The sequence below is a fragment of the Planococcus citri genome, chromosome 3, assembly GCF_950023065.1.
Source record: "Planococcus citri chromosome 3, ihPlaCitr1.1, whole genome shotgun sequence".
Classification (NCBI taxonomy): domain Eukaryota; kingdom Metazoa; phylum Arthropoda; class Insecta; order Hemiptera; family Pseudococcidae; genus Planococcus; species Planococcus citri.
The window spans coordinates 12,027,587-12,088,534 of record NC_088679.1 but is presented as its reverse complement, the minus strand read 5'-3'; the positions used below and the strand labels follow the sequence as shown (position 1 = coordinate 12,088,534).

Sequence of the window (60,948 nt, the reverse complement as noted above, 5' to 3'; positions counted from 1 at the left end):
AAATTTGGTGCTATAAGCAAGTAGTCTTTCTAAGAAACATGTCCGCATCATTTTTCGAATCCTTAATTGCCTGAGGTTCCAATTACCAAGGTACTTTCTGTTCTCACTATTCGAAAAAATCAACGTGGTCTAATCCATTTGGGTAGATACCTATATTTTACGCTGCTATAAAACCTTTCTAAAAAAATATACCTGCAACAGATACTCGTCTATCCTTAATTACCATATCCAAAGTCAAGTTTTCATACTGTAGGTATTCACTTCTTTAAAAGATTATACCTTGGTATTGTATTATGCAGGTTTTTATCTTGTTTCTTTCAATTCTCAAGTACTTACATTATCCTACCACCTGTCGTGTAGCAGACGACTTTATAGTGGAGATGGTTTCTTTGACACTGAGATAAAAAGTGCATTATTAACATTTCGCGAAATAACTTACATAATGGCAAACCTACTTTACAATGGACTAATCAAAATTGACTTCTAACTGCGAGGAACTCGAGTTTTTTTTTGTTCAAATTTAGAAAGCGTTTCTTAATGTGCATTGAAAGAGGCATCAACGGTACATACTATTGATACATGAACCCTCTTCATTCTCTGTTTTCGCAGAAATGCAAATTAGGTTGATATGTAGGTGGTCCACATTTACAGTTCAGATGAGAACACAGTCCAGGGATTAGATCGGTTTCATTCTTTCACAGTTCTCTTTTTGCAGTGAAAACCATTACATCGTGTTGTGGTAGCAGAATCGTTCTTACGAGTGATCTATTTTTGCATTGGAAGTCATCAACGAAGCCGTGTGTGCTCCTGTTTGAACTGTGTTTACTTATACGTCAAGTGTTGCTGCAGCTCATATTAACCATCCCCGAATTACGTGAATACAACTGGTGAGTTTTATTTATTTGTAGATTAAGTATTAATTATATAGCTTAGTTTTATGTTACGTTCGAGATTTTTCACGTCATCGTCGGATTTGTGTTCGTGATAATGTGGTTAATTAAGTAAAGCCTGAAACTCTGATGGAATTATTTGGCAATACCTACATATAAGCCCAGAGAGTTGGTCAAAGGGGTAAAGAAGGAGCTGTGATCCTGTATAGTGCCAAGCACTGAAGGACTGGTTGTCAGCCTAAATAATAAGTGTGCGATTTGAATAGGCTAGCCATAAACAGGATCACAAAATAGGATACTTGATGCAATAATTCAATGTACGATTAATATGTAGGTACCTATTATACTATATATTTCCAGTTGCGTAATTTAGTTGAGTGTTTTTCATATTTTTATCCTATATCGAAACCCATATTTTACAATAACTTCGCGTTGGTTCATTTTTTAACCTAATTTCGAGTTCCATCATCTCTAGAAGGTCCTTTTTGAGTAAAAAAGCCTCTCATGGTGATTTTAGCCCCCTCCCATGAAAACCAAGCTGACCCCCCAGAATAGCTGAAATTCGTATATTATGTGAGCTGTCCTAAAATTGGTGTTTTTTCGTCTTTCCCCCTTCCAACCCCACAAAGTTGTGTCCTTTGGTGAGAAAATAATTCCCTATTTTTTGTTTTTTCCATTTTCAAAAAATTCGGGTTGCGGTGGGACCCTCAATTTTCAAAAATTTGGAAAAAAACCAATTCAAAGAAAAATTTTTAAAATTTCAAAATTTCGAGTTCCATCGTCTCTAAAAGGTCCCTTTTGAGTAAAATAAACTCTCATGACAATTTTAGCCCCCTCCCATGAAAACCAAGCTGACCCCACTATAGAAAAGCTAAAATACAAATTTCAGGTATTCTGGTGGGGTCAGCTTGGTTTTCATGGGAGGGGGCTAAAATTGTCATGAGAGTTTATTTTACTCAAAAGGGACCTTTTAGAGACGATGGAACTCGAAATTTTGAAATTTTAAAAATTTTTCTTTGAATTGGTTTTTTTCCAAATTTTTGAAAATTGAGGGTCCCACCGCAACCCGAATTTTTTGAAAATGGAAAAAACAAAAAATAGGGAATTATTTTCTCACCAAAGGACACAACTTTGTGGGGTTGGAAGGGGGAAAGACGAAAAAACACCAATTTTAGGACAGCTCACATAATATACGAATTTCAGCTATTCTGGGGGGGTCAGCTTGGTTTTCATGGGAGGGGGCTAAAATCACCATGAGAGGCTTTTTTACTCAAAAAGGACCTTCTTGAGATGATGGAACTCGAGATTTTGAAATTCCGAAAATTTTTCTTTGAATTAGGTTTTTGAAAATTGAGGGGCCCACCGCAGCCCCAATTTTTCGAAAATGGAAAAAATAAAAAATAGGGAATTATTTTCTCACCCGAGGTCACCACTTTAGGGGGTGGGAGCGGAAAAAATCCCAACTTCAAAAATAAGGACCACCCTAATCCACTCATCTCACGCTGATAAAGAAAGACCAACTTTGTGAAAAACGGCTGGCACAATGACCCGCAGTGAATTTTCAAAGTTACGCATCCGGGCCATTTCATAAAAAAAAATGGATGTATGACATTTTCACAACGTGACCGTGCGACCTATCAAAGTGGGTTAAAATTTCGCGAGAAAACCAAAAATCTCAATGAAAATTTTTTTTGAGCATTTCATGAAAATTTTGAGCTAAAAAATTGTATGAATCATTTCTCAAGTAGGTACTTTCAGTCTGTTGTGACATGTGACCAGAACAAAATGGTTAAAATTTTGCGATGAAAGCGGAAATTTCAATGAAAATTTTTTTTGAGTATCTCATGAAAATCTTGAGCTAAAAAATTGTATGAATCATATCTCAAGTGGGTACTTTCAGTCTGTTGGAACATGTGACCTAATATACCTACAAAATTGTTAAAATTTTGCGAGAAACCCGAAAATTTCGATGAAAATTTTTTTGAGTGTCTCATGAAAATTTTGAGCTAAAAAATAGTATGGATCATTTTTCAAGTACATATGTACTATCAGTCTGCTGTAACATGCGACCTATCAAAATAGGTTAAAATTTCGCAAGAAAATCGAAAATCTCAATGAAAAATTTTTTTGAGCATCCCATGAAAATTTTAAGGTAAAAAATTGTATGAATCATTTCTCAAGTAGGTACTTTCAGTCTGTTGTAACATGTGACCTATACAAAATGGTAAAGATTTTGCGAGAAAACCGAAAATTTCAATGGAAATTTTTTTTGAGTGTCTCATGAAAATTTTGAGCTAAAAAATTGTATGAATCATTTCGGAAGTACTTTCAAACTATTGTAACGACCTAAGTATATAAAAGGGTTAAAATTTTGTGTGAAATACAAAAATTTGGATAGTTTTTTTTCATTTATAGAAAGCACAGCTCAACAATTTTGAGCCCCATTAGTCGCATTATGACGATGTCAATGCCATCGACGATTGTGCCTAAGGATGATGATGTCATTGAAGAGGAAGGAAAATATGATAAATTTCTATATGATTTTCTTCTTTTTTTTTGTAAATTTTTCATTTATTTTTGTACTTATCATGATTATATAAGTAGTGAGAATAATTGTGTCTGTTTTGTGTTGGGTTTACCAAACTGAAGCGATCTTGAGGGTATTTCATTGAAAATACTGAACAATGTATAAGATTTTTGAGGCTCAAGATTGCTGAGATAAGCCTTTTAAAAAAATCTTTACTTATACTTTACCCAAAATTTCAACCCTTTCACATAGGTCGCATATTACAACAGACTGAACAATTTTTTAGCTCAAAATTTTCATGAGATGCTCAAAAAAAATTTTCATTGGGATTTTCGGTTTTCTCGCGAAATTTTAACCAACTTTGATAGGTCGCATGTTACAGCAGGCTGATAGTATGTACTTGAAAAATGATCCATGCTATTTTTTTTAGCTCAAAATTTTCATGAGACACTAAAAAAAAATGTTAATTGAAATTTCCGGTTTCATCGCAAAATTTTAAACATTTTGTTCAGGTCACATGTTACAACAGACTGAAAGTACCTACTTGAGAAATGATTCATACAATTTTTTAGCTCAAAATTTTCATGAAATGCTCAAAAAAAATTTTCATTGAGATTTTCGGTTTTCTCGCGAAATTTTAACCCACTTTGATAGGTCGCACGGTCACGTTGTCAAAATGTCATACATCCATTTTTTTATGAAATGCGTAACTTTGAAAATTCACTGCGGGTCATTGTGCCGGCCCTTTTTCACAAAGTTGGTCTTTATCAGCGTGGGATGAGTGGATGCAATCATGTAGGTGCGTATTTTTCGTCCCGAAGGCCGTATTGTTTCCACAGAGTCGTTTTTATGTGAAAAAGTGCCAAAATTGGCAAAAAAATTGCCTTTACACAGCTCTGGAAGGCAACTGTGCCGGAGCCCAATCAAAAAATATATATATCTATACTCGGGAGAGTGTCATCTACCAAATTAAAAAAAATTTTGTCCCCGGTCAACTTCGAAAAATAGGGATTTTGAGGCTCCAGCTCCCTATTGTGCCAACCAAAAAATCCGAAATGCCCATTTTCTTGAATGCTAATGTGATACTAACAAAAAGCCTACTCTTTTTTTGTCCCTCAAAAAGGCGAACTGTTTTCGGTTTCTAGAGCACTTTTTAGTGTTTGGACTGTTGACTAATATTTTCATCCTATATTGAAACCCATATTTTACAATAACTTCGCGTTGGTTCATGTTTTAACCTAATGTTTTCTCAAATATAAAAATATAACTATTTTATGTGACTTAAATCTTTCTCATACTTGAATGCTATTTTTTTTCAGAGATTTTATATCAACTGTGCCTGTTTCATACCCTCTTAAAAATGATGGGATATTCTCTGGTTGTACTGACGATATTGATCTCATACTCTGCATGTTCTTTCGGTAAGTAATTTACTTAATTCATATTTAATCGACTCGATTCATAAATTTTAATTAGCTCTAGATTATTATTGTTAAATTTTTAATTAATGCAACGTAGGCATTTCCATTAAAAAAATTGAAAAGGTGATTTTTTACAATATTTTTTCAATGCATTTTTCTGAACAGAATTTTATTCTTATTCATTATTTTAAGTATGTATGTACCTCGTATCTTTCATCTAGTACCGTGGTCTGGAATGACGATGAATATCAGTCGTTCATTACGTTTGAACGTTATGGTGAAATTTAGTCGTGGTAGGTACCTATTTATATTTTATATGTATTAAAAAATTCGAGTCAATTTAATTTTATCTCATTCGTGTTATTCTTTGTTTTTCAACTTTCAGGAGTTCAACTCGGTTTCAACCCTAACACTATCCTGAACTTTGGCCCGGGAGAAAACATCACCATCACATGTTCCGGAGACGATGAGATCATGTGGGATGTTGCCACCACGCCTACAGTGAGTTTTTTTCATTTCAATATGTAGATATCTACGTACCTACTATAATCAAAATTGACCAAGATATGTAACTGTAAACTATATTAATCCCTTCAGGGCAAGTATTTCATCAGAGATGAAACTCCAAACAGAAAAATACTGGAAGTGAGAAATGCCAAGCTTTATGATGGTGCAGTTTGCCGCTGCCATTTGAAGAAAGATGAGAATGACTTTATTAAAATTTCGATACTTCCTGGTAAGGTTATACCCAATACCTATGATGAACCTTCAGTTCATTATTTAATATGCTTAATGTACATACGTAGAATACCTTTCTTATCTGCTTGCACCTACAGTATTATGGATGATAGCCTTAACTTGAGAAAATTTTATATGCGGAAATCTAAAAGATTAAAAATTTAGAAGACTGAAATTTTTCTTATGTTTATTTCAGTGAGCTTTTGTAATTTTTTTGGGAGGTTCAAAGACATCAAAATTTTTTTGAAGGATAGGGCTTTCAACCACAATGATTTTTTTCAAAATTGTAGGCGGTATTGTTGTAGCGAGGTTTTTAAACACATTGTACCTAATGTGGACGATTTTGCTATCGTCCTACGCTACTGCATGTTTTATGCGAACTGAAACAAAATAATTATGATTCATTAGTCCAGCAAACATGAACTTACTGTAACTCGCGATGTCATAATTCATGTTTTTTTTTCTTCAGATTATGAAAGATTTGGATTGAATATCGTACTCGGTGATCCGAGTACTCATTATAATCACTAGTATGATGATTTGAGGTGAAAGCAACTAAAGCAACTTTAAAACTTTAATTGGAAAAAATATACAGGTAAGAAAATTTAAACTAAATTACTTGTAGTAAGTACCTACTAGCATACCTTACTCAGAAAAAAGACGTAATCTTGAAGTCGAACAAAATTTTCATGATCTTTTCTAATTAAATTCGAGTTTCTGTTCTCCAAAAAACATTTTTTTCTCGTTTATAAAGAATTTAGGGCTGGATAATTTTTTTAATTTGATCAGATCAAATTCCAATTCTTTAAAAGTAGTGCCCTGGCAGATTACAACAAAAAGCAGTATAAATTAGAAAAAAATCTTGAGAATCGTGCGAATTGTTTATAAGGGGGTCTCCTTTAATATTTCCAATAAGGTTAGCCACCCTAGCTCCAAAGATAACTCTTCTAGAGCCGGCATGATGGTTTCATAATTTGAGATTTTTCTACAACAGCAAGAAACCTACAACACATACCTACCTACGCGAAAAATAAATCGTCAAACCAAAATAATCTACCTACATCAAATTTCCTGTAATATGATAGGTACTGAACATTAACTAATTACGTCAACTCCAACCCTCATTAAAACAGCACCAAAAATGCGAATAAAATTAATAGGTACCTACTTTTTTGCATTTAAAAAGAGTACTGTACCTACTACCTACCTAACCGGAAACATGACATTTTCGTAGCATAGGTATGTATCTTTAAAAGAGTATATTTGCGTATTATTCCGATGCCAAAATTATCATTCTATTTTTTAGATTTAATTGAGGAGCTTGATTCAGGGGTTTGCAAAGTTGAAGAAATTGAACACCTTTGATCATGTTTGGCTTCATTTTATAAGAAATTTGATGCTGATTAATTTTGACAGACGTACTAATGTAGCACAGTCAATATATGCACTTTGACCCAAACATGTACATAATTACAAACAAAGGTTTTTTTGGTGAATATTGTCTATGGTGGTGTGCTGAATAACATACTAAAAGTCCCCGCCCCTACCCCACGAGCTGACCCCCCCCACAGTAGATCAAAGCCCCCCAAAATCATTTTTTCATCAAAAACTCCTGAAATATTGAATTTTGAGTAAAATAAGCCAAGTGATCATTTCATCGTCTCCCCAATATACCTATCAAATGAGCTATCGACCAACTCCCTAGCCTCAAGGGGGTGGCGCTACGACCCCTCAAAGTGACGTGATTTCTCAATAATTTTACACTTTATGATTTGGGACTTGTAACCTGTTCTAATTGATAAAATGAACTCAAACTTGGGGAATGGGATTCTTTTGAGAGCTAGAGTTGACCTGTGGAGTGGAGAGGGTCAAAGTTGAAAATTACAGAAAGGTCATTTTTTTGGAAGGGCAGAATATGACCCCAAATAAATGAAAAGGGTCCAAAATCATACCATGGGACAGTATTTCCATTGTGATCAACATATCCAAATTTCAGCTTCCTAGGTCATCCCCACTCCTTTTAAGATGGAAAAAACCGAAAATAGGGGCAAAATAAGGGGATTTTTAGCTTAATTCCGCTTTAAATGAGGTGGGGATAACCTAGGAAGCTGAAATTTGGATATATTGATCACAGATAGGGTACTGTCCGATGGTATGATTTTGGACTATTTTCATCCATTTGGGGTCATGTTATGCCCCTCCCAAAAAAATGACCTTTCTGTAATTTTCAACTTTGACCCTCCCCACTCCAGAGGTCAACTCTAGATCTCAAAATAACCCCATTCCCCAAGTTTGACTTCCTTTTATCAATTAGAACAGGTTACAAGTGCCAAATCATAAAATGTAAAATTATTGAAATCACGTCACTTTGAGGGGTCGTAGCGCCACCCCCCTTGAGGCTAGGGAGTTGGTCGATAGCTCATTTGATAGGTATTGGGGAGGAGATGAAATGATCACTGGGCTCATTTTACTCAAAATTCAATATTTCAGGAGTTCTTGATGAAAAACTGATTTTGGGGGGCTTTGATCCACTGTGGGGGGGGGGGGTGTTAGCTCGTGGGGTAGGGGTGGGGACTTTTAGTATGTTGTTCAGAACACCATTCCTAGACAATATTCACCAAAAAAACCTTTGTTTGCAATTATGTTTGGGTTGGCCCATTTTTTTTCTGCTATTTGACTGGGCTAATGTGGAAAAACTGAAATTAGATCAAATTCATTTTGTTTCTCGGTGGAGTCAGTTTCAAGGCTATGGTGTTTATTTTCTTGGAAACACTGGAGTAGGGTGGGGGGAGGCTCATAAACGCTTTGCACCAAAAATAAATTCAATTTGAAGTCCAATTCACCTAGACTTTCAGAAGCAAAATTGTTCTATATTATCATACCTACGTTTTCAATCAACTGACCACCTACAACTCATTTATTCAAATAGGTAATACATATAAGTCTTATACTCGAAAATTTAAATTCAAAATTTCTTCAATGAAAAAAAAAGTGATTCGCAGATACAAATTCCCATTAATTTCTGATTAAGAAATTACTATATAGGTACGGTATTAATAAAACGTGTATCATTTTCTTACAGGTGGTTTTCTAGGTTCATCGTAAACATGAAAGCAGCCCATCTTAAAAAGCAAATACTTTACGTTTTTTTCAATTAGGTATGTAATAAGATGAATATGAACATGAATTTTCTATCTTTGTACCATATGTTTAATTTTTAGAATAAAAATAAATAATATTACCGAGTGAAAAGTTCCAGTTTTTTGAATGAACAATCTAAAAACCGAATACAAAAATGCACCAAGATACCTACAGTTACCTATTTTCAATAATATAGGTACCTAATTTGAATAGACTTTTGATTTTTGACATGAGTATTTAGCCACCTAAACTAGCATTTTCCTCCTCAGAAAGTGATGAAAGAATTGGAAATTTCTTTCCTCAAAACCAAGAATATTGTTAAGTAGGTATATGATAAATTTTCCTCAACACTTTGAAATTGAGATCTGCAAAAATTTATAAATTGTATGATTGGCACTTCACAGTTTTCAATAGGTAAATTTTCACTCGTATAATACATACTTTTTTATTTGAGGACTTGTTTTTCAATCGCCCAGATAAGAATTTTACCGACTGGTTAAGCGCAAACCGCCAATTGGAATTGTCGAATAGTCGCTAACCGAACCAGTTAAATTCCTTACCTGAATGTTGAAAAACTGGCCCTCGAATGAAATTTTTTTGAAACACTTAAATTCATAACATTAATTTTTCATTTTTTTTTTTGTTTTCAAAAATTTTCAAGATACCTTAGCTACTTTATCTTTATTACAAAACACTGATACTGTAAAAATTCATGTAAGTAATTTTTTTGAATTTTGTTGAATTACATTATCTCGCAGCACTCGTCAAAAATTTTCAAGTAGGTATGTATGCCATGTCTATGATAGATAAAATACATCTGATTAGATGTTGTTAATCACCTAACGTAAATCGCAGCAGTACATTAATTTGAGTTAATATCTGCTCTATACTTGATTTTTCAAGTAGTATGTACCTATTACAAAAAAAATGTACATTCAGAATTTCGTGACAAAAGACATCCAAGACTGAAAATATGTAGCTAATAATAACACTATTTTTCAATGAAAAATCCTGGTTGAAAAATTGATGATGTATTTTCCATTTTAAATTACGTAAATGAAACGAAGACGCATAAAAACATTTTTGCTGTTAGTAAGTGTAATTTTTGAATCATTTATTTATCGCTTCAAGTACCTATCGTTTGAAAGTTGAATTTAGAAACGTATTTTCAACTGCCCTAATTTCGGACACTTTTTTGATGTTTTTCAAAAATTTCTTCAATGCTTCGAAGTAAGCAATTTGATGGATGTTCTTGTTCGTCTCAATGTTCTCGTTGAATATCATCAGGAGAACCATTTCTAAGCACCAAGTTGCTAACTAAAAAACACTCTACAGCAGATTGAAGCTCCAATAAAGATGCTTAAAATGAGAAAAAAAATTATTGAAATGTCCGAATTGGTAAATTAGGTCTTTGAGTATTGATGAATATAATGCTTATGTGACACTATCTAACTCGAAATTAGGTTTAAATGACAAAAGTAAGTAAGTAAGCAATTTATTCAATAGCAAACCGAGTGTCCAAGATGAGGACATAACAAAAGTGAGTAGTAAAATGAACGGAATATTTGTTTCTCTCATCGAGAGTCACTTTCTGATAATTTAGGACTATTTTCTTTGCTATCGAAATGTTTGGCTATAGGTTCTGTAGATGACCTTTTTCACCGAACTTTAATGTGTGGCATTTAGAAAAATTGTGTAAATGACATTAGTCAACGGCAAACTTGTGTTCGGGTTGAAAATGGGCTTAACCGATACTTTGGACCCTAAAATTAAGAAACAGAGTGGGGTTTTTCAATTTGAGTTGTTTTTGTGGTCAGGAGACATGTTCAAAGTTACAAAAATGTCCGCTGTTACTTTACTTCAAGAGTTCGTAGCGACATCAGTATTGTTTTTCGAAAAAAACAAGGTCATTTTCGGATTCTAAGCACTTTCTCAAGTTACATAGGTACTTCCCCGATTTTTGATTTTTGAAATTTCAAGCGAAGAAGTTCAAATTGAATTTCTGTCGTAACGATAACTCATAAGGTACCTATAGACCTACCCAACGAATTCTCGCGGTATCAAAATTAAAATATATGACAGATAAGTAAGTAAGCAAATTTATTTAACAGAAAACCGAGTGTTCAAAATAAGGACAAAAACCTTGATTTTTACAGTTTGTTGAATTTTTTCTAGAAAAAAAGAGTAGTAAAATGAACGGAATATTTTTTTTCTCATCGAGATGAGTCACTTTATGATAATTTAGGATTGTTTTCTTCGTTATCGAAATGTTTGGCTAGGTTTTGTAGACAACTTTTTCAAAGGGACTTTCATGGGTGGTATTTAGAAAAATCGTGTGAATGATAAAACGAATGACAAAAGAAGAAAACTTTAGCATAAGAGAGACAGCACATGATCCAAGCTATCAGAAAACGTGTTCGATTTCATTTTCGTGTACCTATTATTGAAAAAAATGTCAAGTGTCCGAAATCACTTCCGGTGTCCGAAATTAGGTCAGTTAACAGTAGGTACCTACTTTTAAAATCGATTAATCAAGTTCACTTCTTCTTGTATGTTCAGGTATTGACGTATTTTTCCACATTAATACCAAATGGGAACGCCAAATTTGGAGACTATTTAAAAAACTCACTCAACAAAACCAATCACATCGTCAATTTGAACATAACCGATACCTCACAACAAAATGACCATTTTGACACAAACCTCCAATACCAAAAACCATCTCCAACTCCACGTCGAGAAAATTTCGAAGTTCGAGAAGTTCGTATTTACGCCACCAATCCAAGCCCCATGTACCAAAATCGAGAAAGAAAAATGCTCGAATCGCTTTTCCCAGACAACGCTTTACAACCAGGACAAGATTTCGATTTACGAAAACAAATCTACGGTCCGGATTTAAAACAAGAACTGGATTCGTTGCTCGAACACACCTCTCCTAGCTGGGATCAGTTACAAGCTCTTTTGAGAAAAGCCAATCGAGTAACTAGATTACCGCAATCGATGTATGACGACTACGTAGAAGGGGTCAGAAAATCACCGGACACTGAGTTTAAAAATCTTCATGGCGATTCTGATAAATTCAATGCTGGAAAAAACTCCTCCAAAAAAGAAGATTTGAGCGTAGGGACCATGTTCAAGCGATATTTGCAAACTTCCATGGATCTGAGTATGGATTTTGGTAGAGGACGTCAAATATATCCGTTTGCAGGTGATTTTAGTTTATCCGATGCAGTGATAAGAAATAAACGAGAAATACGAGTACACCGTGATAGTAATTTTTCAAGATTTATGCCCGATGGAAGAACTATAAATTCTCAATTATTTGGGCCAACTCGACTACCATATTTTAGGAAACCACCTCCTCCTAGCCAGTTTTTTAGAACCAGTCAATTCGCGTACAATTCCTTTAGACCTGAGTACTATTCGAGAAAAGAAAATAATTGTCCACGATTTCCATCAGACCGAAAAGCTGTAGGTCTAAATCATCAATCAATCCTACAATCTCAACAACCATATTTTAGGAGTGCAATTCCCACAAGCCAGTTTCCAAGAACGATTAAATTCACACCATACAACTCCTTCAGACCTATAAATTCCTATTCAGGGAAAGTAAACGAAGCAAGATTTTATACCAGAAGTTCATTCCAGCAAAATTTCAAGAATAATAATCCTAACCAAATATATTTCAAAACAACGTCGAAAATTACCAAATCAACACCACATGGAACTTTCGATGCTACGTGGAGAGAATTGGTGCAACAAATAAACCCAATTCAGCAGAAAATAATACAAGATTTATTTTTACATGGGCCCCCGACAACATCCGATCATAATTCACAAACATCTCTATCAAATTTGAAAATGAATGGGAAACAAATCAACAACTCGTTGATTTCTATTTCATCACAACCATCTCAAAATACGAGTACTTCTTTCTCGACATCGAAATTCCGTATTCGAGAAGTCGATAGAAGATCCACGACAAGAATTCAATCCACGTTGAAAAAGATATTCACTTATGGCCAAGTATGGATAACAAAGAGTACCAGCCCTAATTACATCTCGCCAAAATTACGCACCACTGCAACTGTAACGATAGATAGCAATTTGATGAAAGAATGGCTAAAAAGTTTAAATCCTCAAGATCGCGAGGAAATGGAAAATTTATTTTTCAATGCTCAATCATCTCCGCCATACGATATACGCGACGCTGAAAGCATTAAGAACGCCATAAAGAATGAATTTTTACAACGAACTGGGAAATCATTCGGTGCAGGATTTTCTCCTAATAATCTGAAATCGACGTTTATTTCAAGAAATGATAACAAAAGAAGGCTAGCAGAGGATACAGGTGTGCGTTATTATGACTATGAAGATTTATCAAGACTTCTAAGGCAAGCACCTCAAGATAAGTTGAAAATAGTTGATGATTGGTGCGAAGAAATAGAAAGGGATTTACATAGAAGATTTCCTACTGCGATAACAAAATATGGGGATACCAGAAATCCGGGTCCATTTCCCACGACCAGATATTATCCGTGGGAATTATTCTCGATGCTTCCGTATCGAAACTGAACGAATTAAATAAGCAGAATCGTGAATTAAATCAAGCGAAGGCGAAGGATACTTTAATTATTTCTGTAAGTGGGTATTTTCATCGAGAAAAATCACATTTGAGACTTGAGTTACCTATAAGAATTGTTTCAAGGGGAGAGGGTTACGCTTCGAGCTTATTTAGTTTTTTCTAAAGGCTCACTATTCAAAAATAGCGTAGGTACCTACATTATAATTTGGTTTTGTAGTTTGAGATGCATTTTGGATACCTTTTACATTTATTCTTTGAATACCTACTTACCTATCTAATATTCAGCTATGATCAATTTTTTTTTTTTTAATTGGAAAATATACCTAACATTTTTTTTCATTTCTATACCACCTATCTCTTTTCTATTTTGCAATCTTTTAAACAAGAAACAGCTTTGAAAAAATGTTCAGACTTTCGATTGAGGAGTAGCAGGGCTCAAAGTTGAAAAACATTTCCGAAGAATTCAATAAAAATTGATCAGATATCTACTCAGAGGCGGACTTGAGGGGAGGGGGGTTACAGATCACACCCCTCCCAATATTAGAGAATTCGGAATTTTCCGGCAAAATCGTTAATTTGCCTACACGATTATTCATCTATCATAACAAATTTTCATTTTTTTCAAAATATTTTTGCCATTCTCAAATTATTTATAAAATTGTGCCTGGAAAATATTTTTGTTCCAACTACTAAAATTGTCAGTGGTGGAAAAACTGACTTATCACATCAAAATTACTGATGTTCTGCTCCTTGAAACTATACCTAATTACAAATTTTGAAAAGTTTTTGCCTTCGCTTCGGCCAATTCGGTTCTCTTCCTTGTTCTTAAAATTTCAAAAACCCATTGATAAAATTTTTGAACTTAAGTATTTAGTTTTTTTCTAAATGCTCACTATTCGAAAATAGCGTAGGTACCTACATTATAATTTGGTTTTGTAGTTTGAAATACATTTTGGATACCTTTTACATTTACTCTTTGAATACCTACCTATCTAATCTTCAGCTATGATTTTTTTTTTTTTTAATTGGAAAATATAACATTTTTTTTTCATTTCTATACCTAAGTAGCTATTTTATATTTTTTCCTAATAAAAGAATGATACGAAACATAAGAACAGATGAAATTAACAACCCATCAGCTATTAGCAGATTTGCAAAAGAGTTTTTGCTTTTTGTTTTTTAATTTTTTCTTCTTCGTGGAATTTCATTTGATTACTTACAGACAGCCAAAAACAAGAAATTCATCACAGAGTAATGAATTTGCAAAAAATCTGAAAGGAAGCTGAATAAATAAACCCTTTTTTTTGGCTAGCTTTCAGCTTTACTTCTATAGTTTTATCTTTTCATTTTTAAATCATACAGCTTTGGCTTTGGCTAGCTTTTAACTTTGAAAACACCCAAACTTCCTCGGCTTTCAGATTTTATTTCAGCTTTCAGCTTGAGCTAGTTTTCCATAAATAAAATAAATATTAAATAATAAAAACATAATCAATTATTAATCTAATTCCAAATTATAAAAAATAAAAATCTCTCATCTGGCAATGTTAAACACTAATCACAGATAGGTCCCTCCAAAATACTGCTCACTGATTTGCTCCAAATTGAAAAAAACTCATGATTAAAATCAATTGCAATAGGGTTTCTAGCTGCTAGCAGCAAAAAACCCTAAAAAAGACGTGAGCGAGTGTTGTTTTTTTTATTCGGGGGGGGGGGGGAATTAAGAAAATACGACTGGGTTGTCCTGTCAAATGACTTTTCTGGAGTCTGAATTGTGCAGTAGTGTAAATTTTCATGTGAATAGAAATGAAAACTTCGCAGAATTCTACAAGAACCCGAACAAAATCATCCGGTTTCTGGAAAAAAGAAAAGATGTAGGATTCAAGATACCATAGCCTACTAAAAAGATGAACAATCCAGTATAGTTAGTTATGAAGATGACTCGAATCGTGTATTTCCTTCAGTTTCAATATTAGGAAATGACGTCCACTGTGTTTTTAAAGGAAAAAAACAAAGGTGATGTCCATTTTGTATTGTAGTATCGCAAAGTTCATGTAAAACAAGATCTTAATTCTTATACTTTCAATAGATGATGAACGAATTATGCCGATTGTTGCAATTGTTGGGCCCCGTGATAATATTCTTGATAACTTATTGATGGAATAAAAATATTTGATTTTTATTTTAAGTAGGTATTCTTTCTCACTTTCAATTCCGAAAAAATGTATGATAAAAATAGGAATCAATATACCTACAATCATTTAAAAATATCAACTTTTCTACTGGCATATGTTCCGTGAACGATGTGAGTATACAAAACCGTTCCTCTTCTGTTCTCGCTTCTCTCAGATCATTCAAGATATTGCTTTCAAAAATTCACAAAAAAAAATCCAGAATGAGTCAAAAAGCGTATTATAAAATGAAACAAGCTACATATCATCTATTTCCCTGATTGCAAGATAGTTTTTGCATTTGCTTTCACTGCGTATATTGATTGATTGATGGTTGCATTAGTTGGTACCATAAGTTTGCTTTTAAATATCAACTTTGAAGCATGAAGCTGATTTTTCATGTCTTTGCCTTTTATTTTTTATATAATTTATAAAGTAGAATGTACCTACTACCTACACCTAGACTGATTGCTTTTATCAAAATGAAGTCAAATAAACTTGTAAATTATAACATTCATGATTCAACTAAATACGAATAAAATCATTCGTACACGAATAAAAAAATATTTACGTATTGAAAATTAAATTCCAAATCAGTCCCAAATTTGGTTTTGATAAACAGTAATTGCTGATTGCCTTTTTATGTCGAAATACTGTTTGTTGGCTGTCTATAAACTGAAGATTCATAAATTTATTGCCATAAAAAATTGCGTAGAAATTTCTGAAGGATACAGTGAATTGGGTTTATTGAAAAAACATAGGTTTTTCGCGCATCGCGCTAAAACTATAAAAATGCAAATTTTTCATTTTTTAAAAACAGAATCACTGGCTTCCTGAAATTTTTTGATACCTTAAAAGAAGGTTAGGTCCAGAAGGGTCTGTGATGAAATAAAATCATACTTTCTTAGGTACTTCTCAAAACACATAAAAGCTTTACCCCTCGCTTTGTTCGGACTTATTTCCTTTTCTTTTTCAAAGTTGAAATTTCTAAAAAAAATGTATCATTCAATTTTCAAAGTTTTGAAGTGAAAAAATAAACTTCTCGCATAAAAAGATACCAATCGTTTTTAGTTCTCTCAAATCTCAAAATATTATACAAATTTTCAAAAGTTTTCGCTCTCGCGGTCCTGATCTTTCTTCTACAAAATGAACTTCCTGAATAAAAACATCGTTTTTAGGCCTCTCGAAATCGAATTTTTAAAAACTTTCACCCTTGCTTTGCTCGGGCCAGTCTGTTTCTTGTTTTGAAATACAGAAAAAAATACATTTGGGCCCCCACAAATTCAAAACAGAAAATTAAAATTTCTACAAGTCACACCTATGAATGTGATATCAATCGGCAAAATTGGAATTTTTCCCCATATCAGTCGGGAAATTTTCAGTCAAATTCCTTCCCCTTCCCCCCCAATCCCTCTCAATGGAGCCAAATTATAATTGCCCTGGGCCCGCATTGGCTCTTGACGGTCCTAACCACAGGGCTCAACATGTTGAAATTGTTATTATTGTCGGGGAAAATTCCATTTTTTTTTGCCGACAAAATGACTGGATCCCCCTCCCCCTCATTTCCAACCACGTAGCATGACTTCGATCCGCCTCTTTATCTACTTATTTAATTGTTTTCTTGTGGCCCCTTTAGACTTGAAAACAAACTCTTTTTTTCTTAGCTTTTTTAGTTTTTTTACCTACATAACAGACGATTAAAATTTCCGGTACTTTGCTTGAAACTTTCAAAAATGTCGAATGCTATGAAATGTTGATGTACCTTTAAATCAACACCTGAATAAAGTCTTTTTGGCATGAAAACGCCTTTGAATAATTTTTAAAAAGATGCGTGTAAAAGTTAAGGGATTAAAATTTTGCAATTTTGTAAACAAAAAATAGGTAAAAATAAAAAAAATAAACATTCGAAAAAACTAGCGCACGGAATGAATCCTCAGTTTTAATAATGAATATATAGGTACGTTAAATATTAAGTAAGTACACCTGACCACATTTCTTCATTTTGACCCATCGTATGAGAATAAAATATTTGTTCAACATTCCTTTGTAAATTATGAAGTTGAATAGTATATACCAAAATAAAAAGTTTCAAAAAATATATCATTCTTATCTCTCGTAATCAAGTATAGCGTACAGCCAGTCGATGATTGATTTTGTAATGATAAATTACATCCATCAACGCACTGAAAGAGAAGCACTTGAATTGAAGAGTATGATAATATTTCATCGTAAATCTTTCTCTCATGCACTCGGTATGATCTTAGAAGCACACTTGTGGACTCGAAATGAAAATAACAATAATCGTTTTGGTAAGTACTTACAATACTACAAATTACATTTTTAGAGTGGATACTCAATGTATAATTATAAATATGTGAATTGTGAGTAGGTAACTACCTATTTTGAAAATAATTATTCGCGACACTTATTCCTCATTTCAGCTCACACTGATTTCATGTTGCATTCGTACTACAAAAGCTGCACCTCGTCAAAAAACCGAGATCCAAAGAAAAATTCTCGACGGTTTGGTAAGACTCATCACAAAACGATCCTTTCCTCCTCTACTTCAAGAGATAAAACGATATTTCAAGGCACAAGACGCTCTACGAAAACTGATAACTGACGCTGTTATATGGAAATCGGACCAAATCGAACGTGTTTTGAAAATCGTAAGAGATAAAGTTGACGCAGTCGAATCAATTTTATGGCTATTGTTTAAGACTAAGAGTAAACCAAAAGGGCGTCCGGATTGGGAATGGTTGGATTCGAATTACGAGTGGACTACTAGACGAGGTGGTCGTCCAGGGACGAGAAATCCCAACAATGCGATGAGAAACCGAGACTACAACAACAATAACAATAATGATAATAATGGCGATTACAATGACGATGACGATGACGATGACGATGATGACGATGATGATGATAGAGGTGGTGAAGATGATGGAGATGATAGAGATGGTGGTGATGATGGAGATGATGGCGACGATGGGGACGATGGAGGTGGTAATGATGGTTTTTAATCTTCATTTTCAGACATCAGAAAATCATAAATCGAAGTTCAAAATATTAGGTACATATTTGTACGCAGCCTTAGCCATAAAATTTGAATATTTCAACATTTGAAAAAATTTGTTTTACTGAGTAGGCCTTCAAATTTGATATTACCAACATAAATCGAAACAGTATTCAAAATACTTGAATTACTTGTCAAGTAGTACCTATTAATTAAGTACCTATCCATTTATTTTTTTTCAATATACATATTTTTGATAAGAATCGTTGCAAAAATGAATGCTTGAAAAAAATACACCACAACACAGCTAAAATAACAACTCGATCGAGTGCTCCAGGCCACGTGACATACGTAAAAACATAATTTGAATAACTGTGCACTTGATAATGATATGTATAACTCGATATCATAGATCGAAATACTCATTCAGCGATAGCCAACCTTATCAGTTATCATCATGATTATGAAATGAAAAATCAAACATCGTTGTTGTAATTTTAAAACCAAGCAGATGAAAGAGCTTATCAAATTGATGTTGATTTTAGGTAGCAATTTCCTCAAAAATATTGAATTGAAATATGATGTCTGATTTTGATCATTTCTTCACAACTTTGTAAATGAACAAATTTTTTATCATTTCGTTTTATTTTATATCTTGTTATACTAATGTAATAACTTAATTGGAAATTCGTTTGGAATAACTTTGAACAAAATGTGATTGCCCAAAATATTCCAACGAATCAGTGGAGTCTATGAATTTATTTGTCAAACTGCCATCATGAGGATCGTATACGTTTTACTGGTGAGTGAAATACCTGCCCTATTCTAATTAGCCAAATTCTCAAGTAGATACTGTGAATATATTCACTCATAAAAACATCAACATTTTTATGTTATCAATATCTTATTGTGAGTGGGGGAAATATATAAATTCTTCATTCATGGGAATATACTTATTCGCACAAAGGTCGACCATACCAATCGACCAACCATTCGAAATGATACCAAATTCTAGCTAAAGTCACCTCAAGTATTCTATTCGCGTTTGTTTGATTGTTTCCAATATTTCCAGCTCTTGCCATGTTTTCTAGCTTTATTGAGCGGAGCTCCGATGAACAGTTACCTTACAGAGTACCATTCCGATGAAAATGAGGACGAAAAAGGCAGCGCGATCAAAACCTTCGTAGCAGTTTGTTACAAACTAGTCAACTATTTCATTTTATTCATGTATTATCAACCTTTACTGAACAGAATATACAACGAATTCGTGAAAATATTCGGTACCAATGATACGCCCTATGATTACTACGATGTCATCGAAACAACTACTCGTGCCCATCATCATCGTCACCACCACCATCACCATCACCATCATCACCACCATCACCCGCATCGACATCATCATCATCACCACCGTCACCATCATCATCACCATCACGATGATGAACAAGAGGAAATGACTCAATCCCAAGAGCAAAATCGGTATGCTAACGAAGACACGACGTATTTAACACCGAATCCGAATCCTAATTCTTATCGGGATCAACCTCAAGAAATTTATAGTAATAGGTGAATCTCAGTACGAGTAAGTGCATTTGCAAGAGTACAAACCAAACGACTGAAAAAAAAATAGGATATCTTCAGTAGGTACAATTTAAGCGCATTGCAATCGTAAGCCTGAATCCTAGGTAAATAAAAGGCATATTGTTATGCGTATAAAGATTACAACATGGAGAATGATGAGATAATCGCATGATTTTGTACTATTGAACTTTATAATTAAGTACCTGCCTGAATATACTTAATAACTATTACTAAGTAATTTTAATTCAAATACGATACAAATTGTTTTATATCAAATAGCTAAGTAAAGCATCTGTCATTTCTAATATTTACCCAGAATTAATTTTTACTCATCTAATAACTGTTGATTTACAGAAATTAAATGTGATAGATAGGTATGAATTTTGGGGGGAAAATATATGATAATGGATTAGCAGTGTTCCAGGAGTTTTAGGCCTATACATACAAAATTACAGCTTACAAAAACATTTCCTGGTACTTCCCTATTGCCAATTTTACTAGCAGAATGCTAGCATTAGTAGCACCCATCTAGCATGAGTAGAAGGAATCTAGCATGAGTAGCAGGAATCTAGTAAGATGCTAGCATGATGCTAGCATGAAATGAACTAGCATAACATGCTATCAAAATGCCAGCTTATTACTAGCACGATACAAATTAGCAATAAGTATGCTAGCAACATAACTACTGATTGAAGCTAGCATTTCACACTAGCAAAATGCTATCATATTGCTAGTATGAGATGAGGTAGCAAAATATATGCTAGCAATATGCCAATTAAATCCCAGCACCGTAATTACCGAATGATCCCAGCATTTCACACTAGCAAAATTTCATCATAATGCTAGCATGAGACGAGCTAGCACAGTATATCCCAGCAATATGCTAGTTACATCCTATCACCATAATTACTGAGCAATGCTGGCAGTTCTGCTAGCATGATGCTACCATATTGCTAGCATGATGTGAACTGGCAGAGTACACTAGCAGCATAACTACCAACTGAAGCTATATGTAGCAGTTCTTGCAAGCATAAAGCTACCATGTTGCTATAGCTTGATATGAGCTAGTAAAAAGTACACTGGCCATACACTAGTTAATCCTAGCAGAATGCTAGCATTAGTAGCGCCCATCTAGCATGAGTAGCAGAAGACTAGCACAGTACTAGCATGGAATTAACTAGCAGATTACTAGTTAGAATGGTGTTAGCACTTTGCCAGCAGACTTTTTATTGGAAAATGCATCCCAGCATAGAACTGGTATTGTGCTAGCATGAGGTGAACCAGCAAAAGGCAGACCAGCAATTTTCTGGTTACATGCTAGCAGCATAACCACTGAGTACAGCTAGCAGTCACTACTAGCATATTGCTAGCGCATTGCTAGCACCCTGTAATGGCGCTAGCATGAGATGAACTAGCAAAAGGCATGCTAGCAATATGCTAGTTACATGCTAGAAGGACAATCACTGGTAAACATGCACTAGTCTACTGCTAGCGCTATTTCAATCTTGGTAAAGCTAGCAGCCAAGGTAATAGCATGGAGCTAGATTTTTGTTGGAAAACATTCTTATCCAGGTGCTAGCAGTCAAGTGCTAGCATAATGCTAGCAAATTGCTAGCATTGTCCTCTATCATGATACACTTAACTTCTCTTAGATGAAGTATGTAGTCAATGTGAATATAAGCTCAATGTGGTTTCTTGTTCAAATATAAGAAGAATGAAGTTCGCCAAGTAATCACTCAGCTTATACTAGCACAAGATGCTAGTGCAATGCTAGCTCTAAACTAGCATTGTAGGACTATTGCCCATTTTTGGATATTTTTGGGAAATCTCATACCATTAATTAAAAATACCCTATAATCTTTTAAAGAAATTGACATTCTTCTAGTTCTAGCATTATACTAAATTATACACATGCTAGCATATGCTAGCAAAAAGCTAGCAAGAGCATTCTAGCACCAGTAGCACCATTTTGGGCACCTTGACTAGTTCATTTGCAAGCAAATTGATGCTAGCACAATGCTAGTCTCCCTGCTAGAATTATGCCAATTGTATGCCAGTATATGCCAGCAATTTGAACACCTTATAATGCTAGAAAAATGATGCTAGCGTGGTGCTGGTGCTGCTTTCCTAGCATCATGCTAGCAATAGTTTGCTAGCAGATATGCTAGTTAAGGTGTTCAAAATGGTGCAACTAGTGCTAGCATAGTCATGCTAGCAACGTTGCTAGCATTCTACCACTTGAAATTATCAATAGGGTTGATCAAAAAGCTAGGGCTCTGCACTCTGCACAAGTTCGAATTTTCTGAAAAACCTAGTTCAAAAATTGTATGGATATAGGTACCTATCTGTAAGTACATAGATGTGAAAAATCAAATGTCCGAATATCGATTCAGAAAACTCGTTTCTGATTGTGAAAATTCAAGCTCATGTAAAAAGACACTACTAACTTTCTAATCAGGTAGCAGAAACTGTTTCGTGAGTTTTCTTTTTTTTTTCAAAATGCATACCCATCCGTAATTCAATGGCTAATGTTGGAATCCGTGTCCAGCAGCAGTAGCTGCCCAATCTCCAAAAATAGTATGTAAGTAATTTTTCAATTATTTTGAAAATTTTAAATTTCAACAGACATTTTTTTCAATATCAGATCTGTCTCATGGGTCTTGATCAAACGCTGCAGTAAAAAATATATATATATATATGAAAAATTCACGAATAACACTAACGTAAGATTTTTCTTGCTGGATTTGGAAATTTTTTTGAATGAACAAAAACGTTGCATGATTGCTCACTCACTCGATTCCATAAATACTTACCTCTATAAACAGCACACATTCACAATGTACTCCATCACAAATCTCCTTCTTCGCGCGATTTTTTTTTGGAACATGGGCTGGGTATTGCGTAACAAAATCATATACTAAGATGGCCCATATGATTCTTTCCTCTGGTGTATCGGTTCACTTCTCTTAGTACCATTTTCTTGTGCCCCCTTCCATCCAATCAAAATGAGTGAATCTACGTAAAATTTTATAAAGAAGAGCCAGAAATAATTAATACCCATAAAATTTCCTATCGAATAATCGATTTCTATGTAAATGGATATTTTTCCTCGTTATAACTACATACTTAGATAGCGCATATCCAAGTTATAGCAATTCGTGAAATTCATTTATTTTTGCCAAAAAAAAAACTGGCTGAAAACTGCATATTTGAATTAAAATCTTCGTAATTTTGTAACTATTTTGAAAAAAAAAACATAAGACTTTTTCAAGCTTCGAAAATAAAAAAAAATTATTATATTTTCGTCTGTGATTTTTTAAAAATTTTACCACCATTGTTTTGCAACTCTTTGATCACGTTTTTGATTATTGTTTTATTGATGTTTTATTCGTATTATTACCTAATGTTTAAAGTTTTGAAACAAATTATCAGCTTCTTACAGTAGGTACTTCAAAAATCCTGCATTTTGAAACCCCTAATGATGAAGTTTTGTAGCGCATATTTTAACATTTTCTAGCGCATAAAAATCCTAGCCCTTTATCATCAACTACAATTTTTCGAGTGTGCCGTTGCCGTATCCGCATCATCAATCAACTTGTGTCATATTGCATTACTTAGAATTGAGTTTGTTGAAAATTTCCAGTGAATATCTAGACCTACCAATCTAGTTAGGCGAATTTTATTTTCCAGTTTGGGATTTTTTGCTCCCACTTCGCCCACCCAAAAATTGAAAAACAGACAATAATGCAAAATTTTTGAATTGTTGATTAGTTTTCAATCTACTCCATCCCAATAAGTGCTTATTCCTCCATTGAACGAAAATGGCCCCCAAAACTGTTCATCGCCTTCTCTCTAATTGTTAGAAAACAATGAAAACTGGACCGGGATAAAGATATCTCCCGAAAAAAACTACAAACAAGCCATCAGCTATTCGCTGATTGCAAGAGAATTTTTACATTTTGCTTTCACCGTGGTTGCATTTCTTGATAAGCTCGCTTTTACTTAAATATCAATTTGAAGCTGATTTTTCATTTCTTGATCTTTTTTATAATTTATCAAGTAGAATGTACCTACTTGATGGCATCATCAATAACATGATCTCGCCTTAGACATTTAGCATCAGTTTGAAAATTGTATTTTTCTGATTTATCAGTGCCATTTCTTGAAGTCTGATTTTTATAAAATTGAATTCAAAAAATAATTACTCATTGTACCATTTGAAAATCACTCGACTATTTTTTATTAATCTCGCCCCAAAAATTTCAAATCGTCATTAACGAAAACAACTGCAGGTAAATTTTTCGAATTTGGTGCCAAAATATCATTGTTTAGCATTATGAAAATACCACTCGTTGATTGGATCTTTGAAAATACTTCTCGCTGATTGGCTGTGAGTTGACAATGGTGAAAAAGCAATTACAATTGACTAAAAATCCGAACGTTTATTATTCTAATTGAGTATCAGTATACCCATCAAATAGCAATGTTTCAATAAACTAATAAATGAGAACCAATAAGCAAAATAGAAGAAAAACCATAAGCAATGTAGGTAGCATAGTACTTACTTAGGGGTTGAAGCAGAAAAAATCGAAAAGAAAAATATTCCCAACAATTATTAGGTTCTTATGAGTGTTGAAAAAAAAAGTTTGAAATTCTATCTTCTCTAATGAGTAAATGTAGTGATTTACTGAGAGTTGCAGCTTTCATCGTTCAAAATTTATTAAAGTTCAAAGTTGTAAAATTGATTTGTCCCGTAGAATAAAATCAAATTGTGAATTTAAAATCACCGAAAATTTTCAGAAAGCACGTAGGTATAAGTATAAGTATTTTTTAGTTTTAAGTAGTAAGAATTTATTCTGCATTTTTAAATCCTTTCTCTTTGGTTTTTTCTTCTGAACTTTACTGTTTACGACACAATTCAAGTTATAAGTTTGAAAAAGAGGGGGATTTGCGTGATGAAGCATCCTCAAGGTAGGCGAGCATATTATACTTTTCAATTTTTATTTTGCACATTTTCTTCGACATACTTCAACCTGCAATCACAAAAAACCATCAAACAAAGCCATCAGCTAGGTATTCGCTGATTGCAAGAGAGTTTCTGCATTTGGCTTTTTAATTGCTAAGCTCGCTTTTAAATATCAACTTGTACAGCTGATTTTTCATTTCTTGGTCTTTTTTATGGTAATTTATAAAGTAGGTTGATGGCATGCATAATCAACATGATATTACCTCAGACAATTAGCACCAATTTAAAAATTTCATTTTTCTGATTTTTTATTCCCTTTTCTTGCTGATAGAAAGATGGCTGATTTTTATAAAACTGAATTCAAAAAATAATTTATCGTACCATTTACAAATTGCTTGACAATTTTTCATGAAACTCATCCCAAAATTCAGATCATCATTGACAAAAACAAGTGCAGGTAAATTTTTTAAATTTGGCACCAAAATATTATTGCTTTGGCATTAGGTACCAAAGTACTATTCGTTAATAGGCTATTTTCGAAAATACTACTCGCTGATTACAATAGAGTTTTTTGACTCTAAAAAATCCAAACATTCACGTATATATTATTCTAATTTGAGTACCCATCAAACAGCAATGTTTCAATAAATTGATAAATGAATAAACAAAATAAAAGAAAAAAACATTATAGCATAGTACATAGTTATAATGTGATTTCATTATTCGAAGTAGCAAATTTGAACCCTTCAATCTCTCTCACTTTTTCCCACTAGAAAGATGAAGAAAATTTAGGAGCTGTTTTGGTTCAAAAGAGGAATATTGGAAGGGAGCAGAATAAAAAAATCAAAAATCGATAAATTTTGCTTCATTTTACATTTTTTGATTTTTTTTTTTCAAATTAGGGGGCAATCTGGCATCATTTTTTTTTACTTGGGGATTGAAACTTTATAGGATCTATTTTTTCATCAAATGAAACCACTTGGTGGGTGAGGGGGCAGCAATAATGGAGAAAAATATTTCCACCAAAGTAAGTATTAGGTACTTATGAGTGTAAAAAAATATATTATATAGGTTCACGACAGCACGCTTTTGTGCAGGTTAATCTTGCATAAGAAGTGAACCAATATAGATTTTTTACGAGCCTGGGTCACTTGGTCAAGGTTGAACTTGCATAACAAGTCAGCCACCCGTTTCAAACTAGTTTTGTCAATGTTAGCTGCGTGCACTAATTTGTTTCTCAGAGATGTTTGCTAGATGTAGTACTAACGCGAGGCCTATAGAATGGGAAGCAGACTCTTCGGCATATACCCAAAGCCCTGTTAAAATTGGGCATGCATGATAATAAATTTGACAAATGATTTTTCTGAATTTTATTGCTTTATGGGAATATCGTTGATACAAAAAATGTTGTTATGGGTCAGACTTTTTTGCAATAAAACAATATTTTTCCTCTTTATACCTACTATTTGTAGATAGCGCATATCCATAGTTATATTTGCGATTCATGAAATTTCAGAATCCATATGCGAAAGTTTATAGGACATATTTTTGCATATTTCGACTACTAACACATAAAAATGCATATTTTCGCTAAAAAAATATCTAAAAACTGCACATTTGCTACATATTTTTGAGATCAGTAATAGCGCATATTTTTACAGGAACTGGCCACTTCCGTCAATAAATTTTTGCAAAAATCTCCGTAATTTTTTTAGTATACCTTTACCTATATTAAAAAAAAAAAACATCCAAGTTACAAAAGTAAAAAATTGGTGCCAGATTACACCCCCCCCCCCCACCCGCCAATTACCCAAAAAATTGAAAAATGAACAATGATGAATTTTCGATTGTTTTCATTCTACCCCATCCCAATATTCCTCCACTGAACGAAAACGGTTTCCAAAATTAGTTACGGATCCTCTGAAAACAATAAAAACTGTAAGTTGGTACAAACTTGCAATTTTCAAAATATGGACTTATAGAATACTTACAAACAAGACATCAGCTATTCGCTGATTGCAAGAGAGTTTTTGAATTTTGCTATCACCATAGTTACTGGTTGATGGTTGCATTGGTTGCTATATGATTCTTTTCCCTGGTGTATTGGTTAACTTCTCTTAATACCACTTTTTTTCTTTTTTTTGCCCAATCAAAATGAGTGAATCTACGTAAAATTTTATAAAGAATACCAACAAATGTAAAAAGTTATAAAATTTCCCGAGGTAAATCGATTTTCATGTAAATGCTTATTTTTCCTCGTTAGGTAAAGGTATACCTACTAGATAGCGCATACCTAAGTTTATAGGGTACATTTTTGCATAGGTATTTTCACCATTATATAAATGCATAAAAATGCATATTTCCCTCAAAAGTGGCTGATTTTCAAGTTTGACATTTTTTTGCTCTCACTCCTCCCTTCAAAAAATTATTCTCAATTTTGTTTTGTCCTGAGTGAAAAAAAATGTGGTGCAAAATTACACCCCCTTCCACCAATTTTCCAAAAATTTAAAAAACTGACAATAATGCAAAATTTGTTAATTGTTGATTGTTTTCATTCTACTATAGCCCAATATTCCTCCATTGAACGAAAACGGCTCCTCAAAATTTTTTATCCCCTCCCTTCTAACTGTAAGAAAACAACGAAAACTGAAAGATGTGTACAAATTTGCTATTTTTAATAAAATTAACGATACGTAAGTACCTACTTACAAATTTAGCATAAAACGTAATCAAACAAAGCCATCAGCTATTCGATGATTGCAAGAGAATTTCTGCATTTTATTTGCTTTCACCATATTTGTTGATGGCTGCATTGATTGCTAAGCTCACTTTTAAATATCAACTTGTACATGTGATTTTTCATTTCTAGATCTTTTTTATAGAAATTTATAAAGTAGAATGTACTTACTTGATCGCATGCAGAATCAACATGATCTCACCTCAGACATTTAGCACCAATTTGAAAATTTTATTTTTCTGATTTTTTAGTTCCTTTTCTTGTTGATGAAAAGATGGCTGATTATTATAAAACTGAATTCAAAAAATAACTTATTGTGCCATTTACAAATTGCTTGACAATTTTTCATGAAACTCATCCCAAAATTTCAAATCATCATTGAGGAAAACAAGTGCAGGTGCAGGTGAATTTTTAGAATTTGGCACCAAAATATATTATTGCTTTGGCATTAGGTACAAAAGTACTATTTTGTTAATAGGCTATTTTCGAAAATACTACTCGCTGATTACAATAGAGTTTTTTCGACTCTAAAAAATCCAAACATTCAAGTACATATTATTCTAATTGAGTACCCATCAAATAGCAATGTTTCAATAAATTGATAAATGAACCAAGCAAAATAAAAGAAAAAAGCATTATAGCATAGTACCTAGTTCAGTTAAGTATATCTAATGTGATTTTATTATTCAAAGTAGCAAATTTGAACCCCTTCAATCTCTCTCACTTTTTCCCACTAGAAAGATGAAGAAAATTTAGGAGCTGTTTTGGTTCAAATGGGGAATATTGGAAGGGAGATGAATAAAAAAAATCAAAAATCGATGAATTTTGTTTCATTTTACATTTTTTGATTTTTTTTCAAATTAGGTGGCCATCTGGCATCATTTTTTTTCACTTGGGGGTTGAAACTTTATAGGATCTATTTTTTCATCAAATGAAACCACTTGGTGGGTGGAGGGGGCAGCAATAATCGAGAAAAATATTTCCACCAAAGTAAGTATTACCTAGGTAGTTATGAGTGTAAAAAAAATATATTATAATGATTTACTGAAAGTAGCAACTTCCAACGTTCAAAATTTATTCAAGTTCAAAGTTGAAAAATTAATTCGGCATGCAGAAAGAATAATCAAAATCTGAATTTTAAAAAAGCACAAAACGTTCTCAGGAAACTCGTAAGTGTATTTTAGATTCAAGTAGTAAGTACTTATTTTTCATTTTGAATTTTTTCACTGTTGTTTTTTTTTCTGAACTCTACTTTTTACGACAAATTCAAGTTCCAAGTTGGAAAAAGTGGGCGATTCGCGTGATGAAGCATCCTGAAGGCAGGCGAGCACTATTTTTAGTTTTTATTTTGCACATTTTTTTCAACTTCAAACTTCAATCACTTTTGAACAGTAAAAGCTAAAGTTTCGAGTAAAAAAAATAAGTAAAAAGAGGGTAAGATGGAGAATATTCTGATTTTTCAGTAAAACGCTGAAGTGCTCACTGAAAATTTCAAGCAATTTTTATACAAAATTTTATTTATACTCCTCGTGACTGTTTATTATAACTTTGAACCTGAATCAGGTAACTTACTAATAATCAAAGCTACAGCTCATCTGAGTAAAAAAACAGAATTATAAGAGTAAAATTCGGATCCCGAGCAGCTTCTCTATTTAATACACCGAAAATTTTAAGCAATATCCTGGTAAATTGTCACTTGAAAGATTGCAGATGAATGATTGATGTTTGATGAATTTTGCGATTAAAAAAATGGAAATTGTGAAAAAAAATATTGAAATCAAAATAATAGCTGCAGAGTCGCCAATTCTTGCGGTGAGGTAGTGAACGACATGGATTACTTTAAATGAACGGCTAAGTTACGGATCCCACGTTTTAAAAAAATCCCCTTCAGCACAATTTTTCATTAAAAAAGAAGTCTCAATTGCAGAGATATTCTAACATAGATTCGATTCTAAGATCCCTGGAAAAATGATATAGAATAATCGATGAGGAAAATCAGCAAAAAATTGGAAAAAATGGAATTTAAAAAAAGTTGCATAGAAAAATATCGACAAATAATTGTGTTGTACCCTACTAGATGTTGTGATCAGATACTTTTAGGTAGGTAGGTAGGTACGATTACCAAAGAGGAAGAAAGCTGAAACGAAAGGGTCAAAATTTATCAAAAATAGGTTCAGCAAACGTAATCAAATTGATAACGTTCGAGAAAAAATTATCTAAATTTGCTCATACGTTGTTACCTATGTAAAACTTTGTATAAAATGGGATCGATTTATTTCGCAATTCGTAATTTAAATTCGCAAGTTTTTAACATAAAATTGCCATCAGATAAATATGCATAAATTTGATGTGTTTTTACGCTCAGTGTCAAATTTTTCCATCCACAATGAAGATCTTCTTGAATTTGGTAAGCTTTGTATCAATTCCTTATGCTTTTCTTCCATATAAAATGGAATGGTGGGAAAATAATTGAAGTTTTCTCGTCATAATAATGTAGGTAACTTCTGTCGTTAGATAAGTGACTTCACGAAGAAAAATCAAATTTATAAGCATGCATTATACAATATGCAATGGAAAAAGTTTGATGAAATTCATTCTTCCATCGAGAGATAATTTTCAAATTAAAAATTCTTTTTCGAGAGAATCGATAACCTGAATTGAGATAGAAAATTTGTTAAAATCTCTCATGTTGCGATGTGAAGCTAACCATGTGGCCAAAAACGCGAACATACATACAGAAATTAAGGAGTAAAAAAATTATGGTAAATTTTTTTTTTCAAATTTGTGTGTCCCAATTTCTTTTTCAAATACTTACCTAGAAATTCACGTTTGCATTTTTTCAATACCTACTTCAAACAGAATGTCATTTAATTTTTCCAAATGACCAAATATTTAGACGTTTTTTGATATCTCATTTTATGATTTTTTCAGTTACTGGTATCCCACATCTATAATAACCCAACGATCGCCGGACGTGTAGGTCTGATCGAATCCGATGATTCAGTTGTTTACATGGAATCAATGCCCAAAGCACCACGTACCGATCAATCACTAGAACGATACGGAGACTACGGAGAGTATTACGATCCAGGATCATCTGAATCAGATAAAGTAAACGAGACCGACTTGGAGTACTACATGAAACAGCTCGCGCTTCTAGGCCCCAGTACCAAAGCTTACGGAGGACCAAATGTCAAACACAGATTCAGTTTCACCTTCTTTACAATCGTCACCGAAAAACAAACACACTGCACGAGGAAAAAACCACGAAGTCGTTCGCCTTCAACTCACGTTTATTTATACACCCAACGTAAAACCAAGTACCCCAGAACATCGCCTAATCCGAATAAAAAAACAAGACTGACTACGAGACAATTGCAATTTTCCACCGCTGCTGTGAGAAGAAAAAGATTAATCGAGGAAGATGGTGTTTGTAAAATTGGAGAAAATTATGTTTGCGATGGTACTTTGTCCACAGAGTTTATGCATTTCTCAACAACACCTGTAGTAAGAAAGAAAAGATGGGTTGGAGATAGTCCTGAGCGAATGGATCGGTACACGACGTTTGATAGTCTGGATAGAGAACTGCTCTACTCAGGGAGATACGCACCTTGGCAAATTAAATTTTACGCGATGCGAAAATATTTCGATAAAAATATGACTCCGCCGTTCGTAACAAAGAAGCGTATCGTTGGTAAACAAAAACTCAAAAAATTACTGCGCAAGAAAAGCATACACGAGCCCGGTTACAAGCAAAAACTACGCATGATGTCTTTCGATCAAATTTACAATGATAGTAGACTCTTTCCTTGGAATGCAACCGTTCGACAAATTTATAAAGAAAAAAGATGGAAACATTTGACCCAAAAGTTGCCCGTACTGTGAGATTAATCGACATTTTTTTGATAACAAATATAAAGTTTATTATATCTAAGAAATTTGTCAATTCATTTATTAATGTGGCGGTGGAGCACACAGGAGGTAAGACGAGTTTCCGAAATAAAGGTAAGGCGAATTTCCCAAGTGCTCTCTTACTTGTCCCTTCTCCTCCTTCAGCATGTAAACATTGTAAACACATTTTTCTGAGAAAAATATTCCAAATATCATAAAAATTTGAATCTAAATCAAGTGTTTATACAGGGTGTCCGGTGAGTGGTGCTACAAACTTCAGATTTGGATACAACCGGGTATGGCTAAGAAAAAAGGTTATGGTGAGGTGTTGCCTACTTTGAAAATTGAAGGGACAAAATAAGTTTTCAAAATCCAAGAGCCAAAATTCAGTATTGACCGTGGGGGGGGGGGGGGGTGGTCAGTAGTAGTTTGAAAAATTAACAAAATTACTCATTATGATTTTTTTCTCAACTTGCAAATTAATGGGGCTACAAATGATTTTTAATTTCAAAAAATCGCGATTAAAAAAATGAACGTGGAAATGAATACTACGTCAAAAAAAAATAAACTTATACCAATTTTGTTATGATCATTATTTTTCTTACACTAGACTATTAATGCAATTTTTAGTACTTAAACCGAAAGTTGTCGAGCTTCAAAAACTTTTTAAATTTTGGAGTAGGTAAGAAGAAAAATGATATCAACATTTTTTTTGAAGTAGTATGTAAGTATGTACCTGTTCATTTCCGCCTTCATTTTTTCATCCGCGATTTTTTGAAATTAAAAATCATTTGTGGCCCCTTCAATTTGCAAGTTGGGCAAAAAGTCATATTACATGGTATCATTTTTCAAAGTACTACCGACAGTGAAAATAGGATTTGGGCTCTTAGATTTAGAAAACGTATTCTGTCCCTTGAATTTTAAAAATAGGCAACTTGTCGATTACGTTTTTTTTTTCACTCGTACCCGGTTACATCCAAATCTGAAGTTTGTATCACCACTCCCCAGACACCTTCATGATCCGTGAAAGATGTGAAAATTCGATCTCATTTGAAATATGTAGAAAGCGAACCTTCTATTTTCACTTCATTTTAGAGCTTTAAAATTCCTAGATTGAACATAAAATTACCTGGGTATTTGACTGATTTGAGGCCTCCATCTGATTTTTGGATTTTTTTTATTCAATGTTGAAAATAATGATGAGAAACAAGACGTTAAAGAACAGATTAAAAAACCAACGCATCAGGTACGCTTTACAGTCCTTCCTAAAAAGCTCGTATTTTATGTGTACAAAAAATCGATTAACGATGTTGATGATGATGAATGTAGGTAAGTTCATGCTTTCAAATATGGTTGAAAATTATTTTAATTAGAATATTATTTTGTGGGTACTTATTTATTTAATAATTGATAACCCAGTTTTTTGGTATCATCCTTCTTCATTTTAGGTCACATTTGGTTGTTTTCACCCCCCCCCCCACCGAAAAAAAAACAGTAAGAGACCTTTTGTTTCAGTTGTTTTCATTTTAGTCTTCTTTTAGTCAGGCCTTTTTATGTATTTCCTTTCCGGGGGGGGGGGCACTAAATTAAAGTTGCAAGTCCCTAATTGGCATAAGGTGCACCGGGGCAAGTCAGAATGATTTTTCGCAATTTCAACTTTGACCAGCTGTTACTCCCCTTCTAATGAACCAATATGGATCAAATTTATTATGTAGGTTCCCATAAGGGTTCTTAACCTATGGTGAAAATTTGAGCGCGATTGACACAGTAGCTTTCGCTCAGTGGAATAAAATATAAACTGTTTTGACTTCCCCCAATTGGGGGAAGTCGGGGGAAGTCAGAACAGGCTAAACTTTGCAGAGGTGTAGATCACAAACGGAGCGTCCTAGAAAAATTGCATGTAAACAAAATTGTACAGAATTTAATTCTCTTTGAGATTACTCTCATCAGATTTTCACTAGGACGCACGGTTCGTCCGCTATATGCAAAAAACTAAGAAATAGAAAGTCTGTATTTTAGAACAAATTCAAAACAAGTTCAAAACAACAACAAAATATAATTGAACCAAAGACATCTAAAATGAAGCTGAATCGCGAAAATTTTTATGCCGTGATGAAGTAGGGGTAGTACCCTCAAGTCACCTTTAGTGGCATTTCGCCAGATATAAACCTCTAGGCGCTAGAGTAAGTTTTCTAACTTACCCCGAATTCCAACTTCCCCCAGTGCACCTTACCTCCTCCTGTCACTGTGTTTTGAGAAAATAATCGAGTACCTAAATTATTTTTTTATTGTGAAAAAAATGAAATATTTTTGGAAATATAAAAAAGTAACTTTCGTTTTAATTTAAGTAATGTTCCATAATTCAAAAATGTCAATATGGCAACCTTGATAGATTTTGTATTTGGATAATTTTGACCTAAAAAAAAATTCTAAATTTTTGGAAAAAGTGCTAAAATTTATCTATTTTTTATCTTTTTCAAATAATTTCATTTTTTTTCTTTAGTTTTTATGGCAATTTTTTTGTTATTTTCAAACTTTCCTTGGGGGGACTGCGTCTCCCCCGTCCCCACATAAAAATTCCTGGTTTTAGTTATGTACTGTACCTAAATAAGATAGGTATTTATTTTGCCTTTATTATTTTTTTTTGAAATTTTTTTTTCTGAAAAATTTTCAATACAATTTATACAATGTGAAAAAATTACACTAGCTATTCATTTTAAAGGTCATTTTATTGTAGTTTTCAAAAGTGGGCTGTGAAGGTCTAACCTTATCGTTTTCCAAAAATTTTCCACCAAAATGTATGATTTAGGTACAATGGTACATAGTAAGTAGGTAGGTACTTTGAAAGCCCCTCTTGAAAAAAATTTTCGTCAATTTTAAGAGCACAGTTCGGTGATGAAAAAAAATTCTACAGACTATCCACTCTTTCCCCTACATTCTTATATAAATGCCATGATAGGCAGGATCGAATCGACCGGGGGCGAAGGGCTCTGCCCCCTGGCAATTTTCGAAGTTAGCAAAAGTTGGCAATTCTGATTGTTCAATGATGAACTGACATCTCTGAAATTCGTAAATTGTGTTTAAAATTGCTAAAAACCACTATTTTTCAAACAAAATTTCTCAAAAAATATTCGCCCTCGCTTCGCTCTTAATCTTCTCTTATAATATTTTTCTGAATTTCAAAAACCATCTTCAAATTCAAAATCACGTTATATTTACTTGATCATTTTTCATCTACCTATATCATCTTACAATTTTTCTGGCTTCTTAACAAAAAATAATTTGCGTTCAACACAATAATTGCAAAGTTCGTACAAATTACTCACAACTTTTTCACATCTTTTGAAGGGTTCATCTAAAAGTACGTAGTAACCATAGGTTAGTTGTTGAAAAATTTGCCATTTGAAGCCGCCATTTTCAAGATCTCCTCCCCCACTCCTCCTAGTAAAATTTGGTTTGCTTCGCCCCTGATGATTGATTTCTTCCAAATTTTGAAATTTCAACTCCAAAAATTGAAAAGCTTTTGAAAACTGAGCTTTTAAAAAAAATCTGAAGTTGGATAAAATTCTTGGCAAATACATACATATCTACAAATTATCTATGAAAATTTTAAAACTGCTCATTTTAAAGATATCTACCTAATTTATAGAATGTTGAAGTTTTCATATTGGTGCGGACAGTTACTTCTGAAAGGTAGGGAGAGATGCGAGGGGGGATCTTTTGAAGACGACCTAGTCCCCATACACCTACACCAGGCATAATAAATGGCTCAGGCACAATATAAACTCTCCTCACAGGAGAACGAGTTTCAAACCAGGGTGCGAATAAGTATGCGAGATGAAACAATGAAAGCGCGAGCGAACCGTGAAGAAAAGTACTCCGAAGCTTTCTGGGTCGAGAAAGGAGATCGGTCCTGCGAACCAGGTTTTCAAGAAAGTACCTTCGTGCATTAACGTGGTAGGCATAATTTAGTACGTGTAAGCTAAAGAAAAGAAAACCCACGATGAAAAAAAACCACCACCGGCAGCATAAGGCAGTCGAGCGTTACCGTGTAAAAAGAGTAAGGCACCATGGCATGGAAAATATACTCTATATATATAAGAAGAAAAAGCTCGGGAGAAAGTTCTCAGATATACAAGAGCATGCAGGAGAGGAGAGGTCAGAAAGAGAGTACTGGAGAGTTGGCGAATGAACCTCGATAGTCCGCTCTCTCTCCCTCGCTGTGCTTTCGGGGGATTTTCTTTCTCTGTCGGCCTGGTACCGTATCGATAGGTTGTAGTTGGTAAAATTTTGTGTTGTGCGAGCATATTTCGGGGGTAAAATTCCGGCTGAATAATATCGGGTGTAACTTTTACCCCTGGAAGTTTTAATTTAGTTCATTTAAAGTTAGTCCTTAGGTTGCGTCGTTTTTTCTTTTTCTCACTACGCTGCCGACGTTGATGCTGTTACTGCTCCGTATTGTAACATTGTCGTCGTCGTCATTGTGGTACACGGATACGGTGCGGGTTGGAAAGTAGGTACCTACATACAACCAGAGCGAGAGAAAGAAAGAAAGAAAGACGGAAAAAGAACACGGGTAGAATAAAGGGTTTTTCTGTCGAGCTGCAGCTGCTCACTCTCTCTCTCTGCGTACGTATACTATATTCGTATACGTACACTGTACGAAAGAGCGAGAAAAATATAGAACGAAGAGATTGCTGCGCCGCGGCGCGAAACCATAGAGAAGGCAGCGTCGGCGACAGCGACGACGGCGGCGTTAGCGGCGGCAGCCGACGACTTACGAAGGAAAATTCATTTTCTTTCTTAATGGAGGAAAATCCAATAAACCTGTAAACTCTGCGCTATACCGCTCGTCCACCGTCTCATTTATTTTCCCTTTTATATTCTTTCAACCTCTCTTTATTATTCTTCCCTCCTACTTTCTTTCTTCCGACTCTTTCTAACGAAACGCCAGCTATCGTTTACCATCTTTCTCGCACTTTTTAATTTTCTTCTGAGTGACGCGGCCATTTTGAAAGTTCTTAATATTTAGCTATGAAAACTCCAAAGAGGGTAGTAAAAGTAAAATGAGATACATTAATTATTCGTAAGACGTTGAGCTGCTCGCTAAACCCGCTCCTACACCTTCTCTACCACCAACCTCAGCGCCCTCCACGACCACCCCACCGCACCGTCGTTCACAGCTCGCACAGCTCACGTCCTCCCTGCTTCGAACGTCGTTACTGGCAAAATCTTCTTTTCTTATCCGAACCGGCAGTAATTTATCCTAACTAATTTAATACTACTTTTTTTTTTACCCTCGTTTATTATTATTCATCTTCTCTTTTTACTAGCTCGCTTTTTTTTTTCTCTTACCCTGGTTTTTAGCTCACGGTTTGGTTCGTGTTCTCGTTTCTATCGAATATGTACGTAGGTAGGTATCTATAGGGTTGTATTTTCATCATTCTGATGAGAAGAGAGTTATATTGAGAGATTTCCCATTCTATTTAGTGTGTAATTGATACGATATTATTTAGTACCTATCGAAAAGTTATGCTCAAGTACGGTAGAAGAATTTGCTCGAATCAATTTTTTCGAACTTTTTTTTTTGTCCTTTACTTGCAGTTATGAAGACGAAACTTTATCACATTTGTTCAATCTTGATTGAGACGAAGTTTCGAATTAACTCGAATAATTAAAAGCTATTTGTCTGATAGAGTCCAAATTGTGAAAATTAATAATAGCACATTTTCTGAGACAGAACCTATTATACAAGAGGCACTACAAGGATCTATCTTAAGTCCACTGTTTTTCATTATTTATATCAATGATCTAGTTATCAACCTATTTTGGATATAGTCTTACAGAATTTGCTGATGATACAACAGCTCTACTAGAAATTAATGAAGGTGTTGACAGTGATCACATTCAGGGCATTACAAATAAGTTGATACCTTGATTCTCAGCAAACAAAATGGTACTAAATTTAAATAAAACACATTTCTTGGGATTTGGGAATAAGGTACCTCCCTCTATAACTGAAAATTACAGGATACTCGAATCAACTAAATTCTTGGGAGTTATAATAGATTCTGACTTGAAATGGAATAACCAAGTTGACCATTTAATCAAAAAACTCTCCACCTATACCTATTTGATAAGACAACTCAGAGAAATTACACACTCTCATACTTTAAAAATCGCATACTTTGGCCTATTTCACTCTAATCTGAGCTATGGAATAGCACTTTGGGGTGGTAATCACAGCCTACTCCATCGTGTACTTCTAATACAAAAAAGAGTTCTAAGAATAATGTTTCGAAAACATCCAAGAGAATCCTGTAAACCAGTCTTTATTGAAAATAACATACTGCCAGCTCCATGTGAGTACATTCTTCAATTATGTATTATGGTAAAGAATGGAATAATAAATCTCAAGGTACCTTCTCATACATATGAAACAAGATTTAGAAATTTGGTCATAAGTGAAAATTTAAGAACAAAAATTATGCAAAATAACATTGATTTCATGGCCTCAAAAATTTATAACAAAATACCACAGGAACTAAAAAATATAGCATCCAAAAAAATTTTAAAAATAAACTCAAATATTGGATACAGAGATATGCGTTCTACAGTGTTGAAGAAATGTTGCAGCTAGATTAATAAGTTGTTTTCTTACTATAATTTTATAATCTGTTGCCTCTTTAATTTTTTATCACTGTATTATTATTATAACAATTTTTTTTTTTATGCTATTTCATTCCAAACTTACTATTGTTCTCGCCAAAGGGGTATTTTACTGTGTTTTCATGAGCTGTATCTTACAATCTGTTGTTTTTTTTGTGATTTTCTGTTTTCCCCTTTTTTTATGCTCATTTCAAACATTATTCTCACAAAATAGTAATTCTGAACATTTTATATAATTTAATGGGTATGATTTATCGTTACGACAGAATAGGTGAATCGCACGACAGAAAAGGTGGTCTAAATGACAGGCCCGACAAATAAAAGAAATGCCCGACCAAAAAAGAAATTGAATGACAGAAAAAAAAGTTGAACGACAATGAAATGTTTGCAGGACAGATGAAAAATGTCCACGACAAATAAAAAATTGAACGACAGTTGAAAAAAATTCAACGACAATTCACGTCAGAAATATCCATCAACACGTCTATTTTTAATTTTTTTTTAATCCATCAACACGCCTACTTTTACCAAAAAAGTTACAAATCGAATAAAATGAAAAAAAAAATAGAAATTTTCATAAAATGATAGGAGGGTAATTCTCAAACAGTGATAAATTTTGTGTACACAGCAAATTTCTCAACGGTTTTGGCCTAATTATTTTTATTTTATTTTAGAGATTTTTAGCTTTTCTTTCATTAGTGTACATTCGGTTTTATACCCCAAATGTCCTTCGACTTGTGTGTCAAGCGCCATGTTTTTGAAAATGAATGATATATAAAGTGTAATGATCTTCATTTTTTTTTGTTGAAAAAATTGACGAATTCTCATTATCATAGAACGCAAAGGTACCTACTGTATTATTGTGCGAATTGCAATCTCAATAAGTCCATAGGAACCTCACATTTTACGTTTGAAAATTGTCACACAGTTTTTGCACTAATTTCAGAGCAATTTTTAAGTAAGTATTTTTGCTAGCTTCCCAAACCAACATTTTATTTATCGCTTTTTCGTGTGTTTTCAGATTTGCAATTGGATAAATTGTTCTGTCGTTTAAAATTTTATTCTGTCGCTTAGACATCCTTTTTTGTCGGGAGGACTTGTCGTGATCAATAATTAAAAATAGTCGCTCTGACTCATTATTTTGTCGTTGAAAACCTGTCGTTGTAAAGACCTAACTTGTCGCTACCATAGCATTTATTGTCGTTTGCTGGTGTCGTTCAAACACCCTTTTCTGTCGTGCGATTATATATTTCCCTAATTTAATTACCTATCTGTATTTTCAACTCACTTTCTTCTCCCTCCGACGTACTTTGTTAATATGTTATAATTAATCTAGTTTATTGACATTGTAAATACAGCTAAAGCTGTCTACTGCAATGAATGAATGATTTGAATTGAATTGAATTTTTTTTTTTTTTTTTTAAATCAGTGTAGGTCATTTGAAATTTGGGGAATAAGGTCAGTATGCCTAATTGAGAACATTTACAGCAATTTTGGAAAAACATAAAAATTAGACGATTCTCATGAGAGGATACCTTCAAATTACTGAGTGTTTGAAGTACTCATTTGAAAGGGCTACTTATTTCTTATCAAATCGTACCTACACTCTTAGCAAGAGGTTTGTTCGTTTTGTTTACATTTCTTACCGGGGTTTCGCCCCGCACTACCCCGCGGAACCAACAAACGGGTTAGCGCATGTGTTGCATGGGGCAAAACCCGGGTTTTGCCCCGCGCTACCACGCTCAACACGTTTGTTGGCTGCGCGGGGGAGTGCGGGACGAAACCCGGGTAAGAAAGGTAAACAAAACGAACAAACCTAGGGATTGATTTCTTTTTTCAATTCAACAGCAAGTAATTTTCAAAAATGGTTTTTAAATTCACAACTATCTTGGTTGAAATTAATTCTACATTATATCACTTAGGCTGAGAGAGGAATGATTTTAAAATTTTCAAGAATTCAAAATTAATCGAAAATTGAAAAATCATTATGGGTGGATGAAAATTGAAACGTTGACAGTATTTACAAGTTTTGGAAGGGCTCTGTTTGTCTTTTTTTAAATCCGAATTTTACAGAATTTGGAATTTTTGCACAGAGCAAAAATCCGCGAATACGCGAGATTGTCACCGCAACCTTCCCTGCAAAAATCAAGCATCTCAAGGAATTAATGCTGATTGCAAGACAGTTTTTGCACTTTGCCTATTAGCCGCGCATGGTCGCTTTGTTACTTCTGAATTTTTCTTCGAGACCGTTTTAAAATTCTGACATTGTACAATATGTAGGTAGCTTTAGCTTTATTCATTCAACAGTTCAGCCTCCGACCATTATCGAAAAGTTTCACAATTAAAAATTTCTATCTTTGTTTCTTGAAAAAATATGAAAATAAATACCTTAATTTGAGCTGTTTGCGCTGAGATTCCATGGTTAACTCAAATTAGAAAAATGTACATATGAAAGTTGCAGGTTTGAAACTTACATTCAACGGGTCAAAATAAAATCAATGAGTACCATTCCCCGTATGGCAGCCAGGGGGCAACTGAGAACACCGTTCTTCTTCTGCGTGGAAATTTAAATTAAAAATGCAAAAATACTTACACGTTATTTCTTTTCTTATGTCCGAAATTTTTAAAATGTCATCACCTAGTTTCTGTAACCAATTTTTATCTTGAGGAATAAAATTTTCCAGATTGCAAGAGAGTTTTTGCGCTGTGCCTATTGACCACACGGTCGCTTTGTCACTTCTGAATTTTTTTCAAAATTGTTTCACCAGTTCTACCTATTTATTTTAATAAATTGAATAAGTAGGTTACCTAATTGGTTTGCGAAAAGTTCGTAAGAATTGATCCATTTTCTTTTGAATTAGGTATTTTACATTAATTAGGTAAATAGGTAGATACCTAAGAAGCCAAAACATCAAAAGATGGCGTTTCCGAAACTGGGGAAATATTTTGGAATGCAGTTGTGCCAATCTTTTGTGGTCATTGTTGCGAAATTTCAAAAATCGAGAAAAACAACTTAAAAATTTTTTAATACATACCTACCTATTTTCAGTTTTTCAAAATTCGCAATAATGATCGAAAAATTGGAACCACTGCATTCCAAAATATTTCCCTGGTTTCAGAAATGATCCCTTTCGATGTTTTAACTTAGATACTTGATGTGAAATAAGTATATTTCAGGGGAAAAAAACCTTCAAAACAGGACTTTAGCTGAAAATGAGCGATTTGACAATTCTCAACCGCTCAGTGGAACCCTGAAAAAAGTGGTCTTAGATTTTGGTCTTGAGAAGCTTAACACACACGTTTTTCCAAGAAAATACGATTGAAATAATTTCCACAATTCCATAAACGACCTTTGGTAAAATGTACCATTCCTACAAGTTTGAAAAAATTCGTTTGGAAACTTCCGTGAACAAATTTACAACTGAACTTGCAATTTCGCTCCTTTAGAGGTGATGGATGAGATAGTGATCTGGAAATTTCATCACATGTGTCTTAGATCATATGGAGTAACTTCCACCAGTTAGTTTGTTCAATCTGAGGACATTGTCATTTTCACCAATTTCACCAGCTTATGCTCTTTCAGGTAGTCATGTTGGCAATAAACTAAATTGTAACAGTGATATAATGATGAATGGGGTTTCAAGTCATAAGAGTAAGATGACTTCATTTTTTTATAATTATTTTTGAAAATTTTCAAGTCACATCTAATTAATGCAACATTTTTTCCGAACACAGCTCAGCAATAGTATTGGAGATGAATTTTTTTGAAAAAGTAAACTGGAACCAAATACATATAAAAATATAATCTCTAATGCAGTTAATTATTATGGCTGGTTGCCTATATCTTGTGAATTGAAGGAGCCACGTGTTTTAAAAAACACTAATAATTTCAAAATCAATCATCAAAAATAACAAAATAATTGAATAATTTGAAATAGGTACATATGCCCATAACTCACAGTAGGTAATCGAGAGGACGATCAAAAAAATGTTATGACAAATTACCTATATCTTCAAAATTGAGGGGATCGATCGAACTTGATTCAAAATTTCAAAATTCGCCTTGCACGAAATATGGAAAATTTTGAATTTTCAACAATTTTTAAGATAGGCAATTTGTCATAATAACTTTTCTTATTCGTCTACTCAATTACCCAAAAATTTTCTCATTTTTGTCGAACTTTTAAAAATTGGTAAATTTTTGCCCAAAAATGGTGTACTTGTACCTATAGCTTCGCTTGTTTCTGAGAAAAATTTTGAAAAACCAAGTACCCACGTTTTTTTTTTACACAGATTTTGGCAATCTTTGAGAATCTGGATTTTGGCAGATTTATAATCTACAAGAATCTGCTAGGGTAGTAGCTTATGGAAATGGATTATGGATTTTACTGAGTTTACTTGAAAAGATAAGACTTTTAAGGCTTTGAAAGTTTGTTGTTGGAATCTAAAAAGTGTTTAAAAAAGAGATTCTAAAACCGTCCAGAAACCAGATTTTCGAGAATCCGCGTAAAAAAAATATTTACCGATTTATGTATTAGTATGTAGCATGCACATTGCAACATACTAATACATATTCCGGATTGCTGTCAGTAGCCTTTCAATTCAACAGCAAGTAATTTTTAAAAAATGGTTTCTAAATTCACAACAACCTGATTGAAATTAATTCTACATGATTTTACGTAGCCTATTTGTAGAAAGTAAAATACGAGTATGAGGTGCGTAGGTAATTGTAAGAGTTTTATAGGTATAATTCATTCCTCTGTATTTGTTTTTTTCTTTTTTAAATTTAAAATAAGGTAACAAAATAAGTTATTAATGAGACTGAAGTGACGTGGGTAAAATTCCCTGAAAATGGTGGATTTTCAGGTCATTTTAAAAATTGGTGGGAAAGAGATTTTCACAACGTTTGCCTCGAGAATTATTATTGAAAAAATCAAGTTGCCTCGAAGATATTATGTTTAGATCTACGAAAATATTGATTGCAGGAGATCATGTAAGTATCAATTCAGAAACAAATTTTCATAAGTTTTACTAGAAAATTATTTCACTTCAGAAATATGACCTATTCGTGGAAAATTTTATCACTTAGGCTGACAGAGGGATATTGATTTTAAAATTTTCAGGAATTCAAAATTAATTGAAAAATCAAGTCAGACTTTTATTTAAGCTCGACACCAATATGAATCGACCAGGAATCAAACATCTCAAGGAATTAAAATGCTGATTGCAAGAGAGTTTTTGCTCTTCGCCTATTGGCCACATGGACGCTTTGTAATGCAACATTCTTTCTAAACACAACTCAGCAAAAATAGTATCACAGATGAATTTTATTTAAAAAAGTGAACTGGAGCGAAACATAAAAATTACATACTCATACTATGTATATAATTCCTAATGCAATCAATTATTATGACTGGTTGCCTATCTTGTGAATTGAAGAAGCCACGTCCTTTGCAAAACTTGAAATTTAACAATTTCGTTTAAAAAACATCAAAAATAAGAAAATGTTTGAATAATTCAAATGATGCCCATAAATCACACTAGGTACACGAGAGTAGATACGAATAAAAAATGTTATTATGACAAATTGCCTGTCTTCAAAATTGAAGGCCCAAACGCGATTTGAAAATTTGAAATACTCAAAATTAGAAGCATCCCAAATTTTTAAATTTTGAAGATGGGCAATTTGTCATAATAACATTTTTTGTTCGTCTACTCGAGAGTACCTATATTATCTTGCGATTCAAACATTTTCTTATTTTTGACGACTTCTTCAAAATTGGCAAATTTTGAGTTCTGCGAAGCACATGGCTCTTTCAATTCACAAGATACGAGTTTGGCAGCTAGTAATAATAACGTTTTTTGTTTGTTTTCTCGAGTTCTTACTATCTACAGTTGAAGTGTGGCAGACGATTTCCGGAACACCCGGAATAGGTACATGATAGGTCTACAGTCTACACTCCCTCATCATTACAGAGTAATTCGCCCCAAAAGTATCGAATAATCGCGATTTTCATAATGCGATAAAGTTTATCAAAATCAACCAATTGAGTGAGTTTTTCAATGTTTCAATGTTTTTTCAACTCCCTGAAATTATTCTTTGGAAAAAAAAATGTAGTCCACTTCACTCCTAGGTTCGTTCCGGCAACGTCGTCAATTTTACGAAGAAATTTTAACGTTGTTAAAACAACGAAATACTACTGGTCATCAATAATTATGTAGGCCTACATACTACACATATAAGTATTGGACTTCTTATGTTACATCGCGAGGAATAAAATTTCCCAGATTGCAAGAGAGTTTTTGCTCTTTGCCTACTGAGGACACGGTTTCTTTATCGCTTCTGAATTTGTTTGGAAATTGTTTCAACAGTTCTACCAATTTATTTAAATAAATTGAATAAGTACCTAATTGTTTTGCAAAAAGTCCGTAAGGATTGATCCATTTTCTTTTGAAGTAAGTATTATACATTAATTATGCATGTAAGTAGATATACCTAAGCCAAAACATCGAAAGATGGCGTTTCCGAAACTGGGGAAATATTTTGGAATGCAGATTGTGCCTATCTTTTGATCATTGTTGCGAAATTTCAAAAATCGAGAAAAACAACCTGGAAATTTTCTAATACCTATTTTCAGTTTTTAAAAATTTGCAATAATGATAGAACAATTGGACACACTGTATTCCAAAATATTTCCCTAGTTTCAGAAATGATCGCTTTTGATGTTTTAGCTTGGATACATACTTAATGTGAAACATTTCAGAGAAAAAAACTTTCAAAACAGGACTTCAGCTAAAAACGAGCGATTTGACAATTCTCAACCACTCAGTGGAACCCTAAAAAAGTGGTCTTAGATTTTGGTTGAGAACAAGCTTAACACACACGTTTTTCCAAGAAAATACGATTGAAAGGATTTCCACAAATTCCATAAACGACCTTTGGTAGAATGTACCATTCCTACAAGTTTGAAAAAGTTCGTTTGGAAACTTCCGTGAACAAATTTACTACTGAACTTGCAATTTCGCTCTTTTACAGGGGATGAATGAGATATTGATCTGGAAATTTCATCACATGTGTTTTAGATCATATGGAATAACTTCCACCAGTTAGTTTGTTCAAAATCTGAGGACATTGTCATTTCACCAATTTTAGTACCTAGCTTATTCTCTTTCAAGTAGTCAGGTTGGTAATAAGCTAAAATATAAGAGTTCAACTGTGATAATACTGATACATAATGATGAAATGGGTTTCAAGTGATAAGAGTAAGATGACTTCATTTTTTATAATTATCTAAGAACTATCAAAAGTATTTATTCACATTAATTGTCACTAGCCTTTCAATTCAACTGCAAGTAATTTTCAAAAAATGGTTTCTAAATTCACAAATACCTGGTTGAAGTTAATTCTACATTTAGGTACGTATATATTTGTAGAAAGTAAAATACGAGTATGAGGTACGTAGGTAATTGTAAGAGTTTTATGATTAATTCCTCTGTATTTGTTTTTTTCTTTTTTAAATTTTAAATCAAGTTATCCAATAAGTTATAATTGAGACTGAAGTGACGTGGGTAAAATTCCCTGAACCTGAAATGGTGGATTTTCAGGTCATTTTAAAAATTTGCGGGAAAGAGATTTTCAACAGCCAAAATTTATTTTCACAACGTTAGTCTCGAGAATTATTGAAAAAATCAAGTTGCCTCGAAGATATTATGTTTAGATCTACGAAAATATTGATTGCAGGAGATCAATAAGTATCAATTCGGAAACAAATTATCATCAGTTTTACTAGAAAATTATTCCACTTGAAAAATATGACCTAACTATTTGTGGAAAATTTTATCACTTAGGCCGACAGAGGGATTGATAAATTTTTGCCTCAACAATGGTGTTTTTCTTTAATTTATAAGTAGTAAGGAAAATGTTTGCAATATTAATTAAAGTGACTTCAATAAAACCGATAGTGCTCAAATGGAAGAACAAAAATCTTACCGTAACAAATTGCCTATCTTAAAAATTGAAGGCGCAATTAATACGAGTTGAAAATTTAAAATCGTCAAAATTAGAAGCATCCCAAATTTAGAAATTCTGAATTAAGTTTGCACCTTCAATTTTGAAGATGGGCAATTTTTCATGATAACATTTTTTGTTCGTCTACTCGAGTTATTTTGTATGCTTATGAGCGTCATCATTCAAATGATTCAAACATTTTCTGATTTTCGACAATTCTTTCAAAAGTAGCAAATTTTGAGTTATGCAAAGCACTTGGCTCATTCAATTCACAACGTGTTCTGTTTGTCTCCTGTCTCCGCGAGTACTACCTAGATATCTACAATTAAATTGTGGCAGACCATTTCCGGAACACCCATGCATACATGATATGCCTACAACTTTTCATTTTCACTACAAAGTAATAATTAGCTCCAATAGTGCGGAGTAATCGTGATTTTCAAAGCGCGATAAAAATGACTCGCTATTAGTTAAATCTCGAGGAATCAAATTGTCGTGATGATTGCAACGGAGTTTCTGCTCTTTGCCTATTGGCCACACGGTCGCTTCGTCGTTCTGAATATTTTTTCGAAATGGTCTCAAGTTTTGACATTCTCGTACCCATCATAACTTCGCCCATTCAACAGTTTGCCCTTCGACCATGACCAAGGTCAAAAAGTTTCACAATTGACAATTTCTTTACAATTTTTCTGAAACTTGTTTGGTGGGAGCTAGAGCGAAAAATCACGATTTTTTCAAAAATGCTCCCTCTTTGAAGATCTGTGTCTCCTCATGGGAGCACCTCCGGAGCTAAAATCTTTTCTGAGTGATTTTCAACTAAAAATGAAGATTTCCATTAAATTGGTAAAATCCTGCAGCATTTCTTTTCGAGATCCTCCTTACTTACACCTATATAGGTATGTAGATGAGATAAGTATTATTTTTTTTAATAATTGTACATCTGAAAGAAGAAAAAACTCATCAAACTTTTAATAGATTGTAACATTTTTACAAGTTTGAAAAAGTTTGGTTCAGTTGGAAACTTCCGAGAAGAAATTCTGAACTCAACTTGCAATTACACCCATTTAGAGGTGATGGGTGAAATGACGATCTGGAAATTTTATCACATGTCTTTTAGACTATTTGGAATCACTTTCACCAGTTAGTTTCTTCAAAATCTGAGGACATTGTCATTTCACCAATTTCACCAGATTATTTATAATATTAGAGGTGAATGGGGTTTCAAGTCGTTAAGAGTAAGATGAATTTATTTTTAAAAATTATTTCTGAAAATTTTCAAGGCACATCTAATTAATGCAACAATTTTTCTGAACACAGCTCAGCAATAGTATCGCAGATATATTTTGTTTAAAAAGTAAACTGGAACGAAACATGAAAATATAATTCCTAACGCAATTAATTCTACATTGTGAATTGAAGAAGCCACGTGCTTTGAAAAACTTGATATTTACCTACTAAAGAAAAAAAAAATCAACAAAAATCAGAAAATGTTTGAATAATTTAAAATGCTCATAAGTCATAACTCACAGTAGGCATTCGAGAGGACGAACAAAAAATGTTATCATGAACAAAACTGCCTATTCAAAAATGAAGGGGCAAACTTAATTCAAAATTTCCAACGATAATGTTCACCAAAATCACCTAACTGAGTGAGTTTTTTGAAGACATGATGATTGCACCCAAATGTAGTCCAGTTAACCCCTAGGTTCGTTCTGGCAACATCGCAATTATTTTTCCAGGATTTAGGACATATTTTCACGTTGTTAAAACAACGAAATAGTGTTGCTTATTAATGATTATCGGTGCAAGTGCTAGTGCAACGTCGCCGCATTCAAGTTACTCTAAATGATGAATACAAGTACATACTTCAAGGGTGGGTTTTTGGAACTTTTTTCAGAGAAATTTTACAATTCCTCGAAGTTGTTGAAATCGCAACCGACGATGTTTCAACTACCTGTTTAGAAGAATGAGCCACAATAGAAGAATCTACCGCACTTAGATGTACATATGTACATCTCGAAGTCGAGATGATTGCAAGAGAGTGTCTGCTCTTTGCCTATTGGCCACACGGTCGTTTTGTCACTTCTGAGTTATTTTAGAAATTGTTTCAAATTCTGACAATCTACTGTATAGCTTCACTCATTTAACAGGTTATACTTCGACCATGATCGAAAAGTTTCACAATTGACAATTTCTTTCTTTGTTTTTTGGAAAACTATGAAAATAATTTATTTGAGCTAGGTATATGCACAGAGGTAACATAGTAAACTTTTTGAAAAAAGTGTAGAATTTGCAGATTTAAAACTTATACACTTTATATTTGTAAGTCAAAATCAAATCAATGTGTACTTAAGTGTGGTGGGGGGGGGGGTGACTGGAACCATTGCTCTCCTCGAGGATGAAAATTGAGATTATAAATGCAAAAATATGCGTTTTTTCGTTCTTTGAACCAATTTCTTTTTAATGTTTGTTCTCGTTTTCCTCGAGCAGTTAGGTATTCAGCCCTAATTTTTATGAAATAATTATAATAATTATGTATTATCAAGGGTTTACAGATTAAAACCTAAAAGAGCACAATATTCATTTTGATAAAATGAATGATTAGTTTGCGAAAAGTCTACAAGAACTGATATATTTTCTTCTGAAATATTTCATAATAATTATAGGTATACCTCAGCCAAAACATCGAAAGACGGCGTTTCTGAAACTGACGATATATTTTGGAAATCAATAGTGCCCAATCTTTTAGACATTGTTGCAAAATTGAAAAATCGAGAAAAACAGCCTAAAAGTTTTCTCATATTATGTTTAGTTTTTCAAAATTTGCAATATGAATATAATGATAAAAAGAATTTGCACCACTGTATTCTAAAATATTTCCCTGATTTCAGAAATGATCCTTTTCGATGTTTTAGCTTAGGTACTTAATGTGAAATATTTCAGGAAAAAAAGAGCTTTCAAAACAAGACTTCAGCCGAAAAATAAACGATTTAACATTTCTCAACCGCTCAGTGGAACCCTAAAAGTGGTCTTAGGGTTTGATGATAATGACGTAGGCTAGCGCCAAATCTGCCCAATTGACAAAAATTTGGATAAAAATGCTAGATAATAGCTAGCTAATCACGCTACAATTGCGCTAGCGCACTAGCGTGATTTTGAGACTCTCTGCTAGCTTTTTTTCGCCAGTGTTTCACGCTAGAAAATCACTAGCAAAAAGCTAGCGTGTTCGTTAAAAGAAAGCGAGCCTCAGCTAGGAAAAAGCTAGCAGAAAGCTAGCGTTTTGTGCAGTTTTCGGATTTTTTTGAGCGATAAAAACGCTAGCAGAACATGTTGCTTCTTTCTCAGCTCGCTATACGCTAGCATTCCACTAAATGAAATAATAATCACCCATTAAAGTCAAGATTTTATTTTCAAAAATTAAAAGAGTGGGGTTAGGTACTCTCAATTTTGAGTATTTCTTCACGTCTGAATTCTCCTCATGACAACGAATTTTTTAATATGTACCTAATTTTCCTACGAAAATTTTCCTACCTAATTAACGGGGATTCGAACCTGCAACCCTATGTTCCTAACTACCTAGGTACGCTTAACGACATGGCCACGACTGAAGTATTTGATTCAGGCCCTCCAAGTATTGATTGGTGTATCCTGTATCACTGTACAAGTTTGTAATGTGGCATTTATTGGATTGCAGTGTGTGAATCAGTGTTTCTCATTGCCAATTTTTTTAAGAAGAATGTTCATTATCAATCATTTATCTATCAATTGAATTTTCAGTTAGGTAGGTAGACCTACCTATTTACTTAAAACCTCAATAAAAAAATTGAAAAATATCCATCATAGTCCAGGAAAGTTGGACAAAAAAAAGGGTCATTGGGAAAAGTGAGGTAGAAAGCTGAATTTTGGTATACCGGTCCATTTTTATGTGCTGAACACGAATCCGATGAGTCCCCGCTCGGCCCTGGTGAGCGTTCTCCCCTATTGTGGATCTAAGCCCCCCAAAACCCGTTTTTTGCAATCTTCTCCCCCGCATTGCATTTTAGCGAAAAATATGTGGCGAGATAAAAGAATCTACGTCAAATTTCCGATCTAGTGATATATCAACTTTCCTTCTACCCCCAAGGGGGACGGAGCTGGAACCATTCATGAGAGGGGTAAAAAAAACCATCGGCGCATAGGAGGGATGAAACGGCCCCCGAGAGCGTTCGGGTTGATACTAGCATGGAAGGTGGGTATCATCGAGAAGCTACCGCGTGAAAAATTTTAGATCCACACCACCTCCCCTTTTTGGGGAACCCCCCTTTTTTGAAATTTCAATAACACTTTTCTCAGCTCCACTTCAACCGATTTTGAAAATTTTTTTGGAACTTATGTATATCCTTGGTAGGTATCCACAAAAATTTTCAACCCCCTCCCCTCATATTTACCACTCAAAATGGCGTTTTTTTAATTTTTATGCCTATTAACTTTCAAGATTGCGAGGTACAATTTTGGAAACACGTTTTTTGGATGTATTTTTGGCCCTTAAACATCATATACTATATTAGAAATTTTGGCTTTGGTGCGCCGTGGTGAAAACTTGGAATAATGTATCGTAGGGGGAGGGGGAGGGTGAAATGGGAATTTTGAGAAAAATGATCATCAATGAGTTGAGTAGGGTATCGTTTTCATATGATTCAATACCGCTGAGCACGAATATGACCTCAGATTTTCTGCTACACTCACCTACCCCTCTCCAGAGCCCCTCAGCCCCCCTCAATTTTCACAATTTTTAAAATAAAGTGGTATTGATGGCATTGGTTCCATTGCTATGGGAAAATTACATAAGTGCATTGTTATTGTACATAAAATTTCTCGTAGAATGAGCTACAGCACCTGACTCCCCCCGAGGGGATGGACCTTTGATTTTTTTTCTACACATGAAAACGTAACAAATCTGTATGTGTATTGCACTGTATAGGTATACAGAGCATATGTGGCATAATAATATTCATGATAACTGTAACTTGAGTACGTATGAGTATGTATTTTATAATTCAATGACTACCTACATAAAAAATCACGAGAAAAAAATATGGTAACGAAATACTGATAAAAAAAAGTAAAGAATGTTATGAGGGGGAGCCATGTGCATGCTGTAGCTCATTCTACGAGAAATTTCATGCACAATAACAATGAACTTATGTAATTTCCCCATAGCAATGAAACTAACATCATCGAAATAACTTTATTTCGAAAATCGTGAAAATTGAGGGGGGCTGAGGTGCTCTGGATAGGTGAAGGTGAGTGTAGCAGAAAATCTCAAGTCATATTCCTGCTCAGCGATATTGAATCATATGAAAACGACGCCAATGTCATCAAAATAACTTTATTTTGAAAATTGTGAAAATTGAGGGGGGCTGAGGGGCTCTGGAGAGGGGTAGGTGAGTGTAGCAGAAAATCTGAGGTCATATTCGTGCTCAGCGGTATTGAATCATATGAAAACGATACCCTACTCAACTCATTGATGATCATTTTTCTCAAAATTCCCATTTCACCCTCCCCCTCCCCCTACGATACATTATTCCAAGTTTTCACCACGGCGCACCAAAGCCAAAATTTCTAATATAGTATATGATGTTTAAGGGCCAAAAATACATCCAAAAAACGTGTTTCCAAAATTGTACCTCGCAATCTTGATTGTGAGTAGGCATAAAAAAATGGAAAAAAACACCATTTTGAGTGGTAAATACGAGGGGAGGGGGTTGAACCCAACAATGTTTCATTAAAATTTCAAAAATCAAAGGGCAGAGGCATTTCATCTATTTTACTCTGGAATACCCTGTGAAAACAAAGACTATAACCGTAATCATGTGATTGTGACGTCATGCGTCATGAGTAGGAAAGCTAGCAAAAATTCACTCGCAGATTGCTAGAATTACACGAGCAAATCTAAGCATTTTCAAACTAGCTCAAGTGCGCGAGATGATCACTTGCTTTTCGCGAGCATAAAACGAGCAAATCTAACCATTTTTAAAGTAGCTGAAATGCGCTAGATGATCGCTAGCTTTTTGCGAGCATCTAAAACGCTAGCTTACAATCGCAAGTAAACTGCTTGATTTGCGTTAGGAAGAAAATGTTGCTAGCTGGAAACGCGAGAAATTCGCCAGATAAACGCGTGTCAGCGAGGTAAACGCGAGGTTCCGCTAGCAAAACGCTTACGATTTTGTCAATTGGGTGCAATACCATCTCTTGAAACTGGGCCATTTTTCCTAAAATGATTGAGTAGGAGTTAGAGCGAAAAATCACGATCTCTTCAAAAATGCTTCCATTTATGAAAACCTATATCTCCTCTGTGAGAGCACCTCCGCGGAGCTACAATCTTTGCAGAGTGATTTTCAACTAAAAGTGAAAGTATACACTGAATTTGGTCAAAATCTAAGTAAATGAAATTACGTAATATTTTTTTTGGTATGTATAAATGCACATCCGAAAGGAGAAAGAACTCATCAAAAATACCGTTGAGAAGCTAAACACACACAAACGTTTTGCTAAGAAAATACGACTGAAAAAATTTCCGAAAATTTCCCTAAAATGTTAGATTCTTACAAGTTTTTAAAAAATTCGGTTGGAAACTTCCGAGAACAAATTTCCAAATGAACTTGCAATTTCACCCCTTCAGAGGTGATGGGTGAGATAGCGTTCTGGAGATTTTATCATATGTGTTTTAAACCATATGGGAATAACATTCCACCAATCAGTTTCTTCAAAATATGAGGATTTGTCATTTCATCCAATTTCCACCAGCTTAATATGATCTTTCAGGAAGTCAAGTTGGTTGTACGAAAAACTACGCGTTTAAAAGAACATGTAGTTGTATGCTATAAAATAATGAGGTTTCAAGTCATAAGAGTAAGATGATTTCATTTTTCATAATTATTTTTGAAAACTTTCAAGGCACTTCCAAGTAATGCAATATTTATTCTGAACACAGCTCAGCATACAGGTGAATTATGTTCAAAAAGTAAACTAGAACGAAATATAAAATAATTCCTAATGCAATTGGTAGGTGCCTACCTATACACAAAAAATCATAAGTACCTGACCTACCTATAGAATTTCCTGGCACAAAACGACTCATTTTTTCAACAAAGACGTTTCTCCACAGATATTTTAAAGTGAAACGGACCCGATTTTCAATTGGAACCTAACTTATAAACCATTAAATTCTTAAAAATTCATTAAAAATTGAAAAATCAATTTGGGCGGGGAAATTTTTGCTACGCAAGTTTTGGAACGCGCTCTTATTGCTCTCTCTTGAAATCTAAATGTTACTGAAGTGTGTTTGATCAGATGGTTCACAGGATTACTTATGGGCAAAAAGCGATTGTAACCTCCTCTGTTAGGACAGTTTTTTTCCTACACATGATGAGTATAAAAGCTCATTATAGAAACGTCATCATAGTGACCCGCTCTGACAAAACCGACCGTTTCGACAAAAAAAAGTGTCCAAAATAATGATGTTTAAAATGAGTTTTAAGGGTTGAAAGATCAGATTTTTGAGAAAAAAACATTTTTTGAAATTTTGTCGAAATGGTCGGTTTTGTCAGAGCGGGTCACATATATCACGATGTTTCACCACAAAACTTGATTAAGAAGTCAAATGTTGATACTTGTAAGTAAGGTTATTCTTTTACTGACCTTCATAATTTCTGCATAGCGAATTTGGCAGAATAACTATATAAGTAGATAATTGTATCACATTTGTGCAGGAAGCAATCATAATACGTGCAGTCGTGCAATCGTGTACATACAAGTTAGATTTTCATCAGAGCTGAATTCTATAGACTGATAATAGTGAGATATTGTTTGATTGCATAATATGTTCAAGAAATAGCTACAGAAACGTATTTTATACGTCGAACACACTTGTAAATAGCAAATTGTACAAATGTAGGTGCAGTTCACTGATGCTTATAGGTACTCCCTGTACGGAAGCAGGGAGGACACAGAAGCTGGCCCCACTGGGTGGTAGAATCTCTCCTTTATGGCTCTGAGCACAAGATATTTTCATTGCGTTGGTGTATCTGTGGTTTGTGAAGATCAGGCTGTAGGGGTGTCCCAGATCGTTGGATACAACTAGCTGGTCCATGGCCCTATCAACTATCCTACACGCCACATTTTGGTATTCGATATCGGCAAAGTACTTTCCCAGAATGGACTGGGGGCTGATCGGATTGTCCTTAAGAGTTGGCTTTTTTGTATGATCAAAGAATGACCTCACCCTTTAGAAGTCTTGAGTTGACATCTTCTAACGTGTGGCTGTTCTCCTACAAATGTACTCGTAGGTACCTACTACATAAAAACCTGAGCTCCAGGAGACTGTATAAAAAAACATACAATCGAGAAAAACATGCCAACAAAACTTGTTTCAATAGTATGGGATTGTTACGCCATGATAATAACAGCAATTCCTGTCGTAATCATGCGATAAACCCAAAAAATGGTAAATAAAAGTCCCCATTGGAGAAGCGTCTTAGAAACATGATTTAATCTGCAAAAGAGTTGTAAGACGATGCATAGTACATAGACATACTTACCACATCTATGGCCTGGACTAGCAAAAATGAAAAATATGTCCCCCATTGAGGAAGCATTTTACAAGGAGCAGTTTTGGAGTAAAACTTTGTTAGTATGCAACGAGAACACAGAAGACAGAAATCGCGAAATCGCACTGGAACCTAAACATGTATTCTTGTACCTACACAACTGATTGCAAGATGGTTTTGCTTAGGTAGGTGTTGCCTATTTATGATGGTCGTTGTGGCGTTGTGTAGGCTAATGAAAAAATGATCGAATCTACCATACCTATGTCAGTGTAGTACAGTGCACCAGATTTCTAAATATTCTGCCAAACTCTTTGAGAATAAAGAAAAAAATTCTAGAAATTCTCAACACCATGTCACACTTTGGCAACTTTTAAAAAAATTTCCTTCACAAATTTCAGACATTTCTAGTGTTTTGTTTAGTCTAACTCTTAAAACTCTGCAACCAATCAATGAATTTCTAAAATTAAGGTCAACTTTTGAAACTACGAGTAACTTCCTCGGCATCTTGTCACACTTTTGAAAACTCTGGGGAAAATCCTGTTGAGTTCCTGAAATGTGATGCGCATAGATTAGGTAGTTAGGTACCTCATTTTGAAAACTTGGAAACAATGAAATGGATTTTTGATCCAAATGTTTCCTTCTTTTCATGAAAATGACTCAACAAAGCGAAACAACAATACGTTGGGTGCTTTCGGTATCATACTCGGGATTGGGAAAAAAGAGTGCCGGCATTATTACCTAATAGTAGGTACCTACATCGAAATACTTGGAATAGACACCATTATCAAAAATTATAGTCTTGAATGATGACCAAATTAATAGCAACTAGACCACATAAGCAATTACTCATCGTATTCTCGACAAAAGGATTCTTTATTTTCGTAATGGTGGGTTAAACACTCCGACGCAACTAGGTATAGGACTGTGCTCATACTATTTTGAGAACTTAGGGGGGAAAATGGATTCAATTGCATGAAAAAGAGTAAGGCTACCATATACTGAGGTCTAAATATGGACTGGTTGATGTAAAGTTAAATCATTGTAAGTCATGAATGTAAAATGACTTTTTTAAATAGATACATAGGTATTTATTTTCAAAATTTTCTAAAACCATATGTAGTAAGTACATATGTATTTAGGGTTGGTGATATACCTGATCGATCATCGTGGTATGGATATTTTCCTCAAAATGTTGACTACTTTTTTATAGATTTTTTTCAATAGGTTACTATTTTGTGAAACCAATAAAAAAAAACCCTGGATGATGAAAAGACGTCGTCGTCGTGGTTCCTTGTCCTTTAAAGGACGGCGTGATGGTCATAGGTGATGCAGTATGTCACATCGAAACAAGAAAATTGTTTACTGGTTACAAGAGGGTTTTGCTTTCTGCTTTCTTCTTCCAATGTTTAAAGCGTTGGCCCATTATCTATTGACGCACTGCATGACTGTTCTCCTTTTCTCGATTAAATTATTCGGTAAAAGATAATCATAAGTAGGTAGAGGTACCTATTCCTAATTGATTTTTCTTCTCAATGTAAAATATAATCAAATCTGAGACTTGGAAATCGAGTAGAAATCTAAACGAGTAGGTTCTAGGGCGAGTGTTTCAGACTTTTTTTTTTCTTGAAAAATTGGCGAGGGGATTCGATAATAAGTTGTAGGGGACCTCAAAAAACTGCAGAAAATATATGTATTTTTTGATTAATAGGTATACTATACCTACGTATTATATCCACCAGATGGAGAGAACACCGTTTAAGATACATATTTTTTCATTTTTTTAGTTTATTTTATACCTACAACTTTTGAATACAGGTGACAAATTGTGTTATTTCAGTAAGTCGCGCATAAATCCCTGAAAAGGTGAAGAAATTCAAAAACAGTTTTTCAACTGCCAAGTGGATATATACATATAAAGTAATAGGTATCATAACCAATCATTTGAAGAAGAAAAAATCAAAAACTATTTTTTTTCAATTTTCAATGTGAATTTTAAGGAAGTAAAATGTTGCAGTTATAGGTTTTCTGATGCTTTGCTATAGAGAAATCGTATGGTCATACGTTCACATTATGCTATCATCACCAACCGATTCCAGGAACCTATAGAATCCGTTTTCAAGAACTTATATAGTAAGCAGTCACTATTTTTCAATTGCGTTTTTCATTTTGTGATAAGGTATGAGTAATTACTTACAACATTAGTCATTATATCTGAAATTGATATCTGACAAAAAAGAAAATTCATGTCATCAGATCAATCACCAAAATAAGAGCAGAACTAGGGCTATAGGTACTTAAGTATCATTGTAGACAATATTACGAGTAAGCAGTAGGTAATTATTTTCAAATGAATTTTCCATTTTTGTGATACGAGCACGATATACCTAATGTAATCCTTCTCTGAAGTTGATAAAACTTATATTATTGGTCAATTAGAAAGGTCATCTGTTAACCTGGAAATCCTTCACGAAAATATTTTTCTTCATCCACATTACTTCTACAATTCTGTTTCTCACAAAATTACGTTTCCATTTACTATGATACCTATTTTAATGTTTTCAGTCATTTCTATAGGAAACGTTTTGGGATAATTTCATGTAAAGAACCGCAGTTTGGTATAAAAGGTATATAAAAATTAATACATCACCACCGCAAATGTGAACAGTGCGAGAGTTCATATTACACGACTAAACATCAACAGTATCTTTCGGCAAACCGACGACGTTAATTTACGTAAGACGTTACAACCAAAGTTTAAATTATTTCACCGAAAGATTAATAGGCGGTGGGCCAAAAATTATCAAATAAAGAGGAACAATTTCATACATGAATAAAATATCAGAAAGCAGCAGTAGTACATAGTACATACCTACTTACACTTAGCTATACGTTCTACATAATACATATATTCACAACAAACCATAGTATCACTACTATGCATCGGTATAAATCTTACACTTGTACACAAAAACAAAATAATTCTTATGTGTTTGTATGTAGCCTACGTAATAAAGTAGGCATTCTACAGTCAGAAAAGAAGGAAATGCAAAAACCCAGTCCCTAAATCTTATACTGCTCCAGCCTCGCCTTGATTTTCCAGAAAAGCGTCGCCGTCAACCTAGTACGTACTACATAGACTGTTTAAAGAAAGATAACACCAGCGAGCCTCGCCTGAGTTACAATAGAATACCCTGCACTTTGGTACACATTTTCACAGGCATAAAAACAGTGGTGGGTAAAATGAAGAGTACCTATATTTTTTCAACGCATTTAAACGCAGAAAAACCTATTTGCAGGACAGGAGTGCCTTTTGACCGGAATTGGAGCTCCTTGATGACGTCATAACACTTTTCTCACGGTTTTTTTTTCGGAGTTTGTCATTTCCGATTTTTTTCCTGTGTCGATCTATTACAAAAATTCAATCTTTCACGCCATTTTCATTACTATAAAACCGATGAAACCGATCAGCATCGCGAAGGTATTTTTTAACCGTTGCCAAATTAAAATATCGTGAAAAAGTCGTTAATTCTGCGCCCTTTCCTTTGTTGTAAGAATGGACCAGAACTGTGGAAAGGATTTTTTTTGTTCGAAGTACATGAAATAAATTTCCCGAAATATAGCGTCTCTTGGATAATAATGACACATTGCATAATACTGAATACTGATACATCGATTAGTACATACAATAATAAACATAATTCTAGATTCTAATTCATTTGATTTCAATTGAAGCTTGATGCTGAGTAACGCAAAACGTGGAAATCAACGACTACTCGACCACTACCCACTAACTGAAGTAAGTATATACATCTGTTGCTTCGACTAGCAGCCAAGGGTAAGCTATAATCGTCGTGTATTTTATTCGTTCAACATGATCGATGCATCGGAAAATTGCGTGGTACAGGGGTTAGAAAGAGATGGAGAAGTGATGGAGCACCAGAATTGAAATTTGTCATTGAAAACATCACGAATCCAATGGATACTACCGTCTGGCATATGACGATAGGAATACCCCCCCCCCCGCCAATGATTTTCAGGGGCAACTTTTTTTCAAGGGGACATCCAAATGAACATTTTAAAGCCATTTTGTCAAAAAAAAAGTTGGTCAGACTAACAAAATGGCGGTTATTTTGATTGACAGGTCAGTGAGCCGAAATCGCAGATTTTGCTTTCCAAGATAAGGGCTCGCACGAAATTTTTTGAACTGGACAACGCTAGATCGAAACAGCATGCAACAATTCATCTCACCAGCCAAAATTTCAAATGCTCAAGTATATTTTTTGGTTTTTGGTGAATTTTAAAAATATATCAAAAGGGAAACAAAACATCAAAATGTTATCAAATTGATCTACCAAGCTGAAAATTGGGATTTTTACCCTATTTTCGAGCTGTCAAATCGATAAGAAACGGTTTCAAATCATTTTGAGCAGTTCTATAAAGCTCCAGCAGGTTTTTGAAAATTGAAATTTCCACAAAATGTCATCAAATTGAATTGGAAATCCGAAATTCACACTACACTCCAACTTAAACGCGTGATTAAGTCGACTGGTGACGAGTTTAAGCCATTTTGAAGCCTCCAGCGACTTTTTGTAAATTATTGGAGCATGCGGAGTAGATTTTTGAAACTTGAAATTTCGGTCCACTAAATTCTATAAAATGGAGTTGGAATGCAGTCGACTTCATAGTGAATTGAAATTAGTTTGAAGAGTGAATTTTGACTTTATAACTTCAATTGATGAAATTTTGTGGAAATTTCAAGTTTCCAAAATCTACCGGATGCTCCAGTCTATAGGTAATCAAAACTGTTCAAACCCGTTTTTAATCGATTTGTAAGATCGAGAATAAAGTATGTATATCCCTAATTTCAGCTTTCCAGGTCAATTTGATAATATTTTGATTTTTCTCCGTGTTCGTTATTCAAGGCCAAACTTTTTTTTTTGATAAGAGTGTGCCCTTCAAGCAAAAACTTGCCCAGAGGATAGGAGCGGGAGCTGGTGTGCAATTATTTTATTACTATTGTCATATGCCAGACAATGACTTTTTATTTGAAATTTAAAAAACCTCAAAATTTAGAATTATTCCCGCTAGCAACCTGTTGCTTCGACTATATAGCCGAAGGTAAGCTATAATCTTCGTGCATTTTATTCATTCAACATCATCGATGCATCGAAAAATTGCGGTGTAAGTACAGGTGTTAGAAACAGATAGAAGTGAGGGAGCACCAGCATTGAAATTTATCCAGAAGGCGTTCGTGTCCCCTATATTCTATAGTGATCTGTTGCTTCGACTATACAGCCAAAGGTAAGCTATAATCTTCGTGTATTTTATTCGTTCAACATCATCGATGCAGCAAAAAATTTCGGCATACAGGCGTTAGAAAGAGATAGAGAAGTGATGGAGCATCAGAATTGAAACTTGTCATCGAAAACATCACAAAAAATCCCATGGATATTGGATACTACCGCCGTCCGGCATATGGCGATAAGAATAATTTCACCACCACCCCCTCCCCAACTCTGATCTACAGGAGCAACTTTTTTTTTTCAAGGGGACATCCTAAGAAACATTTCAAAGCCAACTTGCCAAAACAAGTTGGTCTTACTAAAAGAAATGGCGGTCATTTTGATTGGCAGGTCAGCCAGCCAAAATGGAAGATTTCGCTTTCCAAGATAAGGTAGTACTCGCATGAAATTCTTTAAACTGGACAAAGCTAGATCGAAACAGCATGCAAAAATTTATCACCAGCCAAAATTTCAAATGCTCGTGTATTTTTGGTTTTTGGCAAATTTTCAAAAAATATCAATTTAGGCCAAACAGGAGGGGAAAATCAAAATTTTATCAAATTGACCTAGAAAGCTGAAATTTGGAATTTTTACCCTATTTTCGATCTGCCAATATCGATAAGAAACGGTTTCAAATCATTTTGAGCAGTTCTATATAAAAGCTCCAGCAGATTTTGTGAAACTTGAAATTTCCACAAATATGTCATCAAATTGAGTTGGAAATCCGAAATTAACGC

The 60,948-nt window shown here is 34.0% G+C and overlaps 2 protein-coding genes across 8 annotated transcripts; both read left to right on the top strand.

The window, feature by feature from the left end:
* The first annotated feature begins 672 nt into the window (after positions 1 to 672).
* On the top strand, positions 673 to 8,828 carry LOC135838342 (uncharacterized). 2 transcript variants are annotated; one of them, XM_065353925.1, is made up of 7 exons: positions 673 to 887; positions 4,737 to 4,838; positions 5,060 to 5,131; positions 5,224 to 5,339; positions 5,436 to 5,574; positions 6,046 to 6,171; positions 8,659 to 8,828. In XM_065353925.1, the coding sequence occupies exons 2-6, from the start codon at positions 4,778 to 4,780 to the stop codon at positions 6,105 to 6,107; spliced, it is 450 nt and encodes a 149-aa protein (XP_065209997.1). In that variant the 5' UTR covers positions 673 to 887; positions 4,737 to 4,777; the 3' UTR covers positions 6,108 to 6,171; positions 8,659 to 8,828. The 2 variants fall into 2 exon arrangements, with proteins under 2 accessions (XP_065209997.1, XP_065209998.1); XM_065353926.1 differs by lacking the exon at positions 5,060 to 5,131 and having other exon boundaries at positions 678 to 887.
* A 738-nt stretch (positions 8,829 to 9,566) lies between these two features.
* On the top strand, positions 9,567 to 31,711 carry LOC135838341 (uncharacterized histidine-rich protein DDB_G0274557-like). Of its 6 annotated transcripts, XR_010557390.1 has the most exons (4): positions 9,568 to 9,809; positions 11,277 to 17,779; positions 17,912 to 19,288; positions 30,705 to 31,711. XR_010557390.1 is itself a non-coding variant. In XM_065353924.1 (3 exons), exons 2-3 carry the CDS (start codon positions 19,265 to 19,267, stop codon positions 20,057 to 20,059), a joined length of 525 nt encoding a protein of 174 aa, XP_065209996.1. In that variant the 5' UTR covers positions 17,621 to 17,779; positions 17,912 to 19,264; the 3' UTR covers positions 20,060 to 20,490. The 6 variants fall into 6 exon arrangements, 4 of the variants coding, with proteins under 4 accessions (XP_065209996.1, XP_065209995.1, XP_065209993.1 ...); XR_010557391.1 differs by lacking the exon at positions 30,705 to 31,711 and having other exon boundaries at positions 9,567 to 9,805; positions 17,912 to 18,749; XM_065353924.1 differs by lacking the exons at positions 9,568 to 9,809; positions 30,705 to 31,711 and adding an exon at positions 19,559 to 20,490 and having other exon boundaries at positions 17,621 to 17,779.
* The last annotated feature ends 29,237 nt before the right edge of the window (positions 31,712 to 60,948 follow it).

Coding starts and splice junctions, on each gene's coding strand:
- LOC135838342 (XM_065353925.1), top strand. CDS start 4,778: ATGATGGGATATTCTCTGGTTGTACTGACGATATTGATCTCATACTCT. Junction 4,839..5,059: donor ATACTCTGCATGTTCTTTCG/GTAAGTAATTTA, acceptor TCTTTCATCTAG/TACCGTGGTCTGGAATGACG. Junction 5,575..6,045: donor TAAAATTTCGATACTTCCTG/GTAAGGTTATAC, acceptor TTTTTTCTTCAG/ATTATGAAAGATTTGGATTG.
- LOC135838341 (XM_065353921.1), top strand. CDS start 30,121: ATGTGTTTTTACGCTCAGTGTCAAATTTTTCCATCCACAATGAAGATC. Junction 30,181..30,704: donor TGAAGATCTTCTTGAATTTG/GTAAGCTTTGTA, acceptor TGATTTTTTCAG/TTACTGGTATCCCACATCTA.